Source organism: Physella acuta, unplaced genomic scaffold, assembly GCF_028476545.2.
Source record: "Physella acuta isolate Inbredline_101_S28 unplaced genomic scaffold, ASM2847654v3 ptg000732l, whole genome shotgun sequence".
In the NCBI taxonomy this organism is placed as follows: domain Eukaryota; kingdom Metazoa; phylum Mollusca; class Gastropoda; family Physidae; genus Physella; species Physella acuta.
This window is the reverse complement of record NW_026732250.1, coordinates 49,908-121,996: the sequence shown is the minus strand read 5'-3', so window position 1 is coordinate 121,996 and position 72,089 is coordinate 49,908. Positions and strand designations below refer to the sequence as shown.

The 72,089-nt window shown below is 34.9% G+C and overlaps 3 protein-coding genes across 3 annotated transcripts; all 3 read left to right on the top strand.

Moving 5' to 3' along the window:
• Positions 1-17,485: 17,485 nt before the first annotated feature.
• Positions 17,486-22,238, top strand: LOC131950066 (cell death abnormality protein 1-like). Its single transcript, XM_059312104.1, has 7 exons — positions 17,486-17,694; positions 18,079-18,083; positions 19,118-19,252; positions 20,432-20,644; positions 21,169-21,259; positions 21,694-21,728; positions 22,144-22,238. Exons 1-7 carry the CDS (start codon positions 17,486-17,488, stop codon positions 22,236-22,238), a joined length of 783 nt encoding a protein of 260 aa, XP_059168087.1.
• Positions 22,239-26,254: 4,016 nt separating this feature from the next.
• LOC131950065 (receptor-type tyrosine-protein phosphatase alpha-like) lies at positions 26,255-37,786 on the top strand. Its single transcript, XM_059312103.1, has 10 exons — positions 26,255-26,433; positions 26,754-26,889; positions 27,978-28,121; positions 29,671-29,761; positions 30,895-30,968; positions 31,398-31,529; positions 35,266-35,385; positions 35,933-36,003; positions 37,391-37,526; positions 37,691-37,786. The coding sequence occupies exons 1-10, from the start codon at positions 26,255-26,257 to the stop codon at positions 37,784-37,786; spliced, it is 1,179 nt and encodes a 392-aa protein (XP_059168086.1).
• A 15,349-nt stretch (positions 37,787-53,135) lies between these two features.
• LOC131950064 (protein draper-like) lies at positions 53,136-63,300 on the top strand. Its single transcript, XM_059312101.1, has 6 exons — positions 53,136-53,144; positions 53,326-53,506; positions 58,153-58,281; positions 59,156-59,200; positions 59,643-59,777; positions 63,152-63,300. The coding sequence occupies exons 1-6, from the start codon at positions 53,136-53,138 to the stop codon at positions 63,298-63,300; spliced, it is 648 nt and encodes a 215-aa protein (XP_059168084.1).
• The last annotated feature ends 8,789 nt before the right edge of the window (positions 63,301-72,089 follow it).

Genomic DNA, 72,089 nt, shown 5'->3' with positions numbered 1-72,089 from the left:
CTTTCCATTCCAAAAACAAAATAATCTAAATTTCACAAAATATCATCCATTCACGGCGCATTAACATGTGGTATATTATTGTTAACACTGATCCACGATTAGATTTAGAGTCGGTACATACACATTCAAGTTATCGTGTTCACAGGCACGTACTGAGAAACAAACACACAAAGACATACAGACTAATTGTCAGAGTAAGGTTTTATTTCCCCTGAATTACCGAGTTGAAAAAAGTAGAGATTTATCAAAATCACAATTTCCATTTTTTTAAAATATTAAAACACATGCATTTTTTTCTCTTACCAGATAATATTTTGTCAAATTATAAGGAAAATGTGAATGGGTTTCAATGCGAAAGCTATTACATCTCCCGCTTGAGTAGTAACGGATTTGATTATTTCTGCCAAACATTCTTTGACTTCCGATCAGTGGGAATTGATGTGTATTTTTTCAGAGATAATAAATGTGGGATACATTTCAGTCGAGGTCAGTCACCTATGATTTGTGTTATGAAGTGAGTATCTGAATACGTACAAACACAACGACGATCCAATAGAAAATGAGACAGAGCGGCGTTGATACATTTCTCATCTTTAATCTATATTTATAATTCTCTTTATGGAGACCATAGAAAACACAAAGCTGTAAGCGCGCCTAGCATCCCCCTCTCTTCCTCTCTAGGCATATCGCAACCACACCCACCCACACATGGTCTGGTGAGCTGTGGTTCACGTTAAATGTTTACAATCGTAAAGCCGGGTTTAGTGACGGCTATTAGGGGCAGATAATTTAGTTTGAAACTATTTTAAACTTAGGGGAGGTAAATAAGAGGAGGCTGCTTTCACTGGGGGCGGGAGGGGGGGGGGGGCGTGTAGGGTAGGGGTTGGGGGTGGGTGGGACCGTCCTTAACGACCTACTGAAAGTGTTATAAAGCAAATATGTTCAATGGCAGCAATGGTATTGTCGAATTCACAAATTATGAATTACTGAAAGTAGAAAATAAAACAACTAAATAGCGGCTCGGCTCGCTAGATATAATTTAAGTGACTACATCTTTATACATCGACGACGTACATAACGAAGACTTCTACACCCTCAAGCGACAAGAACAAGACTCAGACTGTCTATAACTATTTGCCTTAACAACCAAAACATACTCTCCAACGTCACATCCTAACTTGCTTAGTCACGCATTTAGAATCTTTTATTAATTCCACTACACTCATACTCTCAAACCGTCAACATCTTTTACTCATTCAATACAACAAAGTCCATTCACAACAATTTGTTAAATTGATTACAGGTTAATCAATTTAATCCATAGTCCTAATCAACAGAAGAGGGAAGTGTGTGTTTTGTTAAACTATAACAAATTGGTTATTGAGTGGCGACCGCAATTCATAACCCGCGATTCCCACACATCTAAAAAAAAAGGAAATTTGAGTAAGTTATTTAAAAAAAACATCGAGACCAGATTACTAATGCGGTATTAAAAAGTAGTTGATAATCAACTCTTGCAATGGGTTGAATTGCTTGCTTTTAACTAGCCTCCAAATTAGAGGTTTAATTTTCGTTCACGCCACGCACATGTCATGCTCGACATGGAATGTTGAAAATCTCTCCCGAGATCCTAGACACAAACGGTACTTAAACTAGAAAGGCCAGCATAAAGGGTATAAAGGGTACGTGCCACATGTGGGATATGTGGGTATAAAGGGTTCGTGCCTCTTCACAATTGGGTGAGCAAGAAGGTAAAATCACGCCGCATTTCAAAGAATCCATGTTGTATTTATGTTGCATTCCATCAGGAATGTTGGCAACAGCACAGAAAGCTGGTAATTGCACTTCCTGGATAAACTTGAATTTATCTTTTTTTTTTAATTCAAAGACATGATTAATAACATTTTCTTTTGATTGCCAGCATAAGCCTACCGTAGTATAGGGGACGTCACCTTGTGATCAGAATACAAGTCTTTGTACTATTTTTCATACAGACGGCTTTACGGCGTTTACTGAGTGTTGAAGCTGTAGGTACTCACTGTTGAAGCTGTGGGTACTCAGCGTTACTGCAGTCGGTTCTTGCTTTCCCTGCTATATGTACTCAGCGCTGACGCCGTTGGCAGTCGATAACATTGCTGTGGGTACTCAGTATCACTGCTGTGGTTACTTAGTGGATAATCTGTGGGTGCTCAGTGTCACTGATGTTGGTAGTCAGTGCTGAAGATGTGGGTACTCAATAACACACCACCTCACTTCCTGTTGTCTATTTACTTTTTAAGTTCTTCTAATATTTTACAATGCAATTTCAAAGTTAAATTATTTATATTGCACCTAGCAGCATAATCACGCTATTCCAGGACCGATCTATCTCCATATTATGCCAATGTCAATGAAACAGGTGAAATCTACTTCACCTACCGCATGGACCGTAACTTTATAAAGTGCACTTTTATATATAGGCGAAGACTATATTGTAAATCCTTTGCGTATTTATAATCATACTTGAAGAAATGACAACTTGGCGAGGGATGTTATTTCGCTATACATGCTTGGCACCCGAGTACAATTTTATGTGGTGTTGCCGGATGTCGTAAAAACGCGACAAACCGTAATCAGAATACAACTTTCTAAATTATTTTCATATGTGATTTATACTGCTTATCTACATAAAAGAATTAATAACAAAGCTTATCTTTATACTACTAAAACTCAAGTTTGTTTACATGTTTGAATATTTTTTTCTTGTTTGCTTTTTTGTTTGTCTGATTGGCTACAGGAGAGAATTTGCACTATGTATAGAGCTGTAAAATAGTATGTAGGTAGAGAACAATATTTTTTTCAGACAAAAATTATTTTTTTCTTTTTAATGACAAATTTTTTAAAGAAGTTAATTAATTATTAATTACAATAAATTTCTCTAGCTCTACAATCTGTCCAAGAAAATTATTTATAGATCTAAATATCAGGTGGTTAAGAAAAGTATTAATAGATCTAGAATCTAGGTCAAACCAAATTATTTTAAAATCAGAATAATTTATTGAGTTTATTTATTAAACTTTTTAAGTCCTTAAATATTTTATATAAATCTTTCCTTTTTAGCTTAACGGCTCATCTGATTCAAGAATAATACAAGTGATTTATCTATCTAGTTTCTAGATCTATCTAGGTTCTAGATATAGATCTAGAACTAGATTCTAGGGTCTAGAGTTACGGCAAAAACTAGACTTAACCAAACCATTCGTAGAATTTAGATAATTCTATCTAGATCTTGATAATAATGAATTTCTATAATAAATTATTTCAGACCTTCATTATTTTATATAAATCTTTGTATGTTTAGCTAAGGAATAGGCTAATTTAAGATAAAATTTAATTTGAAAGTTTCTAGACTTAGAGCTAGCTCTAGATAGGGCCCATGCGCTTAAATCAAGTTGCATAAAGAGACTCAAAATATTATTATATAGCACAAAAAAACATCACTGACGTCACGAGTCTAGATAGCTAAGTTTTTAGTGGAATAGGCTATCATGCGGGTGGCACGGGTTCTAGACACGCCAATGTGAATGATAAAGTTCCCTATCTGAACTTGGCCGAATTCAGGGCAGGTGAAGTAGAATTCATTTGTTTCATTGTCCTAAGCATATGATGAGTTAGTGTGGTCAGAGACATGCTCGACCGAATCGTTTTTTTAAAACGATAAAAACATGTTTGTCTGAGACTTGGCGGTGAAGTAGAGTTGAGTAGGTCACCTCTGACGTCAGTATATAAATGATAGTGTTGTCAGACCTATGTTCAGCCGAAATCAGTGCTTTTAAAAGATAAAAACGTCTTTTTAAATGTGGGGTCTGTTTTTTGTGACGATAAGTGAGAAACGTGATGTTTTTTTATGGATGAACCCCGAAACCCACAGTTATCCAAGGGATGGAGGGTAGTCTAGTATTTCTAAAAATAAAAACGGACCACCTATCTCTCTCTCTCTCTCTCTCTCTCTCTCTCTCTCTCTCTCTCTCTCTCTCTCTATATATATATATATATATATATATATATATATATATATATATATATATATATATATATATATATATATATATACATATATATTTATATAAAGCAAAGTGGTCAAGTGCCCGTCAAATTTGGCACGATGATGCCTTGGGGCGATAGAACACGAGGGCCGAACAGTCCACGGAGAGGGGGTCAAAACTAACCTCGACTGACCGGCGCCATATATGTGCTATATTACGAAAAAAAACTTTTGCCGAACGACCCCCTTGATATTTTGTGAGGTGGTAGGAGATCACCTAGGGCTGTAAGAAAAACCTCGCACATCCGGGAAAAATCTGCAAGTGTGTAAAAACTGAACCAGTTGCATTTCGCTATATAATCTTTGTATTTTATTGGAAAACAGAGGGTAATTTAAACAAAGATTTCAGGGCACTTTTCGTTTGTACATCTAGCTAATTTTTTTGCATGCACCTAGGTAAATGGATAGGCCTATTAGGAAAACTGTCGGTTTGACTCATCGACGAGGGCTAAAACATAACCGCGAGTAAAAATCTTCTTGTTTGTCATACTAAATTGGTGTGTTGTCAAAATAGTATTAAATACGGAAAGCAAAGTTTTTATTTACCTTATGTTCTACGCGATATTCTCTGCTATTAGGCTAAACAAGTAATTAAAAAAAGTCTAGTGACAATTTTAGCGCAATTTCCTTGTGTAATCTAAAAATAGCTCTGTCGTAGCGTAAATCAAGAGCAGGGTTAGTACAACCATTGGTTAGTTATTAAAACGTTTTTTATTAATTTCTTTTTCAGTATTTTACATGTTTTATTTACAATAGAGTAACATGACTAAAAACCATAGCGCGCCCAGCTACCGAACGTGACGTCGCAGCCAATGAACGTGATGGCGCAGCTATTGAACGTGATGACGCGTGTGGTGTGGTTGCATAAAATGCCTACTAATTCGGTCCAAATTTTAATTAATTCAAAAATTTTTTTGTGACCAAACGAAAGGTTATTTTTGAAAACTTTCTTCGGCAATATCGTTCTAAATTATGGCAGGAATCGATTGGTACATGTTTCAAGTCGCTAAGTGGTCTGGTTGCCGAGATATGGGCCAAAAACGGCATTTTTTTCGAGGTTTTTTGGCTTTTCCGGGAAATCCATGAAAGAAACCCTGAATTTTTATGGCCTATGTTCATTCTCGTAACTTGCTTACATAACTGTTTTTGTAACTAGTCCTCGATATTGCTTCGTTGAGGAGGAGATACGACTTAAAGCTGCGGACACACATCCAAACATTCATCCATCCATCCATTCCCAGAAAAGACGAATTAATAAACGCAATTCTTCAGAATGGAAATTGCGCTAAAAAATTTATAAAGACTAGTTTATATAAAAAATCAATCGCCTATTGTTGAATTCCACAAAAAAATAACGATTACAAGTATGAACAGTTAAAAAAATATATAGAAATATTGTAAAAACGGAAACCCGATTTCTTTGTTCTCTGCGGCCAAAATTACCACGACGACGGTAAAAAGTAGATCCATCAACTTTAATTTTCATTTTTGTTTTACTTTCCTTTTGTACTTCCTTTTCTACTGATGGAAACATAGAACATTGTGAATTAGCACTACAATATCAATTAGAAAACATAAAAAATTAAAGTTAAACTTGACTTTAATCTTCATTTCAATCCAAACCTAACTTCTAAAACTTGTTTATTCCATATGTGCTGACCGTAGGAAGAAACCTGGCTCTAAAACAGCAGGCAAAAGACCCTATCACAGTGGATGGTATGACAGACAACTCAAATTGTTTGAGCTCTAGTAGCTGGAGAGTTTCCTTCGCTAGACCGTCTTATATAAATAGCATCATCATCCACACCGACAATGGTGAGATATATAAATAACATCATAATCGCTACCGAAAATGGTGAGATATTCCTTCTGTAATACAAAATATAGTTTGTTACAGTAAAATAGAACAAATTTCAAAACATTACTTAATTCGCAGCCAAAAAAAAGTTGGATTTCTCTTTTATTAGAGGGAATCTGGTCGTTTACAGAGAATATATTTAGTTATTGTTGATAGAAATCTCATCTCATGCATTAATAAAGATGAGATTTTCTAATATTTACACAACTTTGACCTCTACGGCGTTTAGGTTATATAATCTTTCTTTAAAAACATAATTTCATATAAAGCACACATAGATCCCTGAGGCATTTGTGAGGGAGGGGGGAGGCATATGCCCCACCCCCAAAGGAAGTTCACCGACTCTCGATCCCTCTGTACCAAAAAGAAGTTATATAAAGAAAATATTTTAACACTTTCCACCTGCCTCCATAAATTTTAAGTCCCCCCCCTCACGTAGCCAGGAGGAAAATGTCTATAAACAAAAAACAACCCCCCACTCGTTTTAGACCGCGTAATTGTAAGTTTTTTTTTTATTATTGCAGAGAAAACGGGAGAGTCGCTTGACATTGGCTTTAAGCTTGCAAAGAATTCCAGTTGGGTTTGGGAATTTAAGGATAGTTATTATTTCAACTATTACGGCCGAATGTGGGTTGTAGCTTACCTTGATAATCGAGAAGAAGTGTCGGAATTGGAAATCCGTGTTCGGAGTAACCAACACATTCTGTTTTGTGAAGTGGAGATTATCGGAGGCGAGTAAGCAGCTGTGGTTCTTGTGTCCAGAGTGTGTTTACTGCGCTTATTGTTGGGGTTATGGTGTGAAAGTTGCGGTGCTATATGAGTGTTAGTAAACGGTCTACAATACATGATTGTAAATGCACATTTCGAAATAATAAATCACGGAATATCAAAAAAGTTAATAAAAATGTTTACATAACTAATAAAGCGGGAGTGATCTCCCCTAAACTTTCTCGAACATATATATATATATATACATATATATATATATATATATATATATATATATATATATATATATATATATATATATATATATATATATATGTATATATATATATATATATATATATATATATATATATATATATATATATATATATATATATAATGGGGGATGACAACTCTGGGTATAGACATGAGTTTTAATCAATTTTTAATTACTTCAACTTTTTAAAATATATTTAAAAAATTACACACAAAGTGAGCAGCAAACAATGTCTGCAAAATAGTGCGAATTATTATTAGTACTTTATATGCGTTTTTCTTTTTTGAGAAAAAGGAAATAACGTAAAGTATTACTTGTAGTTGACGGAAATTACTCAAAATTTAAACGAAGGCAGATAATTCAATCTTTTATGTATATGATAAATTTCGTTTATCTATCTGAAACAGTACTCAAGTTAATGGTTTTTTAAAAACCAAAAGTAGAATTATTTCCACAAAACCTTGATATAGTACTGCAAATTTTATATAATATTTATATATAAAATGTCATACACCGCCAAGTTTGGAAGGGAAACTTTAATTAACAAACAGAATTACAATATCTTTGAGTAGTGTGTGTTGCCTACAATGGTCAGACATTTGCCATTAAACTTGCCTATTTGTCTACCACAACAGACATCCAATGTGACCCCTTTCATTTTGGCCTGGAGTGTGAGCACGTCTGTTCTTGCCCGTTTCAGAAAAAGGATTGTGATGGTCTTCAGGAATGTTATGTGCCCTATATACACGATTGGGCTTGTAGATATGGTGAGTAATATTTGCATCCTATTGTAGAATTACGAGATTATTCCATTTAAATTGAAATAAAATTCTTTAACACTTAAATCAATTGAAAGGAGTTTAAATTGGCTAATTGAAATGTTCTTTTTGTTCAAGATGACTATATATATATATATATATATATATATATATATATATATATATATATATATATATATATATATATATATATATATATATGAGAGAGAGAGAGAGAGAGAGAGAGATAAATACTGATTTTTGATAACTCTGATGTTACTAATGATCCGTTGTACTTAGAGAGAGAGAGAGAGAGAGAGAGAGAGAGAGAGAGAGAGAGAGAGAGATAAATACTGATTTTTGATAACTCTGATGTTACTAATGATCCGTTGTACTTGTAGTCTAATGATCCGTTGTACTTGTAGTCTGCATCAATCCCTATTTCGACCAAGGATGTGCCTCTATGCACCAGCGTACGTGTCACCCGGAGTTCTGTCACAATGTCGAGAGCTCATGCGTGGAGTGCATGTCACCATATAGCGTGTGCGAAAACGGTAACTATTGGGTAGACCCATTAGGATCCGTGGGTTCAATTGTAAAACCAAAAATAGCAATCTATTTATACAATTATATAGAAGGCAAACGTTCGTACGTACATAATTAAGTTGCTGATGTTTGTCGAGTGGAAATGAAAGTTGGAATAAGAAATCCAACAATACACATGGGCTCCATTTTAAATTGTTATATTACGCGTTTCAATTCCGTTCCTCAATTAATCCACTTTCAACATTACAACACTATCAGGCATGATTTTGCGGCCTGGTCTGGCGGTAGAATAAAAGACTACACAGTGTCGGGTTTGAATTCTAGTCCACGTGTACAGTTACTTATGTTAGGGACCTTTTAGGCGTCTGGGCGTTAAACTGACCAAGGTTGAGGTATTAACACAATTCTCCAGTAATGTACTAACAGAATGTACCGAGGTAGAAGAACTAACACAACTCTCACGTAATGTACTTGTTAAAGTCAATTGTCGTTCGAGACGGTCTATTCTTCTATGCCTACTTGTTTAATACTTCGTTCAACTCTAAACACAATTTAAACTGTTCAAACCTTTATTTAACTCATCATCTTCACCATTACAACACAAGCCCTTGTCCCTAGCTGCTACTAACACCTTGGGATAACAATACCAATAACAACACAGGGGTTAAAAACACACCGGGGTTAACTTAACTCACAGACGCCTCTTCCGTACGTTATAGACTATTCTAACCTATTGTAATCTAACCTACAACTGACCCGTAACAGTACCGAGGTAGAATAACTAACAAAAATATCCCTAAATATACCGATGTAGGGGAACAGCTTACTCTACCGCCATACCTACACTGATTATTTGCTGTAATTTGCATAAATGAATTTATCATCCATTTTAGATGCTCAGCATAAATACACGGACATTGCCAAACCGCTTATTAGAGGTAGGTGTTCAATCATTGAAGATAGCATCAACTAATCTTCTACTGCTGTTTATAAATATCGATTACATTGCTTGCTCTAACTAAACTGATATCATGGTTTTGTTACGTATGACGACATTAGGTTTTAGTATTACCAGTATTATTATTATTAATGCTTTAATATAGCAGTCTTAAACCTAAATATTATTACACCCATTATGGTAAAAATATAGCCTATTAAAGGGTTTAGACTGTCTCGGGATTTTAGAACACATTTTTTGACTGTATCAGAATCTATTTAATCATATTTTTAGACGCTTAAGATTATATAAACTGCCTTGAGTATTTATCAACACATTTTAGAACTGTTTCGGAATTTGATAAAATTTTTTTTTGAATTTCTCAAAATGTGTTTAAACAAAATTATGGACTGTCTCGAGATTGTTGAAACCTATTTATAGACTGCGAACATGGAACCTACGGCCAGGGTTGTGACTTGAACTGCAGCGTCAAATGTGAGAATCAGACCTGTGACAGCATCACAGGCCGGTGTTTGAGTTGTCCCCCTGGATGGCGGGGAGACTACTGTGAACAGGGTAAATTCGTTTTTATTGAACTTATTTGTAACGTTTGAAGAAAATCTGAAACACAAAAGTGTTAAGAGCATTTTAAAAAATGTTACTCTGATAATAGCCGTCGCGAATACACACACACACACACACACACACACACACACACACACACACACACACACACACACACACACACACACACACACACACGCACGCACACACACACACACATATATATACATATATATATATATATATATTTATATTTATATTTATATTTATATATATATATACTAGGCATGCTGCCCAGCTTCGCTTAGGCTTTCGAAAACATTGAGAATTGGAATGCTTAATTAATTCGCCAGAGGGTCGGTCTACGACCTCAGGAGTTATGAAGAGGTTCCTACGTGGACATTTTTTTTCGATGTATAGCTCATATAAGGCGCCGGTCAGTCGAGGTCAGTTTTGACCCCCTCATCGTAGACTTTTCGGCCTACGGTCTCCGTGTTCTGTCGCCCCAAGGCAAGATCCTGCCAAATTTGAAGGCACCCGACAACTTTATATATTGTAGAGATTAGCAAATTGCATAGATAAACAAAGATTTCAATAAAGTAATTAAGGCCTTAAATACTTTAGTATAGAAATGTATTATTTGAATATATTCTAGATCTAGGTAAGGTCTATATCTGTGTAAGTCTAGTTTTTCCATAGATCTAGATCATCTAGATCTAGAATCTCTAGATCTAGATGATCTAGACATAACACAGGCACACACTGATTAAGTGACTTAAATGATTCCGTTAAAAACTCGGCTATTCCACGGTATTCTTCTTGTTTTTAAAGCGATTTATTTTTATTAGTTTTTTATGATCAGATCTATAGATTTAAATGAAATAGTTCATTTCTTCATCGGTAACCACAGCATATTAAATGCACGCGTTGATTAAGAGACTTAAAATTAAGAGACTTAAAAGATTTCTTTAAAAACGCGGTTGTTCAATGTTGTTTTTAGTAGACCGAGATAGATCTGGATTCTAGTCTAAATCCAAATTTTAGCGTCTACGTCTAGTTTTTCCGTAGATCTAGTCTAGACCTAGAATCGAGATCTAGATCTATATCTAGAATCCAAATAGATAAAGTAAAAACTTATAAAAGTTTAGGCCGAGAAAATCGTATTGTATACATTTCATATCGTACGTAGAATCTAGCTCTAAATCATATTTGAATGAAATATTTCATTTCTTTATTTTATTCTAAACTCGGAAGATGACGTCATTAGTTTCGTGCTCTTTTAGTGTAAACAATTGGCGACGTCATTGTTAAATGTGTTTTTTTCACAACCATATACGCTTTTCCTGTTGCATAAGTAACACTGTTTTTCTACATTCGAATACGCCTTTATTTTTTATTTTTCTTCTTTAAATACAATTGTCGTTATACATTTAAAACATCTACCATATTATTTTCAATAAAATTCCGTTCAAATTATCGATATATCGCTGTAGATTCTGATGTGATGTCCGGCGAAAATACTTTGCTGACAGACAGACAGAGAGAGAGAGAGAGAGAGAGAGAGAGAGAGAGAGAGAGAAGTGCGCACGTGGGCTATTATATATTAGGATATATATATATATATATATATATATATATATATATATATATATATATATATATATATATATATATATATATATATATATATATATATATATATATAAAATTTTTGTGTATTTTCTATAAGTAAAGTATTTGATATGTAGGCACTCTCAAGTTACATACAATTACATTATAGCGTATAGGTTGCTTAAGCTACATCCGGTATATAAATAATATCATAATACATAAAATTACAGTAATTGGTTTGGTCGACAAACATTTACGGTATTTCGATGTCGTAATCTATCTCCGAAAATGTATTATTTACAGAAAAAGATAAAAAAGCCAAATACTGCATTACTATAGAGAGTCACAGAAACTGTCTTTTTTTTAAACATACGCGCGGAGTCTTTATAGTAATTTTACTATAGAGTTTTTAAATTTTATATCTTTTCTTTTTCAACTAATTTTAAAAGTTAATCGTTTTGATCGATCTGAAACTCTCGCGTCTATCTTTTTGCGCTGATTTAGCCGTTTGAATGTATAGGTTTTGTCTAAGATGCTTTGTGTTTGATCCAGTGATAGATGTTCACTATATATTTGAAATGATAACTTTTTTTAAAGTTATAATTTAATTGTGTTTATGTTCACAGACTACGTATGCCATACAACATTTAATACGTAGGAAAAGTCTATGCAATTTTACTAGATTTAATCTATATACTACTAAAAGTCAAGTTTGTTTACATGTTTGAATATTTATTTGTTTTTTTGTTTGTTTTTTTTGTTTGTTTTTTTGTTTGCCTGATTGAATATCTCGCATGGTTGCACTCATCGTGGAAAGCTGTAAAATAGTATGTTGGTAGAGAATAATTTTTTAATGCAGACAGACTGTTAATCACAAATTTATTTTATGACGTTAATTAATTTATTGATTTATTCATACGTAGAGTAACCCATTTTTTTTAAAATGTTAAAACATTGACTAAACTTTGTGGGAATAGTGACGTCACAGGTTTTTGTTTACTCTTTAGTACAATAAAATGGCGGCGTCTATCGAAGAAAATTGTGTTCCCATTCAAAAGTTTAACGCGTTCTAAATCTAATTTTCTGTCGGTCATAACTTTAACAATTCGTCCGTTTGCTGTATTTATTACGTTCCAACACTTATATCAATTTTAAACTGTCTTTTTTCATTTAGTTTTACAATAAATTTCTCTAGATCTAAAGATCAGCTGTCGAAGGAAAGTTATGAATCTAGCCTAGATCTAGATCTAGCCTAGATCTAGGTCACTAGACTCAATGTAAATTCTAGATCTAGACTTAATGTAAATTCTACATCTAGAATCTATTTCAGGCCTTAATACATCTAGAATCTATTTCAGGCCTTAATTATTTTATATAAATCTTTGTTTGGCTAATTTAAGATTAAATTTAATTTGAAAGTTACTAGATCTAGATTCTACTACTAGAGTTAGATCTAGATCTATGCGCGGAGACTCAAAAGTATAGTATAAAAATTCATTTGTGACGTCACGAGTAAATAGCTAAGCTGGTAGCGTAGTCCGCTCTCATGCGGGTGGCACAGGTTCTAGACCAATATGTCAATGATATTTTTTTTCAATTTTTTTTTTTTTAGATGTATATGATAAAGTTGCCTATCTGAACTTGGCAGGATACAGGGCAGGTGAAGTAGAGTTCATCTGTTTCTATGTCCTAAGCATATGAAAGGATAGTGTGGTCAGAGACATGCTCGGCTGGAATCGTTTTTTAAACGATAAAAAGATGTTGTCTGAGACTTGGCGGGACACTGGGCAGGTGAAGTAGAGTTGAGTAGGTCACATGTGACGTCAGTATATGAAGGGATAGTCCGAAATCGGTGTTTTCGGTGTTTTTAAAAGATAAAAAACATATTTTTGAATGTGGGGTCTGTTTTTTGTAACGATAAGTGACACTGCAGTAGCGTAGCGAGGAGGAGGGGGGGGGGGCGGGAGGGGAGGCGGGGGGGGGGGGGGAGGTGGAGGGGGGGCGGGGGGACATATGTTGGGGCGCCAAAATGGTTTGGAAAAATAAATCGAAAGGTTGAGGGGGGTTCAAATCGAAAGTTTGAGTGGGCGGGGGGGGGGGGGGTGCACATCAAAAGTTTGAGGGGGAGGGTTGAAAATCGAAATCATGGGGGGGGGGGTTAAAATCGAAAAGTTTGTCCCCGGGCGCCGGGAAGGCTCGCGGGGGGAGGTGGAGGGGGGCGGGAAGACATATGTTGGGGCGCCAAAATGGTTTGGAAAAATAAATTGAAAGGTTGAGGGGGGTTCAAATCGAAAGTTTGAGTGGGCGGCGGGGGGGGTGCATATCAAAAGTTTGAGGGGGGGGGGTTGAAAATCGAAATCTTGGGGGGGGGGGGGGTTAAAATCGAAAAGTTTGTCCCCGGGCGCCGGGAAGGCTCGCTATGCCTCTGAGTGACAGACGTGATGTTTTTTGATGACCCCCGAAACCCACAGTTATCCAACGGATGACGGGTATTCTAGTTTTTTATAAATGTGGCAAGCGGCAAGCGATAGAATTAAAGCTACACGTTTAAAAATTAAAGTCGTTTATGAATCATCGATTACACTCATTTTCATATTTTTGTATTGAGCATAAGCCATTGAAAATAACAATGAATTATTGTATCGATTTAATATTTAATAAAACCGCACTCAACATCACATTGAACTGAACTTATGTTGCCATGGAGAGTAAAACGATGAATGTCTTAACAATGGAACACCCAAGGTGATCAAATTAAACAAAATGATGAACGGGGGAATTTTTTTAGTTCAATCTAGGCTGTATCCCTTTTTATTATAGTTGGCTTTTGTTTGATGACTATTATTCATAGATTATTAAGATGTAACATTATTCCTAATAATGGTTACCGATTTAAAAGAAAATGTTTTTTAACTCAAGTTAAATTATTTTTTGTTAGGCCTGTTTTACTCTATAGTACACTCTACACACTCTACCTACGCCATGCTACGGTTTTAATTGTTATTTATTAATTTAGAAATGCAAAATCTAGAAGATCTATTCTAATGTATATAAACTTAATGCTTAAGACTAACTAGATCTCGATATTTAGATATAGGTCTATGTATTAATACACAATGATATATATATATATATATATATATATATATATATATATATATATATATAGTATATATATATATATATATATATAAACAAAATTATATATATATATATATATATATATATATATATATATATATATATATATACAATATTATAATGTAAAAATTAATGCTCCGACTGACATTGGAAATCTGTTACACTTCTATGAAAATTTCAATTGCTCTGTGTCATTGAAATAGTCCAATAAACTGTTTATACCTATTTTAAACAATATTAGTCACAGATTAGTCATGCAAGTAGCAAGACACATGTTTTAAAAATATTGGAAATGTAGACACAATTATCTGATTACGAAATAGTTATTCAACGTAATTTTTTACGTTTTATATCCAACAAGAAAGTATTTATATATTTAGATTGTGATAAACACTACTACGGAAAAAACTGTACGGAAACTTGCAGCGAAAACTGCGTCGACCAGCTGTGTAACATGACAGATGGCGTCTGTCTAAGCTGTCCTGTCGGGCGTCTGGGCGACTTCTGCGATGAAGGTGGGTGGAAATGCAGACGTTATGTGCAGTTTGTTGGGAATATCCTGAAAATTAAGCCAGGCAATAATGTTCATTGGTCTGAGGTAAACGTGTTTCACTACTTTAAACAAGGTGAAAAACGAACAAGTATATATATATATATATATATATATATATATATATATATATATATATATATATATATATATATATATATATATATATGTATATATATATATATATATATATATATATATATATATAATATATATATATATATATATATATATATATATATATATATATATATATATATATATATATGTATGTATACATATATATATATATATATATATATATATATATATATATATATATATATATATATATATATATATATATATATATATATATATATATATATATATATATATATATATATATATATATATATAGTATGTATATATATATATATATATATATATATATATATATATATATATATATATATATATATATATATATATATATATATATATATATATATATATATATATATATATATATATATATATATATATATATATATATATATATATAATTTTTGTGTATTTTCTACAAGTAAAGTATTTGATAAGTAGGCACTCTCAAGCTACATACAATTACATTATAGCGTATAGGTTGCCTTAAGCTACATCCGGTATATAAATAATATCAAATACATAAAATTACAGAAATTGGTTTGGTCAACAAAGATTTACGGCATTTCGATGTAGTAATCTATCTCCGAAAAACAGGAAAGATAAAAAGCCAAATACTGTATTACTATAGAGAGTCACAGAAACTGTTTTTTTTAACATACGCGCGGAGTCTTTATAGTAATTTTACTATAGAGTTTTTAAATTTTATATCTTTTCTTTTTCAACTAATTTTAAAAGTTAATCGTTTTGATCGATCTGAAACTCTCGCGTCTATCTTTTTGCGCTGATTTAGCCGTTTGAATGTATAGGTTTTGTCTAAGATGCTTAGTGTGTTTGATCTAGTGATAGATGTTAACTATATATTTGAAATGATGTACTTAATCTCAGGGTCAGCCCGTCTTAACCACAACACCTCAGTGGGTAAAAGCATCCCCACTGAGTGAGGGTTACATTTGGCGCCCAACGTTGGGCTTGACCTTGGGAGGTACGATGGAAAGCAATGATCCGATGCAGAAGTTGTCACAGGAGCTGGCCGAGTTGACAGCTAAGATGGCGGCGATGCAGACAAGTGCGCAGCGGCCCGTGACGGTGGAGGTGTGTGCTCCAGCACACAGCAAGCTGAGCGTATTCACCGGCCTTCCACCCACTGGAGGAGGAGAGGTGAATTTCCCGGAATGGGAAACCCAAGTGCAGTGTTTGCTGTGGAACACCAGCGTTCCGAACCCGTTGCCACGCGTCTTAGGCAGCCTGAGAGGGATTGCCTATGAGCGGGTGAAGCAAGCTGCGAGTCCAGAGGAAGTGCTATGCCTCCTACAAAGCACTTTTGGCGACACCCGATGTGCCGAAGACAGGTATCTGCAGTTCAGCCGACTCACTCCACATCCAAGAGAGTCAGCGTCGGATTTTCTCTGCCGACTGTGGTCAGAGATGACGAAGCTAAACCAGCAGCGTATCTTTACTGAGGCCGATGCCCAGAAGAAAGTGTATCACACTTTCTGCAAGGGGGTTTCACCCCTTCTAGCGCTCGAACTTCGCGGCACATTTGGTTTCGCAGGGGAAGCCAGTCCGAAGGTGGAGGACGTCCTGAAAGCTGTTAAAAGGCTGGACGGGACAACTGAGTCCCCAGTCGTAGCCACGGCAGCAGCTAACAGGACTATCCAGTTCGACGCAGTAACGGCAGCTGTTCGCCAAGAGACGACGCCGCCGCTGATGCTCACGGAGGAGCAACTCGACCGTCTGGCGGAGAAGGTCGACGCAGTAACGGTAGCTGGTCGCCAGGAGACGACGCCGCTGATGCTCACAGAGGAACAACTCGACCGTCTGGCGGAGAAGGTAGCAGATATCCTAGCCCGGAAACAACAGCCCTCCAGAGGAGCTTGTTACCGGTGCGGGTCCACGAAGCGCTTCGTCCGCGACTGTCCGTGAAAAGCAGCTAGGCAACGGAGTCAGCAGCAGGGGAAATGCCAGTCTATCAGCGTCGGGGAGCGGATGCTGATGCGTGTTCTGCCAAGCTCCCAGCCCAAGTTTACGCCACCGAGATCATCACAGTGTCGAGCAACCACAGCTCAGGTTACCTCGCCTAGCGGCTGGAGGTACGGCTGTCGGGTGTTCCGCCGTGGAGGAGGGTTGCAGCCGGATGGTGCGCGTGAGGAGGGTAGACAGCCACACTATGAATGTCAGTCTCAGCGCGAGCAAGATCGTCGCTTGGGAGACAGACATGACACAAGCAGAGGTCGGAGACGCCGCCGGAGGAGAGGCCGACGACGTGGTGGACGCCGCCGTGGTTGGCAGCGACCCGACTATACAATGTCGAGTGCTGAACCCACTGTGGCGGAGGGGGAGCGACGGAGAGAGATCATCCCAACCAGTGAGGCAGATGAAGGTGAGGAACTGAAAATCAAGGTAGTGGTCCCAACTAGACTTCGGCCGGAGGCAATGCCCTTCGTGCCAGAGGTGGTCGCCCGGGATGGACAAGACAAGGTGATGGTCAGGCAGCCCCACGTTGGGCGCCAAATGTAACCCTCACTCAGTGGGGATGCTTTTACCCACTGAGGTGTTGTGGTTAAGACGGGCTGACCCTGAGATTAAGTACACACCGACACCGACAGTTGTTGTCCTAGTTTCCCACTTTCCATCGTACCACCCAAGGTCAAGCCCCACGTTGGGCGCCAAATGTAACCGTCACTCAGTGGGGATGCTTTTACCCACTGAGGTGTTGTGGTTTAAGACGGGCTGACCCTGAGATTAAGTACACACCGACACCGACAGTTGTTGTCAAGTACTCGTTTATGTGTTGCATCGCCGTCATGGCTCGATGCTGTAAATAAAGCGAGTACTGGACAACAACTGTCGGTGTCGGTGTGTACTTAATCTTAATTTAATTGTGTTTATGTTCACAGACTACGTATGCCATACAACATTTAATACGTAGGAAAAGTCTATGCAATTATACTAGATTTAATTTTTGTAAAATGTGGCAAGCGGCAAGCGATAGAATTAAAGCTACACGTTTAAAAATTAAAGTCGTTTGTGAATCATCGATTACACTCATTTTCATATTTTTGTATTGAGCATAAGCCATTGAAAAAAACAATGAATTATTGTATCGATTCAAATATTTAATGAAACCACACTCAACATCACATTGAACTGAACTTATGTGGCCTTGGAGAGTAAAACGATGAATGTCATAACAATGGAACACCCAAGGTGATCAAATTAAACAAAATGATGAACGGGGGAATTTTTTTAGTTCAATCTAGGCTGTATCCCTTTTTATTATAGTTGGCTTTTGTTTGATGACTATTATTCATAGATTATTAAGATGTAACATTATTCCTAATAATGGTTACCGATTTAAAAGAAAATGTTTTTTAACTCAAGTTAAATTATTTTTTGTTAGGCCTGTTTTACTCTATAGTACACTCTACACACTCTACCTACGCCATGCTACGGTTTTAAATGTTATTTATTAATTTAGAAATGCAAAATCTAGAAGATCTATTCTAATGTATATAAACTTAATGCTTAATACTAACTAGATCTCGATCTTTAGATATAGGTCTATGTATTAATACACAATGATATATATATATATATATATATAAAACAAAATTATATATATATATATATATATATATATATATATATATATATATATATATATATACAATATTATGATGTAAAAATTAATGCTCCAACTGACATTGGAAATCTGTTACACTTCCATGAAAATTTCAATTGCTCTGTGTCATTGAAATAGTCCAATAAACTGTTTATACCTATTTTAAACAATATTAGTCACAGATCAGTCATGCAAGTAGCAAGACACATGTTTCAAAAATATTGGAAATGAAGACACATTATCTGATTACGAAATAGTTATTCAACGTAATTTTTTACATTTTATATCCAACAAGAAAGTATTTATATATTTAGATTGTGATAAACACTACTACGGAAAAAACTGTACGGAAACTTGCAGCGAAAACTGCGTCGACCAGCTGTGTAACATGACAGATGGCGTCTGTCTAAGCTGTCCTGTCGGGCGTCTGGGCGACTTCTGCGATGAAGGTGGGTGGAAATGCAGACGTTATGTGCAGTTTGTTGGGAATATCCTGAAAATTAAGCCAGGCAATAATGTTCATTGGTCTGAGGTAAACGTGTTTCATTACTTTACACAAGGTGAAAAACGAACATATGTATATATATATATATATATATATATATATATATATATATATATATATATATATATATATATATATATATATATATATATATATAAGAATCATCTTTAGACCTAGCGATCTTTTAGGCAGATGAATTGGAGGTCATATGTTTCTTGACCTCAGCATATGAAGGAAAGGTGTGTTCAGCACTTTGCCCAGCCTCTTTTGTCTTTCCCTAACATGAGTTAGGTACCCATCAGAGCTGGTCGGACTTAGTAACGATGTACAGACTTGAACCCGGATTCGAACTCAAAACCTTCGGAGTAGCAGCCGAGCGCTCTACCGCTTTTTCCAAGCATTAGACGTTTCTTTGCACAGGGCCTTTGAAGTGGTTATGTGGTCAGCACTATGTGTAATTTCCCAAGGCGAGTCAGGTACCCATCACAATTGGGTAGACTAAGAGATTGCCCGAGGACGGTTGAGCCTTTAAATAGAATGGAATGTTTTTGGGTGCCCAATAAACTGGCATCAAAGGCCTTACCTTAAGGAATTTTGGAGACGTTATTCGATATCGAAGGCACGAACATGTATATTTTTGTTCCAAATATATCATTTAATTACTCTGCATAAATAAAACAATTTCTATATCAAGTTTAACTTGATTTATTACATTTTGGGAAAATCTTCATATTATACATAAAATGTGTTGATGTAACATTTGATATGTAATATTTAATTAATCCTGCAACGAATTTACTGGACATGTTTATAAACTGCTGCCAATATACTATATACGTAGTTGGTATTTTATTATTATATAGGTATAACCTTGAGTAGCTTATGTTCGGTTGTTATAGTTTTCTTGCAGGCTAATGAAACACGTGTGTTGTAATTTCCTTAAAACAAATGTATAACATAGGTCCACAAAAAATCCAATTTCTTGTATAAAACACAAAAATAACAATCTACCGCCTCGGTAAAATAAATATTTTTAAGATTTTGATTAGAACAACTTTAACCCTTGAAATACTAGAACCACTTAAACCCTTTTAGAACCAATTTAACCCTTTAACTTCCACAGCATGTAGCGACACAACGTTCGGGCCCAACTGCAAACAACAATGTGACCCTGATTGTGTGTACGCAGCCATTGAGAACAAACGCCTGTGTGACGTCATCACCGGAGATTGTGTTTTAAAAAGCAAATTTCCAGCTGACCCAAATGTTCCTAAAGATGTGGCCGAGACAGGCTTGCCAAGAGAAAAATTGAACAGTCAGGACAAGGACTCGATTGGTATTCTAAACATAGTTTATGACAAATTTAAATCTTAATTTATACATATTCCAATAAATTAAATTAGTGATAGTTTTAACGGGTCTTCATTTTACACGAGGAGAGACAATACCTTGTACGTAGTGTTTCTTTCGATCGAACTTTTTTCACCGGGGGCGGCGCACTTGATATTTTTGGAAGGGGGTGGGGCGGACTAAATTTTCCGGGGTTAAAGCATACATTTTCTATATCAATTTCATTTGGATTTGGGGGTGGGGTGGGGTGGGGGGTGGGCAGTAGACTTTCTTCAGTCTCCCCAGTAATAAATGCCTGAAAGAAACTCTGCTTACATAACTAACATCACTATATTGGACCCGATGGTATTTTTATATGAGTATGTTATGTTCACTCGTGTATTTGTTACTTAATTTTTTATAAATTTATTTTTATTGTGTTTCCATATGTATTTGTATATACATTCCTGTATGGTTCGAGAATGTATATACATCAAGTGTAATACATGACAGAATATAAATAATTTACAGAAGACAAGGTTGATACATATATACTGTATTTACTGATTGTGCTGCTCGCATTACTTATTGCAATCCTGGTCATCTGCATATTCATACGCAGGTTCGTAGCGCTGTGCAGGGTACTGATTTAATCACTTGTTCTATTTCAATACATTTGCTATTGTAAACAGACTAAATAAGAGAAAATATTCGAGAAGTCTCGAGTTTGAAACCCGGACAGACGAGGCTTAATAGCTGGGGACCGCTACTCATCTGGGAGAGGCACCTCTAAAATCAAACAATTGCTGCCTTATAGTTTGTTCTTGGTTGGACAAAGGCTATTGAATCCAATCCAAGAAGAAAACCATAAAAGAAAGAGTATAGAAAATACCAGAGTCAACGGCCTATATGGCACATGAAAAGTTGATAGGAAATATTGAATTGTGTTGGTGGGAATCGCTTTATAGACTTAGAATTAAGAGCGTAGAAGAAGAAAAAAATGTATAGATTTCCTTATAAAATATATTCTAAACCACGTATCCTCTATCTGTCTAGAAAAAGGAAAACAGTTAAGACGGAGGCTGTCGAAGGTAAATCCTATTCTGTTTCATTTTATTCTGTCTCTCGATTTTACCGATTTCATTCTTATTGTGTTGTATATGAGGATGTTTATGATATATATATGTTGAATAATATATATATATATATATATTAATATATATATATATATATATATATATATATATATATATATATATATATATATATATATATATATATATATATATATATATATGTATGTATGTATGTATGTATGTATGTGTGTGTGTGTGTGTGTGTGTGTGTGTGTGTGTGTGTGTTCTTTTTGGAGAAAAAAAACATTGGGGATTTGTCGTCTTTTTAAGACACCTGCCTTTGGATGAATGTCCGTCACCTATATGTGTATTAATGTCGTGTTATAGCAGTGTATGTTTTGTTTATTTCCGAATGAAACCACCAAAACAGATACGTCAGTACCCATCGCGAATCTCAAGGTCTACATACTGGGACACAACAAGGAATTCTTTCTTAGCCAGTTCAAGGTAGTCACTAAAAAATGAATTATTTCTTCTTTTTCGTTTCTTTGAAATTTAATTGTGTGTTTACTTCAAGTATATTTTAAAAATGCTTAATGAAAAATACTTTTTCTGTGTTATTTTTTACATGATAGTATTTATCTTCCACAGTCTATACCGACTGTGTATGTTGGTAAAAAAACATCAGAGAAAAAGGACACAGATGGTACCTGTAAGTCGTTGTTTTTTTTTTATTAAATCGTCATCGTTTTATGTTTGAAATGTGTGTTTGAGGAAATAAGCTTATGTTTGTTATTGGGTGAGACCTGAATTTATCACGTGAATGTTGAAAGCTGTAACTTACGTCTAAGTGGGATGTTAACCCTTGATTTACTGAATTAGAGTCTGAATGAATTTTTTCTTAAAATAATAAATAAATAGAACAAAGTGTTGTATACGCGTAACGAGTAAATCAGGGAATATATAAGTATTGCAGTGCGTGACATAGTATAGAAGGGTGCGACAGTAATGACAAATAGCTCTAAAATAATGTGACGGAATGTTTGCCATCAGACCAATGTTCACTATCCTATTGATTTAATTCTCAATTTTCTTAATTTCAAGTTATTATTCTAGAATATATTTCATAAAATTCATCACCAATCAAGAACTAACATCCCCATTACACATACATTTCTTCATATCTATTTAAACACCTTTTACACCCTAACTGACCATTGGTCTACATCCCCAGATGACCATGCATGCATCAACGTCACACCGTGGCCTGAGAAAAGTCCTGTCAATTTGCTCAGCCCCTCATTCCTTGCGGTAAGGCTCGATTATTTAATATGTATTGATTTGTTTTTAATTTAATTAAATCGCCCGTGTCTGGTAGGGTTCTTGTTGAATCGAGTAACTCAATCTTTCCAGAAATTTTTATTTCCAATGACAATGCAAGAGTATATAATTTCAAATCTAATTAGATATTACATTGTTAATTATTTTAAATATATTTGAAATATTCCTAGAGTCGGTATCGAAGTTAGCTATAACCACTTGGGAGAGGGGTGGGGGGGGGGGGGGAGAGACTGGTGTGATGTAATCGTGAGTTTACACACCTGAGACTTAGTGACCGACGTTAATGAGACAGTTATGTCGTCTAGAGAAAAAAGCGCTCGCTAATTATCTGATCTTAAACTAAAACCTCTAATAAATACACGATATATAAAAATAAAAAAAGATATTCGTCTCAACAACTTTAAGTTTTACATTTATCTTTGCAATTTTAATTTCTAATTACTAAACAGTAAAAAAATGAAGTAGACACTTTTGTAAAATAAGGCTTTTAAAGTACTTAAAAAGAAATTAAACGAAAATGTGTTTGTCTAGATAAAGAAATAGTCCTTTATAAAATAATCTTTCATCAAAAAATGTTTGACTACACAAAATGAAAGTGATTTTTGTTAGTACATTTACTTGCTGGCATATACTTTTAAAATCAATACGTTTATTATCCATATTTTATATGGAATTACTTTTTACAAAAATGACCCCGGTAAATTTTGTGAAGTAAATTTTATTGTGTATGTTCTACAAATATCTCAAGATGTTTATAACTTGGTTTTCAATTATTGTTACAACAAGACGCTAACTCATACCGGCAACACAATGTAAAATCAATAACTTAACTCTCTCTTCCTATACATGACACATGCTGTTTTTATCTTATTCATTTCGGCTAATACATATTTTGCATATTCATATTTTAATACGTTTATACATCAATAATACTCAATTTGTTACTTTGGATATATTAATAAACTAGATTTTGGGTTAAAACATGAATATAAAAAAACTGAATATTTCTAATTTTGACTAACCATGTTGAATTATTCTATTTCTTTAAGTTGGCTAAAGAAGAGATAATAGTATCACAAGGTAACTTGTTAACGTTTTACATATTCTCTAGTAAAATGTGTTATTGTTAAGTCTAGCTAGGATTACTGACTTTGTAATTAGTATACACATTTTTATCATTGATTGAAGTTGAACCTAAGGTACTGAAATTAATTTAACTTTTTTTATGATGGTTTTAGTGTAATAAAAACTATTTAAATTGTTTTCAATTTACAAAATTATTTTTAAAAATTAATTACAATTACAACGTAAGAGTATCTAATTTCCAATCTAATTAGACATTACATAGTTAAAAAGTACTTTAAATATTACTAAAATCAGTATTGAAATTTGCTAAAACTTGATGAAGTAGCAACGAATATTTGCTTAAGTAAATAACATTTATTCATAAGTTTTTAATAGAAGTTTGTAAAGAGTATTGTTACACTTTGTATAGGTTCGTCTTTAGTAATAATTTTTTCACCATGTTTTGAATAGCTTATTTAGTGCCAATCATTGAACATGTTTATGAAGTTCCTTTTGTAGCTACAAAATTTCCTCTGTGTTTTTATAATCCTTTCTAATCATATTTTCTTCACATCTTCTCGTAGCTCCGGTTGCTGCGACTGAGGTTCTCTTTCTCAATCTGCTGTGGGACAAACAAGTTGCAAAAGTCGCCATGGTCAGCACAGGCAAAAACGATGTAGGTTGCCAAAACACACAAACATCAGAGTACTGCTCCATTATCACATTAAATCGAATATATAAAGTTCACTTCTGACTGTTTGTAAAATGTTTGTCGTGGACACTTCGATGGATTTAAGTATAGATTATTATAGTGCTTATGGTCTAAATTTATGAGATAAAAATTACTACTGAAAGTCTTTAAAAACAGTTTTCATTTTATATACTTAGAAAAATAATTTTCAATTATTAACATTACATAAAATTTAAAACAAGTGTATCAACGTTTATAAAATTTCTAAAATTGTGTCTGAAATGTATTTGCATTTTGTCCTTTAGTTCTCATTTTAATTGGGTTGTGGTTGTTTGTGTTATGTTCGCGGTTCTTTTTTTGTGTGTTTTGGTTTTGGTTGGTTGTGGTTAGTGTGGGCAATGCCGGATATATGCTGATTACAAAAAAAAAAAACATGTCATGGTCCTTTACAGATAGGTTTCTCACAGAGGCTAGAGCAGGGCCTGGCCGAGACGGCTTGTTGATAATATTTCGGATTTTCCCACCGTAAAATGTGTTTTGAAACGTGTAAGATTGGTATAGAAAATATGTTAATAACAGCGGTTTTGTTTATAATTTTTTGTTCGAAAATACTTTATCAAAACGTCATTTTTTTCAGAATGAAGACAACTACTGGTCAATGAATGATCAAATAATTTATTGCTATAGAGTGAAGACGGTGAAAACAGAAGTTTTTTTAGATTATACTATTCGGACTTTGGAAATTACAAAAGTAAATTTTATTTGAATTCAAAAGTTTATATTTTTAAAACAGTATAAAATTTAAACTATAATTTCAAGGTCGAGTGAGAGAGCACTAAAATACAAGAAATAACAAATATTACGTTTGTGCGCATTGACAAAGTAAGATATAGATAGATATTTTGCGAAGCCTTTGAAGAAAAAAAAACTACTATATTTATTTTTGTATGAACTTTAAAATTGTATTAAATGTATTATTTATAAGTAAAATTGCATACTGTTATGTATCTGACAGTCACTAGTCCGGATGAAGTAGAGCTTACCCATTTCCATGACCACGGTATATGAAGATAGTGTGGTTAGTGAAATGACCAGCTGAGTTTGCTCTCTGATGTGAGTCAGGAACCTATCAAAGCTTAGTGGGCTATGGGGCGTGACACAGATTCGAACCCGGGATCCGAACTTGAGACGCCCGACCATGCTGTCTCATATCAATTTACTTAGTGACAACAAGCATACACGAGATGACTGTTTGCCGAATTCTCGCTTCTAATTTATATTTACAGTAAACAGCAACATAATTAAAAGTACTAGAACAAAGTCATACAAAAACAAAACAATTATATTTACACACCATATCGAATGAAGGAAAGGATATTACAAAAACTCACATTAGCATAGGATGTGTTAGGTTTTATCGAATTTTCTGCCATCTATAAATATAATGCTTGTTTCTTTCTGTCTTCCCAATGACAAGGACGACAACCCGCCACGTCAGTTGACCCACTTCCAGTACACGGCCTGGCCGGAAGACGGGTCTGACCCGTGTATGTGGAGTATGGTTGACTTTGAACATAAGGTCTTTTTCAACACTCTGGAAACTGTCACACTGGTGCATTCTGGGTAAGCTTGGAAAGACATAAAAACGACATTATATTTTACAACATGTATTAACTGTTACTATATATATATATATATATATATATATATATATATATATATATATATATATATATATATATACCATTTAATTTATTTTTTTGTTAGTAAAGTAGTTAATATGGTGGTTATATTTGATATACATTTTCTCGAGTAAGTATTATATATAGATATATAGCATTTAATACAGAGATAACAGAAGCGAGTCTGTACTTTATCAACTACTTCTGCCATTGTATATAGGCACCACATTTGACACATTATTTCCCGTGTGTATCTAACAGGATGGACACAACGAGAAGCTCCGTGTTTATAGCTCTACACGATTTGATCCGTCAAGCCAAGCTGAACCAAGCCGTGGACTTTGTCGACACGGTGTCTAGACTCCGACAAGACATGCCCAACACGGTTCAAACCTATGTGAGTTTGATATCTACAACTCTAACTTTAAACTATTCTTGGTTTAACTAACTATACAACATAAATGTTTCTAATCATAATTAAAAAAAAAACATTCTTTATTTATTAACATGTTACAAGAAATGACATTTTTACACTTGCAATGTTTTCTGACTAGCTCTTTAGTATAAAAAAAAAAAAATAAAATAAAAACAACGAAACATTAAATGAAATATTCTAACAAATTGCAAAGATTTTTTCCTTCAACGAAAGATTAAAATTATTTCCTTCATAAAATGTTTAAAACAAAAACGTAGCAAATTTATTTGCTAAATGAAACATAATATTTAGATTATTTTATGGCGAATTTTTAACTTGATATTAGATTCTGAAAAATTCTAAAACAATATTAAATTACACTAATATTGTAATTGATAAGAAAAAAAAAGAAATTGATATTTTGTTTTCAAAATAACTCTCACGCGAGATGTTTTAGAATAGAGTTATCGAGTGAACAAAAAAAAATGTTGACATTAAACTCGTATGTAGAGGTTACATTGTACATCGCCTTTATCTTTTAACAATTCAAGAGTAGGATTAGTAGTAGCCACAACTATTGAATCAAAGACAAAGACGGGAAATATTGAAACAAGATGGAAAAGCAGGAAAAATTTAATTTTTTAAAGAATAAGCTTCCAAGGGTGCAGACCACTTGAGTACGCTCTAAATGACACCAAACCTAAGTGGGGCAAACCAGGAGAGAGTGGACGAGAGAAAGAGAGAGAAGGAGAGGGAGGAAGAGAATGAGAGAGGGAGGGATAGAGGGAGGAAGAGAGAGAGACTAGTTAAATAACGAAACATGTGTCTTCCAGGAGCAGAACATGCTCCTTGACCAGGCCTCAGAGAGAAAGAGAGAGGGAGAGAGAGAGAGACAGAGAGAGAGAGAGAGAGAGAGAGAGAGAGAGAGAGAGAGAGACGACTAGTTACTTGCATTTGTTTTTCAGGCGCAGTACATGTTCCTGCACCAGGCCACATAGAAAGGGAGAGAGGAAGAGCTAATGGAGAGAGATAAAGAGTGACTAATAAATTATGTAAACATGTATTTTCAGGAGCAGTACATGTATCTGCACCACGCCGCGCAGGCTGGCATCGCCTGTACAGGCAGCTACACACACATCAGCGCCATCTTTCTCAAAGTACATCTCATGGGGAACGTTGTCAACGGGAAAAATAATTTTGAAAATGAATTCAATGTAAGTTTGTATTCAGTGGCTTTGTTTCTTCGTATTGTGATTGTAAATAAAAATATTTTGATGAAGACATCAATGTTCAATGAATAATATTTTTTTTCGACACTCGGCAGCTCTTATTATGCGGGGGTATGGTTCCTTACAACTATATAATATGTTTAATAAATTATGTTTTCTGCTATCAGATACAACTAGTATAGTGTGCCGGAATATCTCAAAGGAAAACTATGCATTATCTTTTGTACCAGATTAGGTTGCCGAAACATAAGTAAAAAAAGCATAGTTTGTAGTCATATCATTTAATAGAGTCCATTTCCTCATCTACATTGGTTGCAGCCTCATTAGCCTCGGTTTAGGTGCTTGGGTCAGCCAACCTAACCTTAATAAGATTTAGTAAAACACTAGCCGTCCCGGCCAGGCCCTGCTCTGGCTTCTGTGAAAAACCTTTCTGTTAAAGACCATTACCTGTGTGTTTAGTAATCATCATAAACCCGGCATTGCCCACCCAAACCACAACCAACCAAAACCAAAACAACAAAACGCAAACATAACGCTAACACAATTACAAATACAAACGAAAACAAAAACTTAACAACAAACACAACCACACCCACAAACACCAATACAAACACAAAGAAAAAACAAACAAAAAAGCAAACGAAAACAAAAACCTAACAACAAACCCAACCACAAACACCAATACCAACAAAAAAAAATCAACGAAAAAAGCAAACGAAAACAAACCAAATCCAAACGCAAAACCAACCAAAAACACAAATACAAACCCAAACAAAAAAAACACAAACAAAAAGGAAAAAAGAAAGAACAAAAACGAACCAAATTAAAACGCAACCACTAACGCAAACCCACCTAAACACAAAGAAAACACTAACGCGAACATAAACGCCCGGGGCGGAATCACCTGTTTTAGCTTAATGAACGACTATAGTACCCCAACTTATTCACAGTCTTTTGCACTCACTTAAACGAACGCGCCTGTTTCAATTTAATAAACAATTTTAATACTCCAAGCTTATCCGTAAAATACCTACAACATTTGCACTTGATCAATCCCCGCTAATTATGTAATTATTTTTTTTTCCCAACACCAAAACAAAGTAATTAAAAAGTAAATTATTTTCACGGAATGCAATGGTTTTATAAAGGGAAGTAATTGTGTTTTTCCTAATTTATCAAAGGGAAGGAAGTGCTATAGGACTAAATAAAGACATAATTAGAATTTTTGTAAAAGATGATATTTTTTTTAAAACTTGTGTTTAATGAACATGCCGACAATTATTACTATAATTTGAAAAATGAAAATTATTTCCCAACACTTTCAATAGTGATTTTTTAGCTTATAAATTTAGACAAATGCGCACGATAATTTTCTAACACTTAAATTCGTACAATTCCAACGACATACAAATGCATTACATACAGAACTGAGCTTTATATATTAGATTAACCACTGTTAAACATGTGCTTTTACAACATGATTTTTATTCAAGTAAATCACTATTAAATTGGTGTTCAATACCCATTATTTCAGAATCTGTTTAGTTTTGAGACACAACTTACTGGTGGTGTAGGGGACGTTACCCAAGATCCAAAAAGTAAAAATAGATTCTTCATTATACCAGGTAAGTGAATACCAATAGTAAAAATAGATTCCTCATTATACCAGGTAAGTGTATACCAACAGTAAAGATAGATTCAGAAATTCTATCAGGTAAGTGTGGAACATGAGTAAGATGGATTCACCAATCTAGAATCTAAGTATGTAAGAGGTGTAACACAACATTCGACATTGCACCAGGTAAGTGTGCAACGACATTAACGATAGTAAGTGTGAAAATAGATATAATATTTTACTACTAAGTGTAAAGACAGATTCAACATTCTACTAGTTAAGTGTAAAAATAGGCTCAACATTCTATCACTCAGCGTAACGACAGATTAAACATTCTACATAGTAAGTGTAAATATAGAAACACCATTCTACTTGGTAAGAGTAAATATAGAATCGATATTCTACATGGTAAATGTAAATAAAGAATCGACATTCTACCTAGTTAGTGTAAATATAGAATCGACATTCTACCTAATAAATGAAAATATAGAATCGACATTCTACTTGGTCAGTGTAAATATAGAATCGACGTAAACGCAAACGCAAACACAAGCGCAAACTCAAGCGCAAACGCAAACATAACCGTAACACAAACACAAACACAAAGACAAACGCAAATGCAGATGCAAATGCAAATGCACATGCACAAGCACAAGCACATGCACATGCACATGCACGTTCACGTGCACATACACATTCACGTACACGTGCACGTGCACGTGCACATGCACATACACATACACATGCACACACATACACAAACGCAAACGCAAACGGAAACGCACATATAAACACAAGCATAAACACAAAACAAAACAAAACGCAAACGCTATGGCAAACGCATCACTTAAACACAAACACAAACGCTAATGCAAACGCAACACGCAAATACAAACGCAAACGCAAATAAAAATGCAAACACAAAATAAAATATAACCGCAAACGCTTTATTAAATTGCTTAATCAAACAAACGGCCGTGTATTCCATTAATAATGTTCGTACTGTCGTGAGTTGAAATGAAGCTTGAGAAACGAAGACAAAGTAGCTATACTGTTGACTGACGAACGGAAGTAGCGAAAATACACAAGCGGCTTATACTATAAATTATTTCTGATCAATTAACTAATCTATGTATTGTTTAGACAAAAAGTATCAACCTCTTTTACAAGTGGATTCCCCCGGAGAAGAGGACTATATCAATGCTGTCACATTACCTGTAAGACTCTGTTTTTTTCGCTTAGTTTTTAAACGTTTTTAATTGTATACAATCCTAATATATAAAAGACCATTGCGCACTTCTCTCTCTCTCTCTGTTCGCAATATTTCTGAGGCTATATGATAAGTATGTTTAGCGATATATCGAGTACTTAACGATGCGAACTTTTGTTGACAATAATATAGTGGATGTTATAAATGTACAAACTAATTTTTATTTAAAGAAAGAAAATAAAAATTTAGCAATATACGATATACGATTGTAGAAACACATTATAAATTATGCAACCGGAAAAGTGTTCATGGTTGTGACAAGATTGACTTGTACTTGATTATTGGGCTATTAATGATTTGTTCTTGATTATTGGGCTAACAATGATTTATACTTGATTATTCGGCTATTATTGATTTGTATCCCATCTAAAACCAGAGCCTGTACACCCAGACCAATCAGTTTCTGACCCAGCTGCCCATGCCCACTACGGTCAATGATTTCTGGAGACTGGTCACACAGTATAACGTCTCCTTGATTGTTGCTTTTAAATCCTATGAAAAGGACAAGGTAGGTGTGTGTGTGTGTTTATGTGTTGTAGTAAACGTAATTTTAAAAAAAATCTTACAGTCCATGGAACAAGAGAATTAGAGTAGACCAGTTGCAGTATGACGCGATAATGTGGTTATTACTATGCCAAACCGCCTTTAAATTCCTTAACGTGAGACAGGTACTGTAACCCTCACTCAGTGGGGATGCTTTTACCCACTGAGGTGTTGTGGTTTAAGACGGGCTGACCCTGGGATTAAGTATACACCGACACCGACAGTTGTTGTCCAGTACTCGTTTATTTATAGCATCGAGCCATGACGGCGATGCAACACAAAACGAACTAGCCAAGGTAGACCAAAAGATCCAAACAATCCAAAAGACCAAAAGATCAAAAGATCAAAAGATCAAAATAGAAACTGAAACTGTAGCCCTAAAACAAATGTAAAATAAAAAAGTTACATTCAGGACAACACCACGTGTAAGCTACAATATACACGGGTACAATAAATTATGTTTTCGGCCAGTACACAGTACTGCCAACAAGTACCAATAAGTAGTACTACAAAATAAATACTTAATTTAATACATCACCCTAACTAGTGTGCACATGCAGCACTAGCAGGAATACATAAGTATTTAAACAAACATAATTTATATATCTACACTACCTTCATTAGGTCTACATCTTGGTCCACAGACAGCAGCCTTGCGTGTGCGACACGACTAGGCACATGTCACATGACATGGAACACAGGTAATTTCGCTCACAAAAGCATAAAAAAACGTCAACAGTTCAGTTGCAGTCCCACAGGGGCCGCAACCCAATGAATAAAAACTTCATAGTTTTATCCCCCTTTGGCTGGTAACCATATGTGTTACACAGCCCCCCTCACAAATAAATGTACAATGGAATTCACATTTACATTTACATTTACACTCATACATAATAGTACTTTAAAAAAAAAAAGTTCAGTACACTAGTACACAGACATTAAGTCCTTTCAACTTAAATAGATTATTCCCGGCAAACCGGTAGAGGCTCCAGTGCAGGTACTGGTCACCACTTGATGCGCCAGGTTGAGTCGCTCGACGGGTCGTCGTTGACGGGTTGACCTCCGCAGCTCCGCTGGTGGTTCTGGGTTGATCCAAGAGTCATCCTCGTCCGATGCCTCGTCCCTCGCACTCACCTCACCCAGATGTGGGGCTGGCCTGACCATCACCTTGTCTTGTCCGTCCCGGGCGACCACCTCTGGCACGAAAGGCGTTGCCTCCGGCCGAAGTCTAGTTGGAACCACTACCTTGATTGTCAGTTCCTCACCTTCATCTGCCTCACTGGTTGGTATGACCTCTCTCCGTCGCTCCCCCTTCGCCACAGTGGGTTCAGCACTCGACATTGTATAGTCGGGTCGCTGCCAACCACGGCGGCGTCCACCACGTCGTCGGCCTCTCCTCCGGCGGCGTCTCCGACCTCTGCTTGTGTCATGTCTGTCTCCCAAGCGACGATCTTGCTCGCGCTGAGACTGACATTCATGGTGTGGCTGTCTACCCTTCTCACGCGCACCCTCCGGCTGCAACCCTCCTCCACGGCGGAACACCCGACAGCCGTACCTCCAGCCGCTAGGCGAGGTAACCTGAGCTGTGGTTGCTCGACACTGTGCTGATCTCGGTGGCGTAAACTTGGGCTGGGAGCTTGGCAGAACACGCATCAGCATCCGCTCCCCGACGCTGATAGACTGGCATTTCCCCTGCTGCTGACTCCGTTGCCTAGCTGCTTTCCTCGGACAGTCGCGGACGAAGTGCTTCCTGGACCCGCACCCGTAACAAGCTCCTCTGTAAGGCCGTTGTTTCCGGGCTAGGATAGCTGCTGCCACCTTCTCCGCCAGACGGTCAAGTTGTTCCAACGTGAGTATCAGCGGTTTCGTCTCTTGGCGAACAGCTGCCGTTAGTGAGTCTACCTGGATAGTCCTGTTAGCTGCTGCCGTGGCTACGACTGGAGACTCAGTTGTCCCGTCCAGCCTTTTAACAGCTTTCAGGACGAACTCCATCTTCGGGCTAGCTTCCCCTGCAACCCCGCCCGTGGGTAGAAAGTCGGTGAACTCCTCCTCATCGCTGTGTACCGGAGCACACACCTTCACCGTCACGGGCCGCTGCGCACTTGCGTGTTGTAGATCAGCCATCTTAGCCCTCAACATGGCCAGCTCTTGCGACAACTTCTCGAACGTCGGCTTGGTGCTTTCCATCCTACCTCCCAAGGTCAAGCCCCACGTTGGGCGCCAAATGTAACCCTCACTCAGTGGGGATGCTTTTACCCACTGAGGTGTTGTGGTTTAAGACGGGCTGACCCTGGGATTAAGTATACACCGACACCGACAGTTGTTGTCCAGTACTCGTTTATTTATAGCATCGAGCCATGACGGCGATGCAACACAAAACGAACTAGCCAAGGTAGACCAAAAGATCCAAACAATCCAAAAGACCAAAAGATCAAAAGATCAAAAGATCAAAATAGAAACTGAAACTGTAGCCCTAAAACAAATGTAAAATAAAAAAGTTACATTCAGGACAACACCACGTGTAAGCTACAATATACACGGGTACAATAAATTATGTTTTCGGCCAGTACACAGTACTGCCAACAAGTACCAATAAGTAGTACTACAAAATAAATACTTAATTTAATACATCACCCTAACTAGTGTGCACATGCAGCACTAGCAGGAATACATAAGTATTTAAACAAACATAATTTATATATCTACACTACCTTCATTAGGTCTACATCTTGGTCCACAGACAGCAGCCTTGCGTGTGCGACACGACTAGGCACATGTCACATGACATGGAACACAGGTAATTTCGCTCACAAAAGCATAAAAAAACGTCAACAGTTCAGTTGCAGTCCCACAGGGGCCGCAACCCAATGAATAAAAACTTCATAGTTTTATCCCCCTTTGGCTGGTAACCATATGTGTTACAGGTACCCATTAAAAGCTGAGTGGACTCAAACCAGGGATCCGAACTCAAGGCTCGAGTATTCAGTTAACAGCTCTACCATTTAACCGCTTTCCTAATTGAGTGCTGTAGTGTAGTGTTTTATGCCAGGTTAGACATTAATAATAGAAGCTAATAATAGAAGCTAATAATAGAAGCAAATAATAGAAGCCAATAAGAGAAGCTAGTAATAAAAGCTAATAATAGAAGCTATTAATAGAAGTTAATAATAGAAGCAAATAATAGAAGCTAATATTAGAAACTAATAATAGAAGCTAATAATAGAAGCTAAAAATAGAAGCTATTAATATAAGCTAAAAATAGAAGCTAATAATAGTAGCTAATAATAGAAGCTAATAATAGAAGCTAATAATAGAAGCTAAAGAAGAGAATATTAGAAGCTAATAATAGAAGCTAATAATAGAAGCTAATAATAGAAGCGTGCTATGTCGAATTCGGCTTGTGACCAGGGGTAAGAGCTTGGTTCAGATGTTTAAAAATATATCGAGCTGTATATAGGTACCCGACTCAAGTCAACCAAGCATAAAATATGGTGAAAGGTTTACAAGTAACTGAAGAAGCCGAGACGGAATGTTGACTTGATGAGTTGGACGGGAAAAATCTGATGTTGTCACTTCTGCAGCGAGTGGTTTCTTGACGGCCTAATACATAGATTGTTATACCAAAAATCTAAAGCACCCCAACCTTCAGCGTGTAAATGTTGACATAAAGTTAACAAAAAAAAAACATGTTTTTTCTCAAGTCTTTAGCTATCTACTTACCTGAAGAACAAGGCCAGTCGTTACAATGTGGGAACATAGCTGTCAATGTCGAGTCAGTAACTGCAGCACCAACGTGGACAGAAATGAAGCTTACCGTTAAGGTACTGTTGCACAATACACTGCTAACATCACGCTTACATGTTGTTTGAGAACTATATAGCGAACGCATTTGATCATAGAAATGCGAAAAATGCAATTAAAATGTTCCACATAAATACATACATACATATATATATATATATATATATATATATATATATATATATATATATATATATATATATATATATATATATATATATATATATATATATGTAACTATTAAAACATGCGTTATACATATATATTCATATACAGATATATATATATATATATATATATATATATATATATATATATATATATATATATATATATATATATATATATATATATATATATATGCATAGATGTGTGTTTATATAAAATATAAATGTTGGTGTATATTAAAATGTCTACATAGTGTTTATGTTAGTGTTTCGGGATTTTTAAGTATACTAGTATTAAAATACTGCTTTGAATTTTTCACCAATATGTTTTACAGTGTAAGAAAGGACACTGTAGCTGGAAGTTACTTTAAAAAAAAACATATTTTTTTCTTTCTCTCAGGGGAAAGAAACACAAGAAGTGACTCATCTCACGTTTACAGAGCGTCATATCGAACCAAAAAATCTCTTACCGTTTGTTCAATACGCGCGATCGTTGAGAACTCAGGATAAGTCAGTAGTTTACACATGCAGGCAAGTGTGTTGGTGTTGCGTTTTATTTATTTATAGCAACCATATGCGTAATTGTACATGCATGCTTGTTTTTATGTGTGTTGTCTTTGATATTGAATATAAGCTTTAACTTACCCCCATCCACCACTAGCTAGACTAAATCTATAACATCAGATAGCATCGTGACCTTCAACCCCCCGACATAGACAGTTCCATTAAAGTCACCAACGCAGTATATAGACCGATAGATCTTTAATTGAAACGTCGTGGTGGTATGGCAGAGCGAACGGTCCGGACATTCCTGACTCTATCCAGGCTTGATGGGTACATGACTGGTGTTTCCGGACATTCCTGACTCTATCCAGACTTGATGGGTACATGACTGGTGTTTCCGGACATTCCTGACTCTATCCAGGCTTGATGGGTACATGACTGGTGTTTCCGGACATTCCTGACTCTATCCAGGCTTGATGGGTACATGACTGGTGTTTCCGGACATTCCTGACTCTATCCAGGCTTGATGGGTACATGACTGGTGTTTCCGGACATTCCTGACTCTATCCAGGCTTGATGGGTACATGACTGGTGTTTCCGGACATTTCTGACTCTATCCAGGCTTGATGGGTACATGACTGGTGTTTCCGGACATTCCTGACTCTATCCAGGCTTGATGGGTACATGACTGGTGTTTCCGGACATTCCTGACTCTATCCAGGCTTGATGGGTACATGACTGGTGTTTCCGGACATTCCTGACTCTATCCAGTCTTGATGGGTACATGACTGGTGTTTCCGGACATTCCTGACTCTATCCAGGCTTGATGGGTACATGACTGGTGTTTCCGGACATTCCTGACTCTATCCAGGCTTGATGGGTACATGACTGGTGTTTCCGGACATTCCTGACTCTATCCAGGCTTGATGGGTACATGACTGGTGTTGGGGAAAGTAAAGGCGGATGGGGATAGTTTAGCCCCACATTCATATACCAGTGTAAAAAAAGTTATGAAATATACTCCCTTTTCCATATGGATCTTAGAACTTAAGCCTACTTAGTGTTGTATCTAGGATACGTGATACATGGTGTAGTCCCCCCCCCCTCCATCCATCGCCATTCTTTTTACAACAACACCAACGTAAAAGTTTACATCTACGAGTCAAATAGAAATTAAGTAAAGTGCAAAACTTACTTAACCATACTATTTGTAACTACTGTAGATAATTAGATATTTGCAGATATAACTGGAGAACTGCAGTATTATTTATAGACGACCATCTGAAGTTAACAAACTTAACTCAGACCTTTGAACTTTAACCTTATGTTTGTATTTTTAATTGTTTTTTCCAAGAAACGGTGCCGAACTGAGTGGACTGGCCTATGTTGTGACAACTCTGATGGACAGACTGGACCAAGAGAACTATTTGACCGTTCCTGTTGTTGTTGGTAAAGTCAAATCCATCAGACCGCACGCCATTCCTACACTTGTAAGTCTAACCAATTATTTTCCTTATCTTACGTTGTCCAAGTACTTGTGTACATTCAATGTGTGCCAATCTACACTTTGCAAATGTTTTCGATTTTTTTTTTCTAATTTATGCAACACATACAAAAAAAGCCTATGATATATATGTTCTTTGTTTACCTACAGCAACAGTATATATTTGTGTACGAGACAATGAAACTCTACACTGAAGCAGTGATCTCTACAGAGAGGCATCGAGCAGAGTACAGCTCAACTGTCTGATGTGTGTATGCCCTGAGTATCAACATTGGAAGTCATAGACTCTACTGTTACATATTCTGCATCGCAAGTTTTTTATCATGCGCTTTCATTGACTGATAAGGAGTTTTGTTTTAATTTTCTTAATTTTTCGTTACAACACTAATTTCAATTTGAACTCATCTTTACAAATATTATTCGTATTATAATTTTCATTCTTAAATATTTAAAAAAAAGTAGGGCCTATGTTACAGATTTCAAGTGTTCGATTAAACATACATTTCAAAGTTGGAACTGAATTTATTTCTTTACACAGTGTTTGACTATCTTATTTTTCACATTAATTAAATGTTTAAACTAGAAGTGTGAAAATTGCAACTTAATTTTAAATTGTAATGGATTAAAAGTTTGGCATGGTTTAAAAGCGTATACAACTGTTTTAAGTGCGTTTAATGTTAATCATTGTGCCCAACTTAGATCCACAGTACAATCATCGTATAATTGTATCAATCGTATCCATCACAATCAGTGGTTAAAGGACGAATGTATCGTGATACATTAAAGTTCAACTTTCAAATGTATCCATCAATACAACATGTCGATTGACAAATCTCAATAAAGGACAATCAACATATACATATATATATATATATATATATATATATATATATATATATATATATATATATATATATATATATATATATATATATACATGGAGAACTATATTCATTTGCATGCTAGGTAAACTTTAGGATGTATTTAAATAATAAGACGTCTCCCATTTCATTATAAACAACCTATTGTTGTAGGTAACTACAAAAGTAAATAGTGTACAAGGTTGTTTTTTTTTAAATTCTTACATAACATTAGCTGAAACACAAATAAACATCACTATTCAAAGTTAGAATACGGTATCCAAAGAAACGGTATTACAGAAGAACAACTCTTGCTTTAAAAAAATGCAGTATTATTTTATAGTTTATCTTTCCTTGAGTAAAACGTTTTTATTTCTTTATTAACAATTGTGTCATGAGTTGTGTAATAATGTTGTACAGTAATTAGTTGTACACATCACATGTTTCGTTAATGGAAGAGAGTTTTTTTCACACTTCTCTGTCACGGTCGGGGTGCCTATTTTGTAGATAAAAGGTCATTATTACTATGGTGAAATTAAAGCAATTTACGTCACCATAAGATCTTAAGATACATACATCTCCATATGAGAGCATCGGGAAAAAGTTCGGTACTTTCCACACTGACAAAAAAGGTTACACGGGCATTAGAAAATGGCTGCCTCCGGTCATCAAGAGAAAAATAGTATAGTGTTGTTTAAAAAACGGGATCACTTAGTAAACCTAACAGGAGATCTGTACTGATTCATAAAACCTTTGTCAAATTATATTGACCAAACACATGAAAAAGGTGAATGATACAAAGGAATCGACTCTAATAGTTAAACTGTAAAAGTGGGGATAAATAGACTGTCGACTCCCACCTTTTGCCTTCACAAGACAACCCACCCGATAAACTAAAGGTTGTGTAGGCCGTGAGAACAAAACCCCCTTTTACCCACAAGTTAGAAGTGATACATGCGGTACTGCCATTCACTAACAGAATGGAAGCATTGATGAGTAACGACAAACAACAGAAAACCATAGTCCAACTACCTACAGAAAACCATAGTCCAACTACCTACAAGAAAGTCCGACAAGGCGTCGGTCTGTGTTCACTTTTCGACCCTGACGGTCTATAGGGAAAGTGAAGTAGAGTTAACGTGTTTCTGTGACCTCTGCATATGAGTGGATAGTGTGGTCAGCCGCATTTACTTTCCCTAACGTGAGTTATGTACCCATCAGAGCTGGGTGAATCCAGGAACGTTCTACCGACTTGAACTCCAAACATTCTACTTAGCAGTCTATGTATCTACCGCTAGACCACGCCGTTGATGCTGTGTGGAAAAAAAAAAGAAAAACAACTCACACGCTAAACATTCAATTGGCATAACACAAAGTTTTTCAATTAAAACTTAAAAACCTTTTATTATTCACAATTCTGTACACATTAAATATTTTAAATGATTTTATTTGTTAAATGTATTAGCAAGTATGGTTGTTAAACTAAACAAAGTTTAAAATATGAGACTATTATCACGGTTACGCATTAAATAGAATTATTAAGTAGACATGTGAAGATTCAGCTGAATCAATATTTCAGAGACAAAAAAAAAATACAAGGTTCAACAGGATTTGTACTGTAGACCCAACAAAATAAAAGGCGTGATTAAAACACACCCACGTTTGACCTTAGTTACTCATGTAGTGGAAAGGAGCAGACCAAAATAAATAAAATGCGCTAAATTAACTAAAATAAGTTGTAAGATAAATAAAAGTATTTAGTAAATATTACAACGAAAATGCATACAGATTTTTTTATCATTTATGTAGACATGTTCAATCTCATTAAAACGTAAAAAAAACAAACAGAATAAGATTTGTATATGACCCTCCATTTGATCGAGTCCATCGTTGTCAACACAATGACCAGCCGCTTTTGTTTGTCCTCTCTAGTCAGTTACCCGACAGAAATGTCTGCATTCATTGACATCCGCTGTCTCAGCCAGGTACAAGACACAAGTACTCTGTCTCAGCCAGGTACAAGACACAAGTAGAGTCTAAGTCAGGTACAAGACACAAGTACTCTGTCTCAGCCAGGTACAAGACACAAGTACTCTGTCTCAGCCAGGTACAAGACACAAGTAGAGTCTCAGCCAGGTATAAGACAAGTACTCTGTCTCAGCCAGGTACAAGACACAAGTAGAGTCTAAGTCAGGTACAAGACACAAGTACTCTGTCTCAGCCAGGTACAAGACACAAGTACTCTGTCTCAGCCAGGTACAAGACACAAGTAGAGTCTCAGCCAGGTATAAGACAAGTACTCTGTCTCAGCCAGGTACAAGACACAAGTAGAGTCTCAGCCAGGTACATGACACAAGTAGAGTATCAGTCAGGTACAATACACAAGTACTCTGTCTCAGCCAGGTACAAGACACAAGTACTCTGTCTCAGCCAGGTACAAGACACAAGTAGAGTCTCAGCCAGGTACAAGACACAAGTACTCTGTCTCAGCCTGGTACAAGACAAAAGTACTCTGTCTCAGCCAGGTACAAGACACAAGTAAATTCTCAGCCAGTTACAAGACACAAGTACTCTGTCTCAGCCTGGTACAAGACACAAATACTCTGTCTCAGCCTGGTACAAGACACAAGTACTCTGTCTCAGCCAGGTACAAGACACAAGTAGTCTGTCTCAGCCAGGTACAAGACACACGTACTCTGTCTCAGCCTGCTACAAGACACAAGTACTCTGTCTCAGCCAGGTACAAGACACAAGTAGAGTCTCAGCCAGGTACAAGACACAAGTACTCTGTCTCAGCCAGGTACAAGACACAAGTAGAGTCTCAGCCAGGTACAAGACACAAGTACTCTGTCTCAGCCAGGTACAAGACACAAGTACTCTGTCTCAGCCAGGTACAAGACACAAGTACTCTGTCTCAGCTAGGTACAAGACACAAGTAGAGTCTCAGCCAGGTACAAGACACAAGTACTCTGTCTCAGCCTGGTACAAGACACAAGTACTCTGTCTCAGCCTGGTACAAGACACAAGTACTCTGTCTCAGCCAGGTACAAGACACAAGTAGAGTCTCAGCCAGGTACAAGACACAAGTACTCTGTCTCAGCCTGGTACAAGACAAAAGTACTCTGTCTCAGCCAGGTACAAGACACAAGTAAATTCTCAGCCAGTTACAAGACACAAGTACTCTGTCTCAGCCTGGTACAAGACACAAGTACTCTGTCTCAGCCAGGTACAAGACACAAGTAGAGTCTCAGCTAGGTACAAGACACAAGTACTCTGTCTCAGCCAGGTACAAGACACAAGTACTCTGTCTCAGCCAGGTACAAGACACAAGTACTCTGTCTCAGCCAGGTACAAGACACAAGTAAATTTTCAGCCAGTTACAAGACACAAGTACTCTGTCTCAGCCTGGTACAAGACACAAGTACTCTGTCTCAGCCAGGTACAAGACACAAGTAGAGTCTCAGCCAGGTACAAGACACAAGTAGAGTCTCAGCTAGGTACAAGACACAAGTACTCTGTCTCAGCCAGGTACAAGACACAAGTAGAGTCTCAGCCAGGTACAAGACACAAGTACACTGTCTCAGCCAGGTACAAGAGAAGTACATTTTTATAATTGTCAGGTTACTGTAAAGTTATTGTTATCGTCAAGTCAATGTCTTTTGTTGCCACATAAATGCAATAGGCCAGGTAATTCAATGTCATTATTGAGTTATTCAATGGAGCTATCTAAAAAGGTAAAAAAAACCATTCCACAACGGTCCATGTACTTTACTAAGCGCTAATTGTTCATTGTTACTATGAAATCAAGAAGACTAGAGAGTAAAATGTAATGATTAAACATAATTTTTTACTATATATAAATCAAACGTGTAACACATGATGGAGAAGGTGTGACGGGTGGTTAGACATTATAGATTAAATGAAAATAAATTATTGTATTGTTTGTGTACTGAGCGTCTAACAATATTGTGTGTCTTCAACAGAAACAAGGGATGCTACCTAGTTTTACTGTAGAAATGTGTATTTTTCTTGTTATTTCCCTTTGATCAGCTGTCAGATAGTCAACGCTTGTCCCTCTTTGTGGATAAAATCGGTCCATCGCTGTTCACGGTTTTAACGAGTTCATTCCTAATCGTACGGTTTAGGTGTTGGTTTGTCCTTCACCATCATTATTTTTTTTTTAAATTTGGCAATTTTATTCCTAAAGTTTCAAACAGTTGATCAATTAATAGCCTAATTTTGTCTTCTATTTTTTGTCTAGTAGTGTTAATTAAATTAATTCATTTAAGTGTGATTGCTTTATCACCTAATATCCTAATATACAAGACACTTTCTCAACAATCAATGAAACTTCGACAATGTTTTTCTTCCAGTCTACTTCTTTCTGGATGGGATGGGGAGGGGGGGGGGGAAGAATACACTCTAAAGAAAAACAAGTAAAATAAAAAGTCTAGTGACAATTTAAGCGCGATTTCCTTAATTAATTTTTTGTGACCGAACGAAAGGATATTTTTGAAAACTTTCTTCGGCAATATTGTTCTAAATTCAAGTCGCTAAGTGGTCTGGTTGCCGACATATGGGCCAAAAACTGCATTTTTTCGAGTTTTTTTGACTTTTCCGGGAAATCCAGGAAGGAATTCCGGGAATTTTTTTGGCCCACAATCATCCTCGAAACTTGCTAAACATATTTGCTTTTGAACTAGTCCTCGATATTGCTTCGTTGAAGAGGAGATACGACTTAAAGCTGCGGACACACACACATCCATCCATCCATCCAGAAATAACGAATTAATAATCGCAATTGTCAGTGTGGAAATGGTGTGAACGGTAGACATTTTTCGAAGATGCCATGAAGATACTTGCAATAAGCAGTTGGACATTGTGTCCCTCGAATATTTTCTTTAAACACGATCGATAGTTCGCGATGTAGATAGCGCTGCTATCATATCATTCTATACACGGCAACGCACGATCTAGTATCATTCGGATGAATGGGCGAGCCTCCCATATCTTGGCCAGGGTAACCTGAAAGAATCATTAGGTAAATGATAATTAATTATAGGTAAAATGTTAGGTAATCATAACATTCGCTTTTTCAGTTCGCCGAGTTAAAAAGCACTGTTGGAACATATATTTACAAATGAGTGGGCCTTATCTAAACAAAATATTCGCAATTATGTTCTTACTTTTTTTGATCTAGCTCTATTATTTCTCGAACGCAAACACATTATGGAATCTTTTCATATGATTTTCGTGTGTAAAAAAACTTTATTTTAAAATGAATAAAATAGAAGATAAAATAAAATAAAAATATAATATTAAGCACACAAAAAATCTCTAATACAAATGAAGAAGAGATATGACGTAGTAACATGAATCAACACAATTTTTTTATAAACATGGCCGTAATACACATTGTAAACAATTAGAAACCTTTGAAGGAAGAGGATTGCTTCTCTTGTTACTGAATATAAACATAAGACTACGTGTACCCATAAGTATGTACATACTTTTTCTGTTTGAGGACGCTGTTATGCATAAAAGGAATAAGTAAAGCAGCGTGCATTTTTTTATAATAAGTTAAGGATAGCTGCTAGAGTAGATCTGTTTATTTAGAAACTCCATGTTGTATGATGAAAATAGCCTAAGAACAAACTCCTTACATTTGAATTAGCTAGAGAACAAAAAAGTTACAATATAAAGACCTGGCGATCTGCGAGTCAGTTGAAGTAGAGCTCAGGTATTTTCTTGACCGCCCAGTGGTCAGCACTACGCTCATTCGCTTTTACTTTCTAAACATAAGCCAGGTACCCTAAACAGCTGGGTGGACTCTGGGACGTCCTTACTTAAGTTTGGAATCGAATTCGAGCATGTTTTCAAGCGCTGTACCTTACAACCACATAGTCTCGAATTATCTTCATTGTTGTTATACTTTTGCTTGGTCAGTTTGATAACCCCTTCCTCAATTAGATAATTGAGTGATTGTTTATTTATATCTACATCTGTAAAGCTGGTATTTGTCTTATATAAGAAGAAGACCCGTTCATATTGTTGACATGAACTAAAAAACGTGTTTCTGTTAAATTAGTCTTCAGAGTAGCAGTAACAATAATTAAAAAAAACTTTAATCATGCTTAGTATAATTAAGAAGTTGTATATGTTAGAAATTATGTTATAGAATTTTTTAGGTAGAGATCTAGATAATATGCTTGCTTTTAAGGCTACATATAATTTTATTTATAACTGTATTTATAATTACATGAATTCAACATTTTACTCTTTTGTTTCACTTCGCTAAGCCACTTTGATTGGCTATTTTATTCAACGTGAGTTATGTTAGGTAGCTTTCTACGCCCCCCCCCCCCCGCCCACCTTTAAATATAATATGAAACTGCTTATTTTGATACACGGATACTTTTTAAATTCAACGCCGCCCTAATTAGTTAAAGTTTGGTTTTAATTAAGCCTACAAACAAGAAAAACTCATCGTTTTAACTGATTTTAAAATTTAGTTTCGTTAACGAAATACTTAAAAGCATGAAATGTGTCCAGTCTTTAGAAAATCATTAAAACACACACGTATGCTTTTACTATAATATATTTGTAGAAATTTGTCGTTTCGAGTATTTTCCATTTGCATGTCATAAACTCTTTGGATTTAAATTTTGTTTAATGTTATATTGTTAGGTTTAGGGTTTTCTAACATTTCGATGCCGAATGTTTTACTTTGTGAAAATAAAATAATCGCTCTTAAACGTAAGAGAAGTTTGTGTTTATCAACAGTATATTAATATTTCAGGTTCAAATGTTCCTATATTACAATTAAATATTACTGTCACGTTTTTACATCTATGTTTGAAAGAGAATTAGGTAAAGGTAATAATAATATTAGTACAGCGCTGTTATTCTAAGATAAAAAGATATGAAAACAGTTGTAGGCCTACAGCAATATATTTTTTACTATATTTTACTATTTTTTTTAACTTTTAGCTTGGCCTCCAAATCGACACTCACAAATGATATCCGCTTTTGTACAGTTTACAGTTTTTGTTGGAGTCTCTTTAGGCGCACCGGCTATAAGTAAGTTGAATTGATATACACATTGTGAGGAATCGTAGTACTTGAGGCGACACCATTGGCTTTAAACAAGTTCATACTTTATATATATATATATATATATATATAAATATATATATATATATATATATATATATATATATATATATTTAATTGTAGGGAGTGTTCATACAGGACACAAGACCTGCTGTGGTTTATTTGACTGTGTATTATGTGGAAAGTATTTCCAGAAAATTTACAAATACATTTAAGCCCCCAAATAAAATAAAAAAATTATGAAAGCATTAAAGTGTTGTGGCTATGACGATTCTGATCGATGGATAGGTCTAAATATGCTTAACATTTAACACAATTAAGAATTTCGAATCTGATATATACATCAGATATATATATATATATATATATATATATATATATATATATATATATATATATATATATATATATATATATATATATATATATATATATATATACTAGCTGTATCCCGTGCTCCGCCACGGTAAATCATTTTTAAATATACCAACATTGGAACAGAACAAAACTAAACACAACACAAACGAACGAACGCAAAAAAACAAACAAACGAAAAAACAAACACAACACTCATAACATAAACACAATTTTAATGCAATCATAAAGGCATATTGCTCACAGTCTAGCCCGTAGCGCCAAATCGCGCCCTTTCCGGTTATTTGCACTCCCCTCAAACTTTCGATTTGCACCCCTGTTCCCCCCCCCCCCCCGCCCTAAAACTTTCGATTTCCACCACCCCCCTCGCAAATTTTTTCCAACCCACTTTGGCGCCCCCTAAGGTTGGCACCTGGGGACAGTCGCCCCCCCTCCTATAAAACCCCTAGCTTGTCCGCAAACCGAAAGATAGAATAATAATTAGTAAACAGTATAAATAATAGGCAGTATTTAAAATATCCGTGTTTTACCTACAATATTTCTATTTATCCATTCACGCATTTTTTCCCAGTACTTTAAATTTTAAAAATTTACAATAGAGTTTCATAACTAAAACCATTGCGCACCGAATGAACGTGATGACGCGTCTATAATAGTGCTTAATAGTTGATTAAAAATTATAAGTAGTAAACATTACATTCAGTGAATAAAATAAATAAAAAATAGCCTTTTATCAATCAATGCTAATTATAATATTCCAACAATAATGTACTCTTACACGTCTGCATAATTTGCATTCACATTTTGCTAATTATATTATTCCAACAATTATTCCGTCTTGCAGATTTTGCATTCACATTTTTAGCGTGAGTTCAATTTATTTTTAAAATACCTCCCTTGGCAAAATTACTAAACAGTTTAATTAGATTTTTCTAACCTACAGCTATTATGTTATTAAAATGTATCCCCTTTCTCTAGGAATATTAACGAAAACGATATTTGACATTGATCCTTTTAATATGTTTTAGCAATGTGCATGTATTTAATATTCTCTTTACGTTATGCAAAATTGTACAAACAGTGGAAATTATAAAATAGCTCTATGCCACTATATAAACAAACCCTACTCTAATACTTACAATAAGACACTGCGGTGCACTGAAAAGCACTGCGTGGTGCGAATGTTTACTTTTATGGTTCTAAAAGCTATAGCGATGACAGAAGGAAGGACTGACACACGCTCAGCCCGCTTATATTATAGATACTAGCTGCATCCCGTGCTCCGCCACGGTAAATCTTTTTTAAATGTACCAACTTGGGAACAGAACAAAACTAAACACAACACAAACGAACGCAAAAAAACAAACGAAAAAACAAACATAACACTCATAACATAAACACAATTTAAATGCAATCATAAAGGCATATTGCTCACAGTCTAGCCCGTAGCGCCAAATCGCGCCCTTTCCGGTGATTTGCACTCCCCTCAAACTTTCGATTTGCACCCCTGTTCCCCCCCCCCCCCCGCCCTAAAACTTTCGATTTCCACCACCCCCCCCCCTCGCAAATTTTTTCCAACCCACTTTGGCGCCCCCTAAGGTTGGCACCTGGGGACAGTCGCCCCCCCCCCTCCTATAAAACCCCTAGCTTGTCCGCAAACCGAAAGATAGAATAATAATTAGTAAACAGTATAAATAATAGGCAGTATTTAAAATATCCGTGTTTTACCTACAATATTTCTATTTATCCATTCACGCATTTTTTCCCAGTACTTTTAATTTTAAAAATTTACAATAGAGTTTCATAACTAAAACCATTGCGCACCGAATGAACGTGATGACGCGTCTATAATAGTGCTTAATAGTTGATTAAAAATTATAAGTAGTAAACATTACATTCAGTGAATAAAATAAATAAAAAATAGCCTTTTATCAATCAATGCTAATTATAATATTCCAACAATAATGTACTCTTACACGTCTGCATAATTTGCATTCACATTTTGCTAATTATATTATTCCAACAATTATTCCGTCTTGCAGATTTTGCATTCACATTTTTAGCGTGAGTTCAATTTATTTTTAAAATACCTCCCTTGGCAAAATTACTAAACAGTTTAATTAGATTTTTCTAACCTACAGCTATTATGTTATTAAAATGTATCCCCTTTCTCTAGGAATATTAACGAAAACGATATTTGACATTGATCCTTTTAATATGTTTTAGCAATGTGCATGTATTTAATATTCTCTTTACGTTATGCAAAATTGTACAAACAGTGGAAATTATAAAATAGCTCTATGCCACTATATAAACAAACCCTACTCTAATACTTACAATAAGACACTGCGGTGCACTGAAAAGCACTGCGTGGTGCGAATGTTTACTTTTATGGTTCTAAAAGCTATAGCGATGACAGAAGGAAGGACTGACACACGCTCAGCCCGCTTATATTATAGATACTAGCTGCATCCCGTGCTCCGCCACGGTAAATCTTTTTTAAATGTACCAACTTGGGAACAGAACAAAACTAAACACAACACAAACGAACGCAAAAAAAACAAACGAAAAAACAAACATAACACTCATAACATAAACACAATTTAAATGCAATCATAAAGGCATATTGTGCACAGTCTAGCCCGTATCGCCAAATCGCGCCCTTTCCGAGCGCCGCCGAACGCGTCTGACACAGTGAATGACTATAAAACAGAGGCGTAGCGACCCTTTCCGGCGCCCGGGGAAAAACTTTCGATTAGACTCCCCCCCCCCCTCAAACTTACGATTTGCACCCCTTCTCCTCAAAATTTCAATTTCCACCCCACCCCCTTAAACTTTCGATTTTCACCCCCCCCCCCCCCCGTTCAGACTTTCGATTTGCACAACTTTTGATTTGAAATTCCCCCCGCTCAAACTGTTGATTTGCACCCCCCCCCCTCAAACTTTCGATTTGCACCCTCTCACCGCCCTCAAACTTTCGATTTCCACCCCCCCCGCAATTTTTTTCTAACCCACTTTGGCGCCCCCTTAGGTCGGCAACCGGGGACATATTCCCCCCCCCCCTCTACGCCTCTCCTATAAAACCCACAGCAGTATTTAAAATATCCGTGTTTTACCTGTCATATTATATCACTTGATCAATTCACGCATTTTTTTCCCCAGTACATTAAATTTTAAAAATTTACAATAGAGTTTCATAACTAAAACCATTGCGCACCCAATGAACGTGATGACGCGTCTATAATAGTGCTTAATAGTTGATTAAAAATTATAAGTAGTAAACATTACATTCAGTGAATAAAATAAATAAAAGATAGCCTTTTATCAATCAATGCTAATTATAATATTCCAACAATAATGTACTCTTACACGTCTGCATAATTTGCATTCACATTTTGCTAATTATATTATTCCAACAATTATTCCGTCTTGCAGATTTTGCATTCACATTTTAAGCGTGAGTTCAATTTATCTTTGAATTACCTCCATTGGCAAAATTACTAAGCAGTTTATTTAGATTTTTCTACCGTACTGTTATTATGTTATTAATATGTATCCGCTCTTTCTGGGAATATTAACGAAAACGATATTTGACATTGATCCTTTTAATATGTTTTAGCAATGTGCGTGTATTTAATATTCTCTTTACGTTATGCAAAATTGTACAAACAGTGGAAATTATAAAATAGCTCTATGCCGTTATATAAACAAACCCTACTCTATTAACTATAATAAGACACTGCGGTGCACTGAAAAGCACAGCATGGTGCGTTGTTTACTTTTATAGTCCCAAAATCTATAGCGATGACGGACGGAAGGAAGGACAGACACAGCCCGCTTATATTATATATATATATATATATATATATATATATATATATATATATATATATATATATATATATATATATATATATATATATGTATATATATATATATATATATATATATAATCTCTAGGCCAGATAGTTAGGATTAAAGACTTCCTAATCCAATAGATTATCTGATTAGGATTTAAGCCAGGGTTTTCGTTTCCCTCCGCAGAATGTCCGACCGGCTGGTTCGGCTCTAAGTGCCAGTATATGTGTCACTGCACGCCAAATACACCATGCAGCGCTTCGGGGGACTGTAAATACGGATGTGAATACTTCTACTTTGGTCACAAGTGCCAGTATGGTAAAGTAGATTCAAGTAGAATGGATCATATTAAATAATTTATTGAAAGTATTTTGTCGTTAATCACTTCCTATACTTAAATATTCTTGCGATAATGTTCAGCAATATTAAATAATATTTAAATTAACTGTGAGAAAAGTGAGACGATTACTGTTGTATACAATTTACTGTGTCTCTATTATAGCAAAGCATCTCACACACCAGTTTAACTGCTAACTCGATAGTTGGACCCCGGGCTCGATTCTGTATGACGTCCCTGAGTACACCCAGCTTAGATGGGTACCTTACTCGCGTTATTGGAACAAAGGCGGCTGGGCATAATACTGACCACACTATCCCCTAGCATGCTGAGGTTATTGAAAACAGATGAACTCTACTTCTTGGCATAAAAAAGAAAAAAAAATGATGAATTAAAATCTTGTCATCTACCCCAGAATGAATCTGTTACCTGAAATAGATCTGTGTATATTCAGAAGGGAAAAGATGATGATAGTACAGAACATTGCCTTAGACGTAATAGCTAGAATATTATTTATATATAAAACAATGGTCTTAAAGTCCCATCACATTTCTTTGTAATACTAATGTTACTATTACATGTATACATTAATTACTATGTTTTAACAGTGGATTACTATATGCATTTTGACCCACGTGTAAGAGTTAATTTGACTGATTGTGAATTCCACGATAAAGTACACGTAGGGTATTTTAACAACTATTATCTGTCGCACTTTACATGGGCTCGATTCATCTATAAAGGTAATTAAAGTAGATTTTAAATTCTTAGTTTTCTTTAAGTGATGTCAAACCCCAATATATCTATTAAGGCAAGGAAACAAGCCATCTTAAATGTGGCACCATGTGGAACCCTCCACCCACCCCAAATACTTCGACACCATACGTTTCCTCTCTTTATTACAAACTCTTTTTTTTTAAATTGCTGCTTGCCTATTCTGCAAGAAAGACAGAAAAGAAAACACACAATTTCACAAAATTTCAACCACTCAAGGCGCATTAAAATGTGGTATATTATTGTTGACACTGATCCACGATTAGATTTAGAGTCTGTACATACACATTTAAGTTATCGTATTCCCAGGCACACACTGAGACACAAACACACAAAGACATACAGTCTAATTTTAAGACTAAGGTTTTTTTTTTCTGAATTACCGAGGTGAAAAACGTAGAGATTTGTCAAAATCTCGATTTCCAGTTGTTTTTTTTTAAATATTAAAACACAAGCATTTTTTTTTCTCTAAACAGATCATATTTTGTCAAATTACGAGGAGAATCGTGTTTATTCAAATATGAATAGCTATTTTGGATGCAAAAGATATTACATCTCCCGCTTGAGTAGTTACGGATTTGATTTCTTTTGCCAACCATTCCTTTTATTTGATCTATCGAGAATAGAGTATTGGGAAAAAGATAATAGATGTAGGATACATTTCAGTCGAGGTCAGTCACCTATGATTTGTGTTATGAACTGAGTATCTGGACTGGGTCGATGCTTGGATGAATACGTACACATACAACGACGATCCAAAAGAAAATAAGACAGGACGACCTTGATACATTTCTCATCTTTAATTAGATATAATTTACTTGACTACATCTTAATACATCGACGACGTACATAACGAAGACTTCTACACCCTCAAGCGACAAGAACAAGACTCAGACTGTCTATAACTATTTGCCTTAACAACCAAAACATACTCTCCCACGTCACATCCTAACTTGCTTAGTCACGCATTTAGAATATTTTCCCACGTTTTCTTTAACTTGCTTTCGCCTCTGTTTGTTTGTTTGTTTGTTTTTCCAATCAAATCTTGCGATCGAAATTTCGTGCACTTCCCAGTTAGCTAGCGCGCTGAAATTTTCAGGGAAGCTTTGTTTCGGATGACAATAGAATATTCAACTGTTATTATTACTAAATTGATCCATGGAAAAATTTTATTGATCATTTTATACCCGTATATAATTGTACAAAAAACGTGGGGAAAAAGGGACATAACCCAGTAACTGTAATTTGATGAAAAGAAGGTTCGGTACTCTCCCTCTTTTTGCTTACTGAGTAGTTGTCACAACTGGTGGCCAGTATGGGGGAGACGATATGGTCGAGTGGTTGGGCACACGATTGCTAACCCGCTCGACACGGGTTCAAATCTATGTGTTCTAGTCAGTAACGTATTCACACTACGTGTTTTTTACGAGTTGTCTTTTTACGAGTTGTCTTCGTTTACCCAAAAAAAAAGTGAAAAGATAAAATCGATAGCAAGATTTCAATGCAAACAAACAGACAAAGACTAAAAAGTAGAAAATAATAATCATTAAAAAAGTTTTAAAAACCCACGTTTTCTGATTGAACTAAAAAGTAGAAAATAAATGCTATACATCACAATAATGCAAGCGATCACTCTACTATAAGCGATGAAAAACGTGGGGCGCCGTGATTTTCTTACAGTTTCTAATACTGTTGACTCTCTACAAGCTCCCTAATAAAAGTCAATAGTATTATCTAATCAATAGTAATATAGCTTTTACTTCGGCGCCCCACGTTTTTCATCGCTTATAGTATAGTGATCGCTTGCATTATTGTGATGTATAGCATTTATTTTCTACTTTTTAGTTCAATCAGAAAACGTGGGTTTTTAAAACTTTTTTAATGATTATTTTATTAATTCCACTACACACATACTCTCAAACCCTCAACATCTTTTACTCATTCAATGAATGTTTTAAATACATGAAATTAGTTTAATAGGACGTAATATAATGTTCTATTTGTCATAATAAATTGGTGTGTTGTCAAAATAGTATTAAATACGGAAATCAACGTTTTTATTCACCTTATGTTCTACGCGATATTCTCAGCTATTAGGCCAAAAAATGTATAAAGACTAGTTTATATCAAGAACTAATCGCCCATTGTTAAAACAAGATCTGTCTCGTTGAATTACACAAAAACAAAATAACGATTACATGTATGAGCAGTTAAAAAAACCCTGAAATTTTGTAAAAACGGAAACCCGGTGTCTTCGTTCTTTACGGCCATTATTACCATGACGACGGTAAAAAGTAGATCCATCAACTTTAATTTTCCTTTTTGTTTTACTTTCCTTTTGTACTTCCTTTTCTACTGATGGAAACATAGAACATTGTGAATTAGCACTACAATATCAATTAGAAAACATAAAAAAATAAAGTTAAACTTAACTTTGATCTTCATTTCAATCCAAACCTAACTTCTAGAACTTATTTATTCCATATGTGCTGACCATAGGAAGAAACCTGGCTCTAAAACAGCAGGCAACAGACCCTATCCCAGTGGATGGGGATACAAGCAACTCCAATTGTTTGAACTCTAGCAGCTGGAGAGTTTCCTTGGCTAGACCGTCTTATATAAATAGCATCATCATCCACACCGACAATGGTGAGATATATAAATAACGTCATCATCCACACCGACAATGGTGAGATATATAAATAACGTCATCATCCACACTGACAATGGTGAGATATATAAATAACGTCATCATCCATACCGACAATGGTGAGATATATAAATAACGTCATCATCCACACCGACAATGGTGAGATATTCCTTCTGGAATACAAAACATAGTTCGTTACAGTAAAATAGAAAATATTTCAAAACATTACTTTATTCGCAGCCAAAAAAAATTGGATTTCTCTTTTATTAGAGGGAATCTGGTCCTTTACAGAGAATATATTTAGTTATTGTTTATAGAAATCTCATCTCATGCATTAATAAAGATGAGATTTTCTAATATTTACACAACTTTGACCTCTACGGCGTTTAGGTTATATAATCTTTCTTTAAAAACATAATTTCATATAAAGCACACCTATATCGTCTGAGGCATCTTTGAGGGGGGGGGGGCGGAGTTCACCGACTATCGCTCCCTCTGAACGAAATATAGCTATATCATAAAAATATATACTTTTAACACTTTCCATCTCCCCCCATAAATCTAAGTCCCCCCCCCCTCACGTAGCCAGGAGGAAAATATCTAAAACAAAAACAAACCCCCCACTCGTTTTAGACCCAGTAATTGCAAGTTTTTTTTATTATTGCAGAGAATACGAGAGAGTCGCTTGACCTTGGCACTAAGCTTGCAGAGAATTCCGGTTGGGTTTGGGGATTTCTGAATAGTTTATATTTCAAATATTACGGCCGAGTGTGGGTTATACCTAACATTGTTAATCGAGCAGAAGTGTCGGAATTGGAAATCCGTGTTCGGAGTAACAAAACCATTCTGTTTTGTGAAGTGGAGGTTATCGGAGGCGAGTAAGCAGCTGTGGTTCTTGTGTCCAGAGTGTGTTTACTGCGCTTATTGTTGGGGTTATGGTGTGAAAGTTGCGGTGCTATATGAGTGTTAGTAAACGGTCTACTATAAATGATTGTAAATGCACATTTCGAAATAATGAATCACGGAATATAAAAAAAAGTTAATAAAGATGTTTACATAACTCATAAAGCGGGAGTTATCTCCCCTAAACTTTATCGAATATATATATATATATATATATATATATATATATATATATATATATATATATATATATATATATATATATATTATGGGGGATGAAAACTCTGGGTATAGACATGAGTTTTAATCAATTTTTAATTACTTCAACTTTTTAAAATATATTAGATTCTCGTAGAAAAAAGTTACACACAAAGTGAGCAGCAAACAATGTCTGCAAAATAGTGCGAATTATTATTAGTACACTATATATGCGTTTTTTGTTGTTGAGAAAACGGAAATAGCGTAAAGTATTACTTGTTATTGACGGAAATTACTCAAAATTTAAACGAAGGCAGCTAATTCAATCGTTTATGTATATGATAAACTTCGTTTATCTATCTGAAACAGTACTCTAGTTATAGGTTTTTGAAAAACCAAAAGTAGAATTATTTCCACTAAACCTTGATATAGTACTGCAACTTTTATATAATATTTATATATAAAATTTCATACACCGCCAAGTTTGGAAGGGAAACTTTAATTAACAAACAGAATTACAATATCTTTGAGTAGTGTGTGTTGCTGACAATGGTCAGACATTTGCCATTAAACTTGCCTATTTGTATACCACAACAGACATCCAATGTGACCCCTTTCATTTTGGCCTGGAGTGTGAGCACGTCTGTTCTTGCCCGTTTCAGAAAAAAGACTGTGATGGTCTTTAGGAATGTTATGTGCCCCATAAACACGAATGGAATTGTAGATATGGTGAGTAATATTTGCATCCTATTGTAGAATTACGAGATTATTCCATTTAAATTGAAATAAAATTCTTTAACACTTAAATCATTGAAAGGAGTTTAAATTGGCTAATTGAAATGTTCTTTTTGTTCAAGATGACTATATATATATATATATATATATATATATATATATATATATATATATATATGTGTGTGTGTGTGTGTGTGTGTGTGTGTGTACTAGCCGTCGGAAACCGTTACACGTCAATAATAGGCCTCTATATTTCTAATGTTAAACATATTTGAGGAAAATAATTTATAAAATATTTATTGCTCAAAACGCATTGTGCTTTACAGCACGTTGAACGATATTAGCGATAAAGCAAAGAAAAAACCAAATTATAGCTAAAAATCCGACACATTTAAATAACAAGTACGTATTAGAATTTATTTTTTTTATACATAATTGCCCCAAAATCTTTGTTGAAATTACCTTCTGTTTTCCCCATAAAATACAAAGATTATATAGAAAAATACCACTGGTCAGTTTTTACCCATTTCTAGATTTGTTCCCGGATATGGCGAGTTTTTTCTGACACCCCAAGACGTTCTTCTACTACCTCACAAAATATCAAGGGGGGGGGGGGGTCGTTCGGCAAAAGATTTTTTGATATATAGCTCATAGAAATATAATTTTATTCGCGGTCATTTTTTAGCACTCGTCGAGGGCTTTGAGTCAAACCGACAGTTTTTCAATACGGCCTAGACATCCATCTAGGACATCCTTTTGAGACGGAAGAGCCAAAAAGTTACCATTTACTTAATTTCTCAGCTTTCAAAGAGCCACTAACATTTTTATTTCAATATTGTGATATTTGATTTGGATTAGGTATATATATATATATATATATATATATATATATATATATATATATATATATATATATATATATATATATATATATATATATATATATATATATATACATTTATTTATATAAAGCAATGTATGTATGTGTGTGTCTGTCTTTTATTAATTACTACACCTTTCATCCGATCGCCATAAAATTTTAGGAAGTTGTTGAGAATACTCCTAGGGAGGTATCTGCGAAAATAAAATGTTAAATTCGCTGGGGTGGCGCCCCGACAGGAAGCGATTCGATTTATAAAAGTAAAAGTCGATTGCAGATTGACACCGTTCATCTGATCGTCATCGAACTTTAGATCAGGTCAGGGGAGGTTTCTGCAAAAAAAAAAAATAATCATTTTTTTTTTAAATTTCGCAAAGGCGGCGCCCCGTGAGGGTGCGATATGTATATATATATATATATATATATATATATATATATATATATATATATATATATATATATATATATATATATATATATGTTACGGTCAAAGCCCGAAGTGCGGCCAAAGTGCGGATTGCGTGCATTGGCCGGCTCTCTTGGCCAAAGCCCGAATAACCTAGCACTAAGAGCGTATTTCGTACATTGACCGGCCAATACGCGCACTGGCCGAGACATACTGGTCAATGTCCTATCTAGACTAAGTTGTGATCGCGTTTTCATTATTCTGGGTGCGGTTTCATTGTGAGTAACGTATTGTTTGGCTTTTTTTGTATAGCAGTATATATGCAAGGCGACTTGGATAGAAAAGGCCGTCAAACATGGCTGTCAAAAGAAAAAAAAAGTAAATCCATGTTAGTTTCCATATATGGGCTACAACTGTATGTGACAGCCTCATCCATGATGACAATCATCAAAGAACTAAATCAAAGACAGTCGGCGTCACCGACCACTTGCAACAAGACGGAACGTTCAAAAGAATTTGCCGCGCTCCTTGTAAGTTGAACAATAGTGTCCAAGCGACTTGAGATGGCCTGGGCGTCATGGAACACAGGTCAGCAGCTCACACTGGTTTGCAAACTCAAGGTGCTAAGATGCTTAAAACATCAAATACAAAATTTAAAGATGGTGAAGTGGGTGACAAAGTACGCATCCGTGTTCCAGATGTTGACAGAGGTGATCCCCGAAGCGTGATTGTAGTTGTCATGAGCGTCGAGGGCGGTTTCTACAAATTAGGAACGGAACATGGTGTTCTAAAACAAGTGTATGCTAGAAGTGAGTTTTCAATTCTTCACGAAAAACTGTTCTTATTGTCGTCAGTTGGCACTGAGGTAAATCACTACAAACCATCGCATCTTCACAATCATTGACTGAGGGGTTAAGGCTACACTCGCTGCAATTGCACAACTAAGTGCACAACAAATCGCTGCAAGTGTATAAATAACAAGCTGCTATGTACTTCTAAATGCCATAAAAGTTCAACTTGTTGTAACAAATTATAATATTGATTGATTGAGACTATAGTACAATAAAAAATTTGGATTTTTCTGTCATTTACTTTAATTAATAATAAATAAAAGACTTAATTTCATGATCCTTACGGCATAAAAAAACCAAAATCTGCTCATGATCTTCTAATTCGGACTTCGGCCGGTCGTCCCTAGCCAGATGATCTTCTAATTAAGACTTTGGCCGGTCCACCATGGCCAGTCTGCGGACTGGCCGGCCAAAGGCCGAAACGAAGCAAAGTTTCGGACTTTGACCGACCTATGGGAGGCGATATTGGCCGATCCGCACATTGGCCGACTTCGGGCTTTGACCATAACATATATATATATATATATATATATATATATATATATATATATATATATATATATATATATATATATATATAGAGAGAGAGAGAGAGAGAGAGAGAGAGAGAGAGAGAGATAGATACTGAATTTTGATAACTCTGATATTACTAATGATCCGTTGTACTTGTAGTCTGCATCAATCCCTATTTCGACCAAGGATGTGCCTCTATGCACCAGCGTACGTGTCGACCGGAGTTCTGTCACAATGTCGAGAGCTCATGCTTGGAGTGCATGCCACCATATAGGGTGTGCGAAAACGGTAACGTATTGGGTAGACCCATTAGGATCCGTGGGTTCAATTGTAAAACCAAAAATAGCAATCTATTTATACAATTATATAGAAGGCAAACGTTCGTATGTACATAATTAAGTTGCTGATGTTTGTCGAGTGGAAATGAAAGTTGGAATAAGAAATCCAACAATACATATGGGCTCTATTTTAAATTGTTATATTACGCGTTTCAATGCCGTTCCTAAATTAATCCACTTTTAACATTACAACACTCTCAGGCATGATTTTGCGGCCTGGTCTGGTGGTAGAATAAAAGACTACACAGTGTCGGGTTTGAATTCTAGTCCACGTGTACAGTTACTTATGTTAGGGACCTTTTAGGTTGAGGACCAAGGTTGAGGTATTAACACAATTCTCCCGTAATGTACTAACAGAATGTACCGAGGTAGAAGAACTAACACAACTCTCACGTAATGTACTTGTTAAAGTCAATTGTCGTTCGAGACGGTCTATTCTTCTAGGTCTACCTGTTTAATACTTGGTTCAACTCTAAACACAATTCAAACTGTTCAAACCTTTATTTAACTTATCATCTTCACCATTACAACACAAGCCCTCGTCCCTAGCTGCTACTAACACCTTGGGATAACAATACCAGTAACAACACAGGGGTTAAAAACACACCGGGGTTAACTTAACTCACAGACGCCTCTTCCGTACGTTATAGACTATTCTAACCTATTGTAATCTAACCTACAACTGACCCGTAACAGTACCGAGGTAGAATAACTAACAAAACTATCCCTAAATATACCGATGTAGGGGAACTGCTTACTCTACCGCCATACCTACATTGGTTATTTGCTGTAATTTGCATACATGAATTTATCATCCATTTTAGATGCTCAGCATAAATACACGGACATTGCCAACCCGCTTATTAGAGGTAGGTGTTCAATCATTGAAGATAGCATCAACTAATCTTCTACTGCTCTTTATAAACTTCGATTACATTGCTTGCTCTAACTAAACTGATATCATGGTTTTGTTACGTATGACGACATTAGGTTTTAGTATTACCAGTATTATTATTATTAATGCTTTAATATAGCAGTCTTAAACCTAAATATTATTACACTCATTATGGTAAAAATATAGCCTATTAAAGGGTTTAGACTGTCTCGGGATTTTAGAACACATTTTTTGACTGTATCAGAATCTATTTAATCATATTTTTAGACGGTCTTAAGATTATATAAACTGCCTTGAGTATTTATCAACACATTTTAGAACTGTTTCGGAATTTGATAAAATTTTTTTTTGAATTTCTCAAAATGTGTTTAAACATACTTTTGGACTGTCTCGAGATTGTTGAAACCTATTTATAGACTGCGAACATGGAACCTACGGCCAGGGTTGTGGCTTAAACTGTAGCGTCAAATGTGAGAATCAGACCTGTGACAGCATCACAGGCCGGTGTTTGAGTTGTCCCCCTGGATGGCGGGGAGACTACTGTGAACAGGGTAAATTCGTTTTTATTGAACTTATTTGTAACGTTTGAAGAAAATCTGAAACACAAAAGTGTTAAGAGCATTTTTAAAAAATGTTACTCTGATAATAGCCGTCGCGAATACACACACACACACACACACACACACACACACACACACACACACACACACACACACACACACACACACACACACACACACACACACACACACACACACACACACACACATACACATACACATACACACACACACACACACACACACACGCACACACACGCACACACACACACACACATATATATATATATATATATATATATATATATATATATATATATATATATATATATATATATATATATATATATATATATATTTATATTTATATATACTAGGCTTCGCTTAGGCTTTCGAAAACATTGAGAATTTGAATGCTTAATTAATTCGCCAGAGGGTCGGTCTACGACCTCAGGAGTTATGAAGAGGTTCCTACGTGGACATTTTTTTTTTCGATGTATAGCTCATATAAGGCGCCGGTCAGTCGAGGTCAGTTTTGACCCCCTCATCGTAGACTTTTCGGCCTACGGTATCCGTGTTCTGTCGCCCCAAGGCAAGATCCTGCCAAATTTGAAGCGCCTACGGCGCCTGGAAGTGCCCTATCGGGCACCCGACAACTTTGCTTTATATATTGTAGAGATTAGCAAATTGCATAGATAAACAAAGATTTCAATAAAGTAATTAAGGCCTTAAATACTTTAGTATAGAAATGTATTATTTGAATACATTCTAGATCTAGGTAAGGTCTATATCTGTGTAAGTCTAGTTTTTCCATAGATCTAGACAGGCACACACTGATTAAGTGACTTAAATGATTCCGTTAAAAACTCGGCTATTCCACGGTATTCTTCTTGTTTTTAAAGCGATTTATTTTTATTAGTTTTTTAAGATCAGATCTATAGATTTAAATGAAATAGTTCATTTCTTCATCGGTAACCACAGCATATTAAATGCACTCGTTGATTAAGAGACTTAAAATTAAGAGACTTAAAAGATTTCTTTAAAAACGCGGTTGTTCAATGTTGTTTTTAGTAGACCGAGATAGATCTGGATTCTAGTCTAAATCCACATTTTAGCGTCTACGTCTAGTTTTTCCGTAGATCTAGTCTAGATCTAGAATCGAGATCTAGATCTATATCTAGAATCCAAATAGATAAAGTAAAAACTTATAAAAGTTTAGGCCGAGAAAATCGTATTGTATACATTTCATATCGTGAGTAGAATCTAGCTCTCAATCATATTTGAATGAAATATTTCATTTCTTTATTTTATTCTAAACTCGGAAGATGACGTCATTAGTTTCGTGCTCTTTTAGTGTAAACAATAAGCGACGTCATTGTTAAATGCGTTTTTTTTCACAACCATATACGCTTTTCCTGTTGCATAATTAACACTGTTTTTCTACATTCGAATACGCCTTTATTTTTTATTTTTCTTCTTTAAATACAATTTTCGTTATACATTTAAAACATCTACCATATTATTTTCAATAAAATTCCGTTCAAATTCACGATATATCGCTGTAGATTCTGATGTGATGTCCGGCGAAAATATTTTGCTGACAGACAGAGAGAGAGAGAGAGAGAGAGAGAGAGAGAGAGAGAAGTGCGCACGTGGGCTATTATATATTAGGATATATATATATATATATATATATATATATATATATATATATATATATATATATATATATATATATATATATATATATATATATATATATATATATATAATTTTTGTGTATTTTCTACAAGTAAAGTATTTGATATGTAGGCACTCTCAAGTTACATACAATTACATTATAGCGTATAGGTTGCCTTAAGCTACATCCGGTATATTAATAATATCATAATACATAAAATTACAGAAATTGGTTTGGTCGACAAACATTTACGGTATTTCGATGTCGTAATATATCTCCGAAAATGTATTATTTACAGAAAAAGATAAAAAGCCAAATACTGTATTACTATAGAGAGTCACAGAAACTGTCTTTTTTTAAACATACGCGCGGAGTCTTTATAGTAATTTTACTATAGAGTTTTTAAATTTTATATCTTTTCTTTTTCAACTAATTTTAAAAGTTAATCGTTTTGATCGATCTGAAACTCTCGCGTCTATCTTTTTGCGCTGATTTAGCCGTTTGAATGTATAGGTTTTGTCTAAGATGCTTTGTGTGTTTGATCCAGTGATAGATGTTAACTATATATTTGAAATGATAACTTTTTAAAAATTTTTAATTTAATTGTGTTTATGTTCACAGACTACGTATGCCATACAACATTTAATACGTAGGAAAAGTCTATGCAATTATACTAGATTTAATTTTTTTTAAATGTGGCAAGCGGCAAGCGATAGAATTAAAGCTACAAGTTTAAAAATTAAAGTCGTTAGTGAATCATCGATTACTCTCATTTTCATATTTTTGTATTGAGCATAAGCCACTGAAAATAACAATGAATTATTGTATCGATTTAAATATTTAATAAAACCGCACTCAACATCACATTGATCTGAACTTATGTGGCCATGGAGAGTAAAACGATGAATGTCATAACAATGGAACACCCAAGGTGATCAAATTAAACAAAATGATGAACGGGGGAATTTTTTTAGTTCAATCTAGGCTGTATCCCTTTTTATTATAGTTGGCTTTTGTTTGATGACTGTTATTCATGGATTATTAAGATGTAACATTATTCCTAATAATGGTTACCGATTTAAAAGAAAATGTTTTTTAACTCAAGTTAAATTATTTTTTTGTTAGGCCTGTTTTACTCTATAGTACACTCTACACACTTTACCTACGCCATGCAACGGTTTTAATTGTTATTTATTAATTTAGAAATGCAAAATCTAGAATATCTATTCTAATGTATATAAACTTAATGCTTAATACTAACTAGATCTCGATATTTAGATATAGGTCTATGTATTAATACACAATGATATAAATATATATATATATATATATATATATATATATATATATATATATATATATATATATATATATAACAAAATTATATATATATATATATATATATATATATACAATGTTATGATGTAAAAATTAATGCTGCTACTGACATTGGAAATCTGTTACACTTCCTTGAAAATTTCAATTGCTCTGTGTCATTGAAATAGTCCAATAAACTGTTTATACCTATTTTAAACAATATTAGTCACAGATTAGTCATGCAAGTAGCAAAACACATGTTTCAAAAATATTGGAAATGTAGACACAATTATCTGATTACGAAATAGTTATTCAACGCAAATTTTTTTACGTTTTATATCCGACAAGAAAGTATTTATATATTTAGATTGTGATAAACACTACTACGGAAAAAACTGTACGGAAACTTGCAGCGAAAACTGCGTCGACCAGCTGTGTAACATAACAGATGGCGTCTGTCTAAGCTGTCCTGTTGGGCGCCTGGGCGACTTCTGCGATAAAGGTGGGTGGAAATGAAGACGTTATGTGCAGTTTGTAGGGAATATCCTGAAAATTAAGCCAGGCAATAATGTTCATTGGTCTGAGGTAAACGTGTTTCATTACTTTAAACAAGGTGAAAAATCGAACAAGTATATATATATATATATATATATATATATATATATATATATATATATATATATATATATATATATATATATATATATATATATATATATATATAATTTTTGTGTATTTTGTACAAGTAAAGTATTTGATATGTAGGCAATCTCAAGTTACATACAATTACATTATAGCGTATAGGTTGCCTTAAGCTACATCCGGTATATAAATAATATCATAATACATAAAATTACAGAAATTGGTTTGGTCGACAAACATTTGCGGCATTTCGTTGTCGTAATCTATCTCCGAAAATGTATTATTTACAGGAAAGATAAAATCCAAATACTGTATTACTATAGAGAGTCACATAAACTGTTTTTTTAACATACGCGCGGAGTCTTTATAGTAATTTTACTATAGAGTTTTTAAATTTTATATCTTTTCTTTTTTAACTAATTTTAAAAGTTAATCGTTTTGATCGATCTGAAACTCTCGCGTCTATCTTTTTTGCGCTGATTTAGCCGTTTGAATGTATAGGTTTTGTCTAAGATGCTTTGTGTGTTTGATCCAGTGATAGATGTTAACTATATATTTGAAATGATAACTTTTTTTAAAGTTATAATTTAATTGTGTTTATGTTCACAGACTACGTATGCCATACAACATTTAATACGTAGGAAAATTCTATGCAATTATACTAGATTTAATTTTTTTTTAAATGTGGCAAGCGGCAAGCGATAGAATTAAAGCTACAAGTTTAAAAATTAAAGTCGTTTGTGAATCATCGATTACACTCATTTTCATATTTTTGTATTGAGCATAAGCCATTGAAAATAACAATGAATTATTGTATCGATTTAAATATTTAATGAAACCGCACTCAACATCACATTGAACTGAACTTATGTGGCCTTGGAGAGTAAAACGATGAATGTCATAACAATGGAACACCCAAGGTGATCAAATTAAACAAAATGATGAACGGGGGAATTTTTTTAGTTCAATCTAGGCTGTATACCTTTTTATTATAGTTGGCTTTTGTTTGATGACTGTTATTCATAGATTATTAAGATGTAACATTATTCCTAATAATGGTTACCGATTTAAAGGGAAAATGTTTTTTAACTCAAGTTAAATTATTTTTTTGTTAGGCCTGTTTTACTCTATAGTACACTCTACACACTTTACCTACGCCATGCTACGGTTTTAATTGTTATTTATTAATTTAGAAATGCAAAATCTAGAAGATCTATTCTAATGTATATAAACTTAATGCTTAATACTAACTAGATCTCGATATTTAGATATAGGTCTATGTATTAATACACAATGATATATATATATATATATATATATATATATATATATATATATATATATATATATATAAAACAAAATTATATATATATATATACACAATGTTATGATGTAAAATTTAATGCTCCTACTGACATTGGAAATCTGTTACACTTCCATGAAAATTTCAATTGCTCTGTGTCATTGAAATAGTCCAATAAACTGTTTATACCTATTTTAAACAATATTAGTCACAGCTTAGTCATGCAAGTAGCAAGACACATGTTTCAAAAATATTGGAAATGTAGACACAATTATCTGATTACGAAATAGTTATTCAACGTAATTTTTTACGTTTTATATCCGACAAGAAAGTATTTATATATTTAGATTGTGATAAACACTACTACGGAAAAAACTGTACGGAAACTTGCAGCGAAAACTGCGTCGACCAGCTGTGTAACATGACAGATGGCGTCTGTCTAAGCTGTCCTGTTGGGCGTCTGGGCGACTTCTGCGATAAAGGTGGGTGGAAATGAAGACGTTATGTGCAGTTTGTTGGGAATATCCTGAAAATAAGCCAGGCAATAATGTTCATTGGTCTGAGGTAAACGTGTTTCACTACTTTACACAAGGTGAAAAACGAACAAGTATATATATATATATATATATATATATATATATATATATATATATATATATATATATATATATATATATATATATATATATATATACATATATATATATATATATATATATATATATATATATATATATATATATATATATATACATATATATATATATATATATATATATATATATATATATATATATATATATATATATATATATATATATATATATATATATATATATATATATATATATATATATATATATATATATATATATAAGAATCATCTTTAGACCTAGCGATCCTTTAGGCAGATGAAGTGGAGGTCATATGTTTCTTGACCTCAGCATATGAAGGAAAGGTGTGTTTAGCACTTTGCCCAGCCTCTTTTGCCTTTCCCTAACATGAGTTAGGTACCCATCAGAGCTGGTCGGACTTAGTAACGATGTACAGACTTGAACCCGGATTCGAACTCAAAACCTTCGGAGTAGCAGCCAAGCGCTCTACCGCTTTTTCCAAGCATTAGACGTTTCTTTGCACAGGGCCTTTGAAGTGGTTATGTGGTCAGCACTATGTGTAATTTCCCAAGGCGAGTCAGGTACCCATCACAATTGGGTAGACTAAGAGATTGCCCGAGGACGGTTGAGCCTTTAAATAGAATGGAATGTTTTTGGGTGCCCAATAAACTGGCATCAAAGGCCTTACCTTAAGGAAATTTGGAGACGTTATTCGATATCGAAGGCACGAACACGTATATTTTTGTTCCAAATATATAATTTAATTACTCTGCATAAATAAAACAATTTCTATATCAAGTTTAACTTGATTTATTACATTTTTGGAAAATCTTCATATTATACATAAAATGTGTTGATGTAACATTTGATATGTAATATTTAATTTATCCTGCAACGAATTTACTGGACATGGTTATAAACTGCTGCCAATATACTATATACGTAGTTGGTATTTTATTATTATATATATATAACCTTGAGTAGCTTATGTTCGGTTGTTATAGTTTTCTTGCAGGCTAATGAAACACGTGTGTTGTAATTTCCTTAAAACAAATGTATAACATAGGTCCACAAAAAATACAATTTCTTGTATAAAACACAAAAATAACAATCTACCGCCTCGGTAAAATAAATATTTTAAAGATTTTGATTAGAACAACTTTAACCCTTGAAATACTAGAACCACTTAAACCCTTTTAGAACCAATTTAACCCTTTAACTTCCACAGCATGTAGCGACACAACGTTCGGGCCCAACTGCAAACAACAATGTGACCCTGATTGTGTGTACGCAGCCATTGAGAACAAACGCCTGTGTGACGTCATCACCGGAGATTGTGTTTTAAAAAGCAAATTTCCAGCTGACCCAAATGTTCCTAAAGATGTGGCCGAGACGGGCTTGCCAAGAGAAAAATTGAACAGTCAGGACAAGGACTCGATCGGTATTCTAAACGGCTACAGGACATTACCCCCCTGGATATTTCCCCCCCGGACATTCCCCCCCCCCCCGTATTTACCCCCCGGAGCAATTACCCCCCTGTCAATTACCCCCCTGTCAATTACCCCCCGGGGGAATTACCCCCCCCCCCTCTCAAGTTAAAATCCTAACTCTAACTAGAATTTTATACCTATATACTGCTTTAATCCAAACCTTAAGAAAAAGACCAAAACCTAAGCATCCACCTTAGCCTAAAACTTCACACAAAACCAAAGTTAGACACAACCTTAACCCTAAAACTAGCTCTAACCCTAACCCTAACCCTAACCCTAACCCTAACCCTAACCCTAACCCTAACCCTAACCCTAACCCTAACCCTAACCCTAACCCTAACCCTAACCCTAACCCTAACCCTAACCCTAACCCTAACCCTAACCCTAACCCTAACCCTAACCCTAACCCTAACCCTAGCCCTAGCCCTAGCCCTAACCCTAACCCTAACCCTAACCCTAGCCCTAAAACCTAACCCTAGCCCTAGCCCTAAAACCTAACCCTAACCCTAACCCTAGCCCTAAAACCTAACCATAACCCTAGCCCTAGCCGTAAACCTAACCATAAACCTAGCCCTAACCCTAACTCTAACCCTGTCCGGGGGGGGGGGGGGTAATGTCCTACTGGGCGGGGGGTAATTGACAGGGGGGGGGGTAATTGACAGGGGGGGGTAATTACTCTGGGGGGTAATGTTGGGGGGGGGGGGGAATATCCGGGGGGTAATTGAAAGGGGGGAAATGCCCTGTTCCCATTCTAAACATAGTTTATGACAAATTTAAATCTTAATTTATACATATTCCAATAAATGAAATTAGTGGTAGTTTTAACGGGTCTTCATTTTACCTGAGGTGAGACAATACCTTGTACGTAGTGTTTCTTTCGATCGAACTTTTTTCACCGGGGGCGGCGCACTTGACATTTTTGGAAGGGGGTGGGGCGGACTAAATTTTCTGGGGTTAAAGCATACATTTTCTATATCAATTTCATTTCGATTTGGGGGTGGGGTGGGGGGTGGGCAGTAGACTCTCTTCAGTCTCCCCAGTAATTGATGCCTGAAAGAAACTCTGCTTACATAACTAACATCACTATATTGGACCCGATGGTATTTTTATATGAGTATGTTATGTTCACTCGTGTATTTGTTACTTAATTTTTTATTCATTTATTTTTATTGTGTTTCCATATGTATTTGTATATACATTCCTGTATGGTTCGAGAATGTATATACATCAAGTTTAATACATGACAGAATGTAAATAATTTACAGAAGACAAGGTTGATACATATATACTGTATTTACTGATTGTGCTGCTCGCATTACTTATTGCAATCCTGGTCATCTGCATATTCATACGCAGGTTCGTAGCGCTGTGCAGGGTACTGATTTAATAACTTGTTCTATTTCAATACATTTGCTATTGTGAACAGACTAAATAAGAGAAAATATTCGAGAAGTCTCGAGTTTGAAACCCGGACAGACGAGGCTTAATAGCTGGGGACTGCTACTCATCTGGGAGAGGCACCTCTAAAATCAAACAATTGCTGCCTTATAGTTTGTTCTTGGTTGGACAAGGCTATTGAATCCAATCCAAGAAGAAAACCATAAAAGAAAGAGTATAGAAAATACCAGAGTCATCGGCCTATATGGCACATGAAAAGTTGATAGGAAATATTGAATTGTGTTGGTGGGGATCGCTTTATAGACTTAGAATTAAGAGCGTAGAAGAAGAAAAAAATGTATAGATTTCCTTATAAAATATATTCTAAACGACGTATCCTCTATCTGTCTAGAAAAAGGAAAACAGTTAAGACGGAGGCTGTCGAAGGTAAATCCTATTCTGTTTCATTTTATTCTGTCTCTCGATTTTACCGATTTCATTCTTATTGTGTTGTATATGAGGATGTTTATGATATATATATGTTGAATAATATATATATATATATATATATATATATATATATATATATATATATATATATATATATATATATATGTATGTATGTATGTATGTATGTGTGTGTGTGTGTGTGTGTGTGTTCTTTTTGGAGAAAAAAAACATTGGGGATTTGTCGTCTTTTTAAGACACCTGCCTTTGGATGAATGTCCGTCACCTATATGTGTATTAATGTCGTGTTATAGCAGTGTATGTTTTATTTATTTCCGAATGAAACCACCAAAACAGATACGTCAGTACCCATCGCGAATATCAAGGTCTACATACTGGGACACAACAAGGAATTCTTTCTTAACCAGTTCAAGGTAGTCACTAAAAAATGAATTATTTCTTCTTTTTCGTTTCTTTGAAATTTAATTGTGTGTTTACTTCACGTATATTTTAAAAATGCTTAATGAAAAATACTTTTTCTGTGTTATTTTTTACATGATAGTATTTATCTTCCACAGTCTATACCGACTGTGTATGTTGGTAAAAAAACATCAGAGAAAAAGGACACAGATGGTACCTGTAAGTCGTTGTTTTTTTTTTATTAAATCGTCATCGTTTTATGTTTGAAATGTGTGTTTGAGGAAATAAGCTTATGTTTATTATTGGGTGAGACCTGAATTTATCACGTGAATGTTGAAAGCTGTAACTTACGTCTAAGTGGGATGTTAACCCTTGATTTACTGAATTAGAGTCTGAATGAATTTTTTCTTAAAATAATAAATAAATAGAACAAAGTGTTGTATACGCGTAACGAGTAAATCAGGGAATATATAAGTATTGCAGTGCGTGACATAGTATAGAAGGGTGCGACAGTAATGACAAATAGCTCTAAAATAATGTGACGGAATGTTTGCCATCAGACCAATGTTCACTATCCTATTGATTTAATTCTCAATTTTCTTAATTTCAAGTTATTATTCTAGAATATATTTCATAAAATTCATCACCAATCAAGAACTAACATCCCCATTACACATACATTTCTTCATATCTATTTAAACACCTTTTACACCCTAACTGACCATTGGTCTACATCCCCAGATGACCATGCATGCATCAACGTCACACCGTGGCCTGAGAAAAGTCCTGTCAATTTGCTCAGCCCCTCATTCCTTGCGGTAAGGCTCGATTATTTAATATGTATTGCTTTGTTTTTAATTTAATTAAATCGTCCGTGTCTGGTAGGGTTCTTGTTGAATCGAGTAACTCAATCTTTCCAGAAATTTTTATTTCCAATGACAATGCAAGAGTATATAATTTCAAATCTAATTAGATATTACATTGTTAATTATTTTAAATATATTTGAAATATTCCTAGAGTCGGTATCGAAGTTAGCTATAACCACTTGGGAGAGGGGTGGGGGGGGGGGGAGACTGGTGTGTTGTAATCGTGAGTTTACACACCTGAGACTTAGTGACCGACGTTAATGAGACAGGTGTGTCGTCTAGAGAAAAAAGCGCTCGCTAATTATCTGATCTTAAACTAAAACCTCTAATAAATACACGATATATAAAAATAAAAAAAGATATTCGTCTCAACAACTTTAAGTTTTACATTTATCTTTGCAATTTTAATTTCTAATTACTAAACAGTAAAAAAATGAAGTAGACACTTTTGTAAAATAAGGCTTTTAAAGTACTTAAAAAGAAATTAAACGAAAATGTGTTTGTTTAGATAAAGAAATAGTCCTTTATAAAATAATCTTTCAGCAAAAAATGTTTGACTACACAAAATGAAAGTGATTTTTGTTAGTACATTTACTTGCTGGCATATACTTTTAAAATCAATACGTTTATTATCCATATTTTATATGGAATTACTTTTTACAAAAAGGACCCCGGTAAATTTTGTGAAGTAAATTTTATTGTGTATGTTCTACAAATATCTCAAGATGTTTATAACTTGGTTTTCAATTATTGTTACAACAAGACGCTAACTCATACCGGCAACACAATGTAAAATCAATAACTTAACTCTCTCTTCCTATACATGACACATGCTGTTTTTATCTTATTCATTTCGGCTAATACATATTTTGCATATTCATATTTTAATACGTTTATACATCAATAATACTCAATTTGTTACTTTGGATATATTAATAAACTAGATTTTGGGTTAAAACATGAATATAAAAAAACTGAATATTTCTAATTTTGACTAACCATGTTGAATTATTCTATTTCTTTAAGTTGGCTAAAGAAGAAATAATAGTATCACAAGGTAACTTGTTAACGTTTTACATATTCTCTAGTAAAATGTGTTACTGTTAAGTCTAGCTAGGATTACTGACTTTGTAATTAGTATACACATTTTTATCATTGAGTGAAGTTGAACCTAAGGTACTGAAATTAATTTAACTTTTTTTATGATGGTTTTAGTGTAATAAAAACTATTTAAATTGTTTTCAATTTACAAAATTATTTTTAAAAATTAATTACAATTACAACGTAAGAGTATCTAATTTCCAATCTAATTAGACATTACATAGTTAAAAAGTACTTTAAATATTACTAAATTCAGTATTGAAATTTGCTAAAACTTGATGAAGTAGCAACGAATATTTGCTTAAGTAAATAACATTTATTCATAAGTTATTAATAGAAGTTTGTAAAGAGTATTGTTACACTTTGTATAGGTTCGTCTTTAGTAATAATTTGTTCACCATGTTTTGAATAGCTTATTTAGTGCCAATCATTGAACATGTTTATGAAGTTCCTTTTGTAGTTACAAAATTTCCTCTGTGTTTTTATAATCCTTTCTAATCATATTTTCTTCACATCTTCTCGTAGCTCCGGTTGCTGCGACTGAGGTTCTCTTTCTCAATCTGCTGTGGGACAAACAAGTTGCAAAAGTCGCCATGGTCAGCACAGGCAAAAACGATGTAGGTTGCCAAAACACACAAACATCAGAGTACTGCTCCATTATCACATTAAATCGAATATATAAAGTTCACTTCTGACTGTTTGTAAATTGTTTGTCGTGGACACTTCGATGGATTTAAGTGTAGATTATTATAGTGCTTATGGTCTAAATTTATGAGATAAAAAATTACTACTGAAAGTCTTTAAAAACAGTTTTTATTTTATATACTTAGAAAAATAATTTTCAATTATTAACATTACATAAAATTTAAAACAAGTGTATCAACGTTTATAAAATTTCTAAAATTGTGTCTGAAATGTATTTGCATTTTGTCCTTTAGTTCTCATTGTAATTGGGTTGTGGTTGTTTGTGTTATGTTCGCGGTTCTTTTTTTGTGTGTTTTGGTTTTGGTTGGTTGTGGTTAGTGTGGGCAATGCCGGATATAT

Coding starts and splice junctions, on each gene's coding strand:
- LOC131950066 (XM_059312104.1), top strand. CDS start 17,486: ATGTCGAGTGCTGAACCCACTGTGGCGGAGGGGGAGCGACGGAGAGAG. Junction 20,645..21,168: donor TCAGGACAAGGACTCGATTG/GTATTCTAAACA, acceptor AATAATTTACAG/AAGACAAGGTTGATACATAT. Junction 21,729..22,143: donor TAAGACGGAGGCTGTCGAAG/GTAAATCCTATT, acceptor CCACCAAAACAG/ATACGTCAGTACCCATCGCG.
- LOC131950065 (XM_059312103.1), top strand. CDS start 26,255: ATGCTTGTTTCTTTCTGTCTTCCCAATGACAAGGACGACAACCCGCCA. Junction 35,386..35,932: donor AAATGAAGCTTACCGTTAAG/GTACTGTTGCAC, acceptor TCTTTCTCTCAG/GGGAAAGAAACACAAGAAGT. Junction 37,527..37,690: donor CGCACGCCATTCCTACACTT/GTAAGTCTAACC, acceptor GTTTACCTACAG/CAACAGTATATATTTGTGTA.
- LOC131950064 (XM_059312101.1), top strand. Junction 53,507..58,152: donor CATCATCCACACCGACAATG/GTGAGATATATA, acceptor TTGTACTTGTAG/TCTGCATCAATCCCTATTTC. Junction 59,778..63,151: donor GGGAGACTACTGTGAACAGG/GTAAATTCGTTT, acceptor TTATATATTTAG/ATTGTGATAAACACTACTAC.